This window comes from Ictidomys tridecemlineatus, chromosome 4 (genome assembly GCF_052094955.1).
Source record: "Ictidomys tridecemlineatus isolate mIctTri1 chromosome 4, mIctTri1.hap1, whole genome shotgun sequence".
Taxonomy (NCBI): domain Eukaryota; kingdom Metazoa; phylum Chordata; class Mammalia; order Rodentia; family Sciuridae; genus Ictidomys; species Ictidomys tridecemlineatus.
Genome location: NC_135480.1, coordinates 138812641 through 138873588, shown reverse-complemented (window position 1 = coordinate 138873588; position 60948 = coordinate 138812641). Strand labels below are relative to the sequence as shown.

General features: G+C 34.4%; 1 protein-coding gene across 1 annotated transcript; it reads left to right on the top strand.

Moving 5' to 3' along the window:
- Window positions 1–24363: 24363 nt before the first annotated feature.
- On the top strand, window positions 24364–42415 carry Anxa1 (annexin A1). The gene is made up of 13 exons (XM_005324107.5): window positions 24364–24573; window positions 30522–30601; window positions 30687–30795; window positions 31316–31410; window positions 32220–32333; window positions 32769–32859; window positions 34836–34915; window positions 35589–35645; window positions 37167–37260; window positions 38122–38217; window positions 39276–39334; window positions 40807–40929; window positions 42070–42415. Exons 2-13 carry the CDS (start codon window positions 30536–30538, stop codon window positions 42124–42126), a joined length of 1041 nt encoding a protein of 346 aa, XP_005324164.1. The 5' UTR covers window positions 24364–24573; window positions 30522–30535; the 3' UTR covers window positions 42127–42415.
- The last annotated feature ends 18533 nt before the right edge of the window (window positions 42416–60948 follow it).

Genomic DNA, 60948 nt, shown 5'->3' with positions numbered 1-60948 from the left:
TTTAGAGTCAGAAAACTGCTGTCTCTTATAGCAGCATGAGATAAGCTGCTACCACAACAACTGTTTTCCCTCCTGTAAGAGGTTTCAGATTGATTAGAAAAGCAAATAAAGAAAAATCTCAGAGTCTTTTTCCCCCCATAGGCTGAGTGACTTAAAAGATGAAAAAGTTTTAAACTAACTTCATGTCATATCATAGTTATAATGCAAAACTTAAAAACAATGATTTCTAACTTTTAGAGTTGACAAAATGATAGCCTCTTTCATAAGGTAATTTGATATTCAAAGAATCTATCATCTTTCCATTAACTTTCAGGAAAAGATAAAGCAACTGCAACTTATGATAAAGAACAGGACATGTTCCATTTTTTTTTCTTTCTACTTGGTCATATTAACAAAGGCAATTTATAATTAAAAAAATCTGAGTATAGTACATGTTTAGTTCCATGAGTTTGATTTCTATCTATGTAATGAGCTACATAAGGCTCCTTGTCCAGTCTAATTCTGATTTATGCTTCCTTTTTGATGGAGACTAATTTTTATCTCAACAAAGAATGTACTGTAATACCAGCAGCTCTGGAGGCTGAGGCAGGAGGATCATAAGTTCAAAGCCAAACCTCAGCAATAGCGAGGAGATAAGCAACTCAGTGAGACCCTGTCTCTAAATGGAATACAAAAAGAGGCTGGGGATGTGGCTCAGAGTGCCCCTGAGTTTAATCTCAGGTACCAATAAATAGACAAACAAACAAAGAATGTATATATAGAAATGTGTGTGTGTATACACATATGTTTATGTATATATATGAATATATATGTATATATTGAATATATATACACCAATTTTTAAGCAATATTATGACCCAATTTTACAAGTTAAAAATATTCTGAAGCTAAGTAGGTTCATTTATTCAAGTTTGTACAATAAGTGGAAGATTCTGGATTTTAAGATAATTATTTATTTATCTTTTTATTTATGTCCATCACACCAATGAAATATCACCTTGATGAAGGTAGGAATAGTGTAGTAGATAAAACACTACCTGCTTCAATTGAAAATGGCTGTTTAGGTGAATGAAGCCAGAGAGTAAGAACACTGGGTGGCTGTTTTCAGCCAAAGGACCTCATTACTTCCATGGAGACACTCTTTTAACACTCGGAGACATGAAAAGATAAAGAACGAGGGTGAGATTCTGTGGGTAACAGAAAATTAGGAGATTACAATTTACACAATTCAGAATGTGCATAAATGAGACAATATTATAACATGGTGATTAGTGTGTTTATGGCATATTTGCCACATTGATCCTTAACTCTTCCAATTACGTAAGAGTAATGCATTTTTTGTTTCTTCTTTCAAAATGAGCTACTGATCTATAAGAATGGAGTTATTACATTTAGAATTGTTTTTCAAAGCCTGTTTCTGTGTGTCTTCTTGGAGACTGACTTGATTTGGAAAGTTCATCTTTGTGTCTATATTCAGCTTCTGGGTCTGAATACTAACTCAATCTTTGCTCCTCTGGAAGAAAATTATTTCTTTATTGTATTACAGCACAAGCTTTGGCTGTTCTGATTAACAGGCTTAAAAGCAAATTAACATTAAGTGTGAGGAGAACATTTGTGATGCTAACATCAGGATCACTTTCCATATGGTACACAATTTTCCATGTAAGATTTATTTAGATGTTTATTCTAGATCTGAAAAACTGTTGCATTGAGTTTGGAGTCTTTGCAAATATCCTACAGCCTTTTTTACATTAATTTTTTTGTTATCACTTTAAGCATTACATGTAAAAATTTCAACTTCCATTATTGAAAATAAAACTGATCTCATATTACTTGTCATGTTTGGAAGAACAACAACAAGGAAATAACCTGAATCTTGTATATGTTTATACATATGCATATACATATATCTTGTATATATGCATATATGTTAATAGCATTCCTAATTTTAAAATCTTACTATATCACTTTTATTATTTTTCTTCTTTTTCTAATAAGAGAATTGCATCTGTATATTTTATTCTTAAAAATTTAAAAGCTAAATTGCCATTTTGTGATTTTAAGTGTAAAATAAGATACTTGGTTTAATAATTAATATGTGACTTAAAAATTCACAGCAAATTTTTCCTATAAGAAATGAACATAGAAAGTCAACCTCAGGTAAAAATAAAATCATACAAACCATAAAGTTATGATAAGGAGTGACCAAAGTAAGATCAACTTTAACATCATATTACATAATAGAATGTCATTTCAATGTGACACCATAGTAATTAGATATGGAAATATGAAAGCATACATAGCCAAATTTAACCAAAGAGGCTATATTGTGGGTGTTATTATTAATTCTTTATGGGAGCAAAGAAGTTTTGTGTGACTGTTTCCCACATTTTTTTCCACCTACAGACAATAATTTTGCAAACTTGACTATGAATTTTATTTTTAGGACTGAGATGTAGATTCCTTGTATGAGCAGATAAAGAAACAGAATTTAATAATGCTGAACTAAGTAGTATTCTACATAATCAGTCGCTAAGAGCTCCCCGACCCTACTACCTACTCCAGGTTTTCCTCATTGTTGGTTAATTGTACCTGGTCTACACTGATCAATCTCTGGGGTAACCCATTTCCTCTACCTTGAAGTAACTGTACTTGGGTCCTTTCCTTCATCCTTAAGAAACTGCTGCCTTACCCATTTACTCTTATTGGCAGGTGTAAAAACATCAAGATGAATCAAAATAAATTTCCCATGGTCCAGCCATCCTTGATTTTGCCTCTATTATATAAAAGCAGTCCTAGGTAAAATTTTTAGTGCCTACATTGACAGGTGTGAGTCACAGCTTCAGATTGTATTGGAACCTTTATTATGCTCTTTCTGGAAAGAAGAATGTTTACTGAAACAAAAGCTAAACAGGTGGGGACAAGAATCACACATTCTGCAAATGGTTTCCAAGGAAGGAAGGGTGAGGGTCAAAGCAGACACTGGGTGCTCTTTCCACATCCCCTCAGATTCCCTGCTCCTCCATGTTCACATTCCTCTAGGGATTTCTCACTCTCATGAGCCAGAACCTGCATGGTTTTCTGGAGCGTCTCTACTTTATCTTGTTCGGCTGCTATTACAAGATAACACAGACTTGGTCGTTTAAACAACAGAAATTTATTTCCTCATGGTTTTGGAGGCCAGATGTCCCATATTGTGGTGTTAGTGGATTTAGTTTCTTGAGACCTCCATCCTTACCTGGTATGGGAAAAAGAAAGTCCTTTTCATTTAAAAACTTTATTTCTAAATATAGTCTCTTTCTGATGTATTGGAGGTAGATTTCAACATACATATTTGGGAGTGAGGGCATGTACAATTCAACCCATAAAAGCTACCTTCAGTATGCACAAATGGGAATCAAATATGTCTCGTGATTTATATCCCTTCAGTTGTAGCTCTGATCCATGGCTGTGAATGTTCAGGTAAGAATAACCTAGCTTCTTGGACTCTGACAATGAACTCAGAGTTATGATCTACACTATCCCCAGAACTCCTTGATGGGAATGAATAGAAATTACCCTCAGGTGGGTGTGGCTTGATAAGTACCCTTGATTTATCTTCTTCTGTTACCATTCCATTTCCTCACTTTCCCGTGTTTTCTTTACAAATAGGTGATCATCATAGGATTTGTCTGTCTTTATCTTTGGGACATTGTTATGGGTTCAATAGTTTCCCCCCCAAAAAAGATATGTTAAAGTCCTCTAACTTGTAAATGTAAACTTATTTCAAAATAAGGCCTCTATCTAGGTGAGATCAGACTATATTAAATGGGTCTGAATCCAATCTGACTGATGTCCTTACACAAAGAGGGGAGATTGGACTCTGAGACCTAGATACATAAGAAAAGTGTCATGTGCCCACTGGGATACAAAGGGAATAATATCATGTGGACACAGAGGCAGAGACTGGAATGACTTATGCATAAGCCAAGGAATACCAAAGATTCCCTGAAAACCACCAGGAATTAAAAAGAGGCATGGAATAGATTTTTATTTGTAACACTCAGAGGGAACCAACCCTACTAACCTTGATTTGGGACTTATGGTCTCCAGATGTATCCAGGACTATATTTCTGATGCCTTATGCCACCAAGTTTGTGATTTTTTTTTTACAGAAGTTCTGGGAAATTAATGAAGTTGCCCAAATGAAAAGAACGCATTTCAAAAATGGCCCTAAGGAGGGAATGCATTGAAAGGGATTCTAGAATCAGATCACTGGCCAACTGGTTAGTAATAGGATCCCATTATTAGAGAGTCTCCAAAATCTTATCATTACAATTGTTGTAACTTTCACTGGTGGTGAGATGGAATGGATACAAGTGAAAAGAGATGTACTGCTCTGCATGATATACCATGGGGGAAATCAGTTATTAGAAGGACTTTTGAGACATTAGTTGTGGCTAAGCCTTGATGTTCTATTGAAGAAGAGAATGTACAAGCTCATATTTGTCAGTTACTGATCAGAGACACTGTGAAAGTTAGAAGGTCTCCAGTGCAGCATTTAAAGAAATCCAAGGTTTTTTGTTTGTTTGTTTGTTTGCTGCTAAAAGGTAAATAGAACTGAAGATTGGATTACACAATTTATGGTAAAAGTAGTAGAACTGTAGGGAAGTCTAAATCACACCCATGGTGGTTTTTTTTTTCCCCCTAAATTGGAATCCTGGTGGGAAAGGATGGATCTCTAAGACACTGAGTGGGGAATTAGGGATTGATGAGTCCAAGAACATGGAACTCTAGTACTCTACCGATGGCCAAATCCTGGCAGGGACCAACCAGGAAAGGGAGAAAAGGAATTATTCAACAAAGAAACTTCAGGACATGAAATTGTGCAGCAAAAGGAATCAGGGAAATATGCCAAAAATTAGATTTTGATAGTGTTGGACTGTAGATGGGGCTAAGGATGGTGACAGATAAAATTAATAAAGAATTTGTGAATACGAGAGCATTCTCCCATGAATGAAAACTCCCTGGCACGAGTGCCCAGAAATCGTCCTAATACACTGGTTGGATGGTCACTGAAATCCTGGGGCAGGGAGGGAAAGTCTCAGGTTAAATTAAGTTGAAATGACAGAACTGCCTTGGCAGAGTTTTGAGGAAGGGATCAAAAGGCTCAGAGAAGAAAGCATGAGAGAATGAGTCTATTGTGTAGCACCAGAGAGCTTCCTGGCTGACTATGCTCATTGGGAGGGCCAGAGAATGCTCTCTTCTCTAAGCTGACAAGGCATGTGCTGCTGATGGAGGGGCAGGCAGTTTGAGAAGCTCAGTGGTGGACCAGGGAAGCTGGACCAGGGTGGTGGTAGACAGTATTGTTTGAGAACTGGGCTCCCTGTTGTCCCTGGGGATGACAGGATTTCAGAATAGCAGAGGTTACATGGTGACCCTCATCCATTAGGGATCTAAAGTGATGACTGTGTTTCTAAAGAAAAAATAGATGGGCAGCTGACAAGAGCATGGCTTGACACACAGAATGAGAATGATTAAGGTAAGTTGAGCAGAAACCTCATGTCATCAGTACCCATGGAATACGGTCTTGGTTTCAAAACCCTGAGCAGAAAGAACCTGGTATTCCACAAGTACATACCATGGAAGTTTCTGTACACATAACTTTACATGTAATTCACAAACAATTTGAAATGACAATCAGCAATCCACTGTATGCATTCTACTCTGTTAATTATGCCTTTTATCTCTGGAATAGCTTTTTGTGCACCTTCCTTCTAAATAAATGCTATTCTGTTTTAAAACTTCAAGGAAACCTCCTCTGATGATTGACCCCTTCCTCCAAACATACACTTAACCATTTATTTAACATTCACCACTTTCAGCCTTGAAAGGTTTGTTACGACTTTTATGTATAAACAAGCCATTTTTTTTTCCCAAAAAGATTCTCAAACCCTTGCAAACAGGATGTCTTATACCTTAGAATTTATTACAATGTGCTTTCTGTTTAACAAATTCTTGATTAAATTTTTCCACTTGGCACTTTTGTTTTTGTTGGTGTCATTAATGTTTTTAGATATTGAGGATTGAACCCAGGGGTGCTCCATCACAAAGCTACATCCCCAGCTCTTTATTTTGAGATAGGCTCTCATTAATTTCCTAGGCTAGCCTCGAATTTGTGATTCATCTGCCTCAGCCCACCTGAGTTACAGGGATCACAGGCATGTGCCACCATGTCCGGCTACTTAGCACTTTTAATTCCTTCCATTTTATGAAACTGAAATATACCTGGTTATCAAAATGCAAACATTATTACACCCATGCCTTTATCTCAGATTTTAATTGGTTGAATTGCTTGAACTCCATGAGATAAGATTAAGTAGCTAGGTGATTTAATATGGAATGATTAACTAGGGTGGAGAGATATATACTTGTCTGTCAGTGTTTTTTAAGCTGGAATTATAAGTTTTCAACATCAGATAAGTTAAGGGATAATCAATGGCCACTGAAAAACAGATACAAAGTCTTGAATTCTGCAACTTCCTTATTCATTGCTTCATAATGACTAAAAAGCCACAATTGCTACCATGGGGCCCTTCCAGAAATCACCATGCCAAAATGGGAACTGTGACTGGCTGTTTTCTATGAGAATTATATCAAAGGAAATCAGCAGAGAGAGAGACCTTAAATAAGAGGCTGTTAAGATTGCCCTATCAGATAACAAAATATATTACAAAAGTTTAGAAGTTGAAATACTGTCGTACTGAATAGAGATAATAAAAAGATATAAATGTATATATGTTTCATATATGTTATATATATGTATATATAGACATTTGTATTCACACACATATATTACGCCTCAAAAACATTTAAAATAAAGAACGAGTCAAAGTGAACATAGTGCTGGTAAAATGACGGCTTTACATTTTGGAGTTTTTTAAGTTGGTGACGGAACCTCCCCTCACCCCAGCACAACCGTTTATTTACAAGATGATATCACCCTCCAAGATATACTTATTCTCATTTCTTGATTAAAATCAGACCTTCTTCCCCTTGACAGCAGCTCTTGCTTCCTGTTTTCTTTTGAATTAGCTGACTGTTCTGAGGCTTGGAGCAAAGAGCCTTCACCCAAGGGCAATACTTGGGTTAATGATGAAATCCTTATTACTAAAATTTCAGTTTAAATAATGATGTCTTTTGTTTTTATCTTCTTTTAATTCTGAGGCCATTAGGAGCAAACACACAAAGATGACAGCATTTCTGCTTTAACATCCATCTGCTTCTGATTCCCCGAGTTGTATAGTATAATTATTTCTATAGCAACCAGTAGAGGAAGTGCCTTGACAGAAAAACACATGCTCCAACAGGCCTAAAACTCAGACCAGGGCCTTTTTAGCTCCTCCAGGTTCCAGTATTAGGCACTTCACTTGCAGAAACCCATACCTCTGCCTTTCTCCCCTCCTTGATTTCTAGTGTTAATATCCTGATCTTACAGCATCTTTGTCATCTTTTCTAAAAGTCTTCCTTTTTATACAGTGTCTATTTTTTATAAGTACCTCTTCTCATTTCTGTTTTATAACAGATATTATTGGCCCTCTGTATCTTCAGGCAATCACATTCATCTTTCAATCAAGTGTGGATTCAAAATACTTGGAAAAAATTGTGTCTGTACTGACCATATACAGATTTTTTTCCTTGTCATTATTTCATAAACAATACATTATGTAATAATGATTTACCTAGTACTTACATTTAATTAGATATTATAAGTAATATAGAGAAGATATAAAGTATACAGGAGAATATGGGTGAGCTCTATGCTAATATTTTCTCAATTTATATGCGGGACTTGAGCGTTTGCAGATTTTGGTACCCACAGCAGGTTCTGGAACCAATCCCCCATAAAAACAAGGGACAACTGTAGACTCTGACAGTAAAATGATGAACATTTTGCTTGTTCCAAATGGTAACTTATAAACACAATTAGATGAAATGGAAAAATAAATAATTCACTTGCTTTCAACTTCTTACAGTATCTTCTAATCCGTTTTTCTCCAGAACCAAACTCAGTAGGGAAAGTCGATCGTTTTTCTTTAAAAACACAGAATGCAGTTCAGAGAACATTAGTGAAGTACAAATGATCAATCTCTTTCCCCAAATAACTTCATTGGCATTGTGAAAATGCAAAATGATAAAATAACATTTTTCAAAAGAAAACTTTAAATTTGTCTAGTTTTAAAATATCTATATCTTTGAAAAATATTTTTTTTACTATGGCCTTATTAAAATGACTTTCATTCTTATTTTAAAGAACTCAGTCTACTTCATTTGTTTTGAGCAAACAAAAGGAAAACTTTACTGAGGAATGTCTACATACTATCATACTAAACTTTCTGCACAGACGTTCTCATATAATCCACCAAAAATAATGTGGAGTACTAATTTCCATGCATATTTTACAGAATTTATGGAATTTAGGCATAGAGAAATAAAGAAACTTGTTAAAACTTACACATGTTGTAAGTAGCAAAAGCAGATTTGTTCTCCAGTAGACCAAGAAACTACGCAATTTAGCTCTTATGTTACATCATCTCACATCATTTATTGTCTTTCAACTATATATCACCATTTTTTCACATCATTCCATAGGTGCAAGAAAGTTAAGTGATACCACCTGCATTATAGATGAGGATACTGACATAAAATTACTTTCACAAGGACTTCTACAATAAATGGTCAAAAATAATAATGAACAACTGAAAAGCTGTGTGTGGTGGGGGGAATTACTTTACTTTCTCATATTAATGAAGTTTGAGCTCAACTAATACTAAAATGTATTGAAATTGAAATAAAGTTCTATAAGAAAGAAGCCTGTAGTTGGATGGCTCATGGCACAGATTTTTTAGGCATAGTCTATGGAGAATAATTGCTCTAGAGTTAAGTCATAATTCTCTCACTTAAGGACAGTGAGAACTTCAGAAGTTTGTTCAAGCAAATAAGTGATTATGGGAGGTAGGGATAATAATGGTATCCTGTCCATATAACTATTATAAGGGTTATTTTTGAAAATGTATGCTGTGAACTTTTGACCAATGTCCTATGATGTGCACATAATAAATATTACCTTTTACTTTTATTACTTAAGATGAGCTGAAGTTAAACTGGAAGACAAAAAATTTTTAAAAAACACATGATTTTAGATAGAGAAAGAGTTTTCTTTGTGGATAATATTCAGGTTCTACATAAATCATATGGGGAATAGAGTAAGAAATAGATGAATATGATTAGAAGCCATTTTATAAATTCTAGCTTTAAATCTTCACCCAATGTCATTGTGTTGTTCTGCAATCATAGATTTTACTTTGTAATGACAGATTCCTTAAAATTAGATTATGTGACTACTATCTTTTATCTAATGTTTTCAATTATAATTTAACTTATTAAAAAAACTTCATGGCTCAAAGTTTCAATATACTGGAGTTCAGATAAAGTTAGTTTCTGGATGAGTGACTTCTTTTGTACCATCCTAAAAACCAAATAGTAAAGGGGTGGATTAGCCTTTATACTTAAACCTGTATTAGCAATATATAAAACTGATAGAGTGCCAATAAAAACAAACTACTCTGATGAGCATTTGTGATTCACATTCTAACATCACAGTGAGCCAAGATATTTTTTCTTTTAATAAAATGTTCAGGACTCTGGCCAACAACTGGTTCGATGTTTGCATTTTCTGTGTGATATATTTTTTCATGCTTTCATGGCTTTCCTCTATGAGTCAGTTGTAGCAAGCCCCAGCCTCATATCCAGAGTGCCTTTCATATCTTGCTCACCAAAGCAGTCTTTAGCGTTCATGACCCGAGGTGACTGTCCACATTCCAGCTACTTTGTGAGAGTCCTTTCAGAATGATAATTCCTATGTTTCCACATAATCCCCATCTACACCCAGTAGTCATATCACTCAAGCATCAGCCATGAGTCATATACAATGCAAAGGACATCTCCTGAAACATTTCTTAATTACATTTGTCCTCTACCTGAAACTCTGCTGAATTATAAACCAGTGACCAAACTTCCAAAGAGAAAATATATCTACCCATGGCCTATCAGAAAATTTCAAATCTTCCTTCATTTAAAAGTGTTGATTTATAGTAGATTTTTGTTTTTTCTTTCCCAATTTTATTTCATTAAAAAATAATGTTTATTAAAGCTTTTTGTTAATTTTTAAAAATCCTATGTTTTGAAAGCCAGAGATTTTAGAAATTATAAAGTTTTTTATACTTTAGACCTTTTATCTTGATGATTCTTCATTGAATATCTAAGGTCATTAGCTTGAGAAAAATGAAAATCAAGTTACTTTTGGTAAGTAAGGACTTTAAGATGAAATTCTTAATGACATTTCAAGATTATGTCATATTGCTATTGATATAAACAAAGTGTTTTATCTCACAAAATGTGCTAAATTTCTAGAAGATGAATAAACCATAAATTTCAATGACTAGTTAATTAAATACATTTCAGAAACAGAGGATCAGAGGTTTTAGACATTCACTGAATGAATTTGATTACTCTATAGACCATGTGAGATAAGCATAAACCACAGTGTTAGCTTTCTTAATCCATGCTTCAGTATTCTTCTGGTCGATTTGTTTTGAAGATGGAATAATAGCACTTTAAATGACATTTGCTGTAATCAATAGAACTTATATCATAATTTTCTAGGATTTATAACTTATTTGAAACCTAATATACAAAGAAAGTTGTCTGGGGAGTCAGCTTATTTTTTTTTTTATTTTCCTGAAGAATTCTAAGAAAATTGGAAACTAAGTATTTTTGTAGTCAATGACTTCAGTGAATTGAAGTAAAGAAATCATGAAGGAAGACTTCTGACAAAAGAATTAAAGGTTAAAAGCTAATACAAGGATTGAAACAATTTCAGAAACTAAATCAAAGAAAATTACAAAAAATAGTAGAGTTCAAGAACAATCAACCTAGAGAAAAGATCGGGAGTGGACAAAAACTATGCTTGCTTGGTGCCTTTGCATTGGATTCCTTTTATTATAAAGACAAAGAATAAATCAGACTGTCTCGTTATTTCATCACCTGGCTTTGTTTAAACTGTCAGGTATGAAAAATTACTGAGAAAGAACAAAAATTTTCAAAAGGGAGGAAACTTTTGAAAAGTATGAGCACATTAGGAGTGCTAACTCCAGAATAGCTGGTTTTTCAAGAATTGTCAAGGAAACTGACTAATGCTAGAGGAGTTAGAAGCAAAAGTGAACTTCTGAGGTTCTCTCACCCTCCCAAAAAGAGAATTAGAATAGATACCTGTGGTTCTATGTGCTACAAAAATGGGGCTGTTGGGCTAGGCGCTCAATGTGAAATTATTTTACTATTACAGGGTAATTGGATGTAAGTTCATAGTCACTAAAGCCCTCATATTCTAGCTTCATTGTGTGGCTTTATTGACATCCTCTAATTTTGTTTTCTAGGTAGAAGTTTTAGATAATTTTATGCCTTCAAATGACTAAGCTTAAGTAGGCGCTGTGGTTTGATGTAAAGAAATTTGCACTCAAAGCTAGAAGAATTAGATTCAAGTCATGACTCCCGGGTTTACTATTCATGGAATTTGGCTAAATCCTAACTTCACTGGGCTTCAGTTTTGAAATATGCACAGTGATTGTATCACCTGTCCTATCTTTTCCAATTGTGTTATTGTGAAGAAGGGATAAATATTGTAAAAGACCAACAAAAATTTTCACTTTTACTGCTGTAGCAGATAAGATTTCACTTCTTTATTTTTTACTTAAAGTTTCTGTAGTTACATGCTTGAGAAGAAAATGATAGACATTCAGCTGTGTCTTTTTCCTCAGTGAGATTCTATAGCACCTCAAGAACCTGGTAGTCAGAAGAATAAATTCCAAGTGATCAGTGATAGACCTCATTGGCACAGTGACAATTTTTGGCATGAAGATAACTTTGTCTATACTCAAAAATAAGAATATATTTATAAATACATAAATTTCATTCAATACAGTAGTTTTAAGCACTCTTTGAGAGGTCTTATAAATACAGTGAGTTATGATTTGATAACTGTTTTTAATTCTATTAATACAATTTTAGCATTTAATTTTTCAAACAAAATGACCATAGGTTGAATAGCTACTACAATTACACTTCATTTTCTGAATTAGTATTTGCTTTATAGTTTGTATTATCCTTGGAAATTTGTGCACAATGCTGTTCAGTGAAGTGCCAATGCAGCTGCTATGCAAGAATCAGAGTAGAATGAACACAACATGATCACCGAGGTCCTTGCCATTCAGTTCACCACTCCAATATGTTTCAACGTTTTTAAACATAAGTGCTGACAGTTATCAGTTAGACAACAATATTAAGAAATTTAAGTTACTGCTATCCAGGAACATTGACACTGAGTGAATGTTGAATGCCCATACACACCTTTACACATATACCCATGTGTCTGTCTAATCTATAGAAGAACAGAACCAATCCAGTTTAATAAATTACATGATGAAGCCTTTTCACAGGAAGTAAAACATATCCACAAAAGCAGAGTGGACCACTCTTCGAGGGAAACTTGAAGAATGAGAGTTGCTCCTACCCTAAAAGTTGCCAGGGAAAGACTTGGGGCTGCTGAGTCTCTACTGACTTGGTTTCCGTTTGCCCTTTTTAGAGAAGTTCAAGCTTTCCTGAGCCATCTCAGTGCATGAGTGTACACTAGAGGGTGGTATCTGTAGAGTTTCAGTCATAAACCACAAAGAAAGAGCTAGTCAACTTAAGTAAACACTGTTGTGTCATTCCTTTGTTACCTGCCCACCTGGGCACAGTGCCCTGCAAAGTTTTATGTTTCAGAGTTTTCATGGGTACAGAAAGACCATTGACTGGTTGGAGATGTGTTTTATCCAGTATCCAGAGCATTAAAGAAACAGAGCTCATTTGGTTATGCCAGGATGCTTGGCTCCCCTACCCCTTCACTTGATTTCAAGTAGCTCTGCATGTGTCCTGTGTATAGAATTTACCCAGGGACTCCTCCAAGGCAGGCAGAACTTCTTTTATATTTGATCCTCTTTTTAGTTTCACCCTCAACCTGTTCCTCACCCCATCCTGCCACCTTCTCATCAATTTTTAAAACTATATCCAAGTAATATTTATTTATCCTTATGAGATCATTCTAAATCTCCTTATTAGAAATGTTGCTTGTTAATAACATGTCTATGACAGGTTATTAAACAACAATGTCATGCTTCATTATTATCATCACTATCATTCACAACAAAGAATTTCACTTTAAGATGAAGAAATGGAAAACAAGAAGAATGTTAGAATGCAGAAACTGAAACTGGAATTGATTTCATAGATATGAAGTTTCCATATCTCCTTATCATTTATGAAACTTGTGTTGAAATATAGAACAGGTCAGAATCAGCTCCCCTTGATACTGTCCAAGCAGATTTTCTTTCAGGAAATATCAGCTTCCCAGTGGTGAAAGCTAAGCCAGATTGTTCTGTGTGATTATTTATTATTTAAGAAGTCCTAGTTCAAATAACCTCCTTTAAATATCATATCCTCATTCATAAATTATTTAACAAGTATTTATTATGTGCCTACTATGTTCCAGACACTGTGCTAGGAAATGGGGCAAATAAGAAATCAATAAATTTACAGTTTGTTTTTGGAGACAGAAATCAAACACATAATTACAGACAAAACTGCACAAGTAACTAGACATTTGCAGCAATTCAGTAAATAGAATTTCAGCACAATCTTTCTTAAGTCACAATTATATATTCATATATTTTTTCCTAATCACAACTGGATATATGTAACAATTAATTCAAATATCTAGTATGATGCGAAGTCAATGTAGAAGAAAATTATCTTGCCTGAATTCAAATATTGTCACTTAATTCACTTTTAGGGGAAAAAAAGCATGAAATTTGGTGAGTTTCATTTAATTTTTTCCCATTAGAAAAATGGCAATTATAATTTCTAACATGAAAGTCCTGAGGTTTAAATTAAAGAAGTATTAAAAACAGTGAGTGCTCTAGAGGAATTTCTAAGACTATGGAAGCATGAAACCTCATAAAAAATAGAATAAGAATTTTCAAAGAACTGGATCAGAAAGCTAGGGAGTAGATAGAGTGGGTTACTGTTGGGCTTGAAAAAAATGCAAAGATTTATGGAAAATAAAGGGAAGTGTCATTCCAAAGAACAACCAAATGAGCACAAGTTGGAATCTAAAGTGTTTGGGAAATTGTACAGAAAGGGTCTCACTAGGATGAGGACACATGGGGCTCAGAATACAGAGTGGGAGAGAAAGAACAAGATGTCACTATTAACTGAAGTTTGAGAAAGGGAGAAAAAGAAAGAAAGAGAGAGAGAGAGAGAAAGGACAGGAAAGGATGTCTATTTTCCCATTTTAGGTCTTTTTAGACATTAAGCCAACAGATGAAACTCATATTTTCATTTTACAAAATGTGTATTTGTGTTCTTCCTCAGAAATGAAATTGAGAGGAAAAGTGTTTCCTTGAGTCTTCAAAGTATGACTTCATTTGAACCTAGGTACAGAATCAGGACAATAGGCTTTTAATAAACAAGGTCAGTTAAAAATAGGTTGGCAAGTATTAGCCATGTTATTGTTTCTCTGTACACATTTTCAAATACATTGTCAGCATTGATATAATAGACGTAAACATAGAAATAGAAAAATATATCTATTTCATCACAGAGAGTTCTACCTGAAACCATAAATTTCCTTTATTCAAGTGCAATGAACATATGCAAAAGAGGATCACTACTTCAGGTAGCAAAAAATGTGATGAGAAAAGATGAACTCTTAGGGGAAAAAAAAAAGGTTTTACTGTGGGGATGTTGGCTGAGAGCCTCAGCAATACATGAAAATAAAGGAAAGCAAGTTACTAGATTTCATAGAAAGGATACATTGTTCTTTCATTGGAACAATGTATTCCTCATTTCTTAGCAGAAAATAAATGTTTTTGAACTGTATATTGTCTTCCTTTAAAACAATATTTACATGTAATGCTGCACATCAATATTCCAAGGCTTTGGGAAATTGCTTTCTATTTTTTAGGACCTGGATCAAATCTTCTTTTGGTGTCAATGACACCTATATTGTTTTAGAGTTACAGTCACAAAAATGACTTGGTAAATATGCCATTGAGTTAAGTGTGGATCCTAAGAACTCAACTAACCATAAATCTGAGATACCACATGAGAAGTGTTTTTTTTTCCTAAATGTAAAATAAAGGACATCCCTAATTATTCCTAAGTATATTTATATTATCGATATGAACCTACCATTAATATGAACTTTGAGTAGACTATAAACTATTGTTGGATAATTCTTATCCCCTGTGATTTTAAATAGACCTTTAAGCTAAGAAACAAGTATTACAGAGATTGGGAGAATGCTCAAAATTAGTTATGACCTGACAAAAACTATGTTTTCAATAGTACTCATTTTCTTAATCATGCTATGTTTGAGGGCCTGATGAAAGATCATGAAAATAAATTTTGATCTTTATTTTATTTGACTCTTAGTAGCTCTACGTAGGCAACTAAGTACACCTTATTCAATATTAATCAATCTAGCCTGATGGCTATTTTATATCATATTGTGATTGAATTGGGTTGACAAAGTATATGGTAGTCAACCATGATAAAATGAAATAATTATATAATAGAACCCTAATTAATGAATGGAAAGGATTATGATTAGAGGAAAATTAAAAAACAAAAACCCACAAAAGATTACATGGGTGATGATTGTACACTGGCATGGGGGTCGTCTTCATCTGCCTATCCTCTTGAGACTTTACTAAGAGAATAAGTGAATGAAATGAGATTCTACTAACAATTATACAGAGATACCACCAAACTCAAGTTATATAATTTTAAAATTTTTGTCATGTTGTAGCTGTTCATGATGTTACATGATTTGTTATTTTTGCAAAAAACATCGACTACGACTACATAAAGCATTAAACCAATTAACTTTAAAGTTGGAATAATCATGAGATGATATTTATTCTGAAAATGGGATTTTTAAAAATAAAGTCAAGATCATGGGAAAAATTTATTTTGTGTCTACTATTACTTATAGGAGCAACACACTATATTTCTTACCTGTTTTAAAAATTCTGTCTTTACCATAAGTCACTATGTTGGTTACACAAGAAGTTTTTTCAGCTATATCAAGAGGAAAATAAGATGATCAATTTTATATGGATGGCTATGGTTTTAAAACCTTTCCAGATATGAGTTATTGAGGAAGACAGTGGATTCCACTGCCATAAGGTGATATAGAATTCATTATTTTGTCTAAGAAACAGCCTTCACTAGTATTAAAATTCTAGTTCTTTCAGTGCCTTATGTATGAACAACTCTGTCTTGTTTTGGGTAAAACCAACCAACTGGTTCTGCAGAGTCTTCTAATCAAGGCTCTCTGTCCACAGTGGATTATTTTAAGTCAGATCTAAGTTAGGTCAATCGAAACATTTCCATGGGATTTTTATTTTCATCTCTTCAAATAGGGGAAGAAAGAAGATGTTACTGAAGCTCTGAGAAGCAAGAATAGAAATGCTGAATGTCATGTTTATTACTGTGAGAACAAAAACAAGTTTGATAAATGCAGAGACAGGAGAAAGAAAAAGAAACTTCTAACATTATTCAAATTCCTGATCCCAAAAGATTCTGAGGGTCTGGTTTAACCCCTCAGTTATCATAGATACTCCAGTCATTGCCTAAACTCCTTGTTGTACAATTGCTACATTTGCAATCCTGAGTAATCCAGATGACTTATATTTTAAAATAAAAATTAATAATATAAAACACACTCTTTATATTACAGACTGATTAATTAATTAATTAATTAACTTTACAATTCTGAAAAACTCCTTGTAATGTTTTCCTTGCTTAAGGCACTTTCCTCCTGGGCAATTGCCAAGGCCCCTTCCAGTGTCCTCTTGAACCTATTTCTCTATCCTCCTCCCTAGTCAAGTTTAATTGTTATTTCCCAGTCTATTTTAAGAGCTCAACATCATATTCAACCATCATACTCACATATTATACTCATTCATCATATTCACACAAAATATGATAAGTCGGGCGTCTGGCCCTCTGCTGCATTTAGTTGACCTTCTACTGATCCCCTTCCTCTAAGCCCCTGCTCCTGTTGGCCCTGAAGGGTGAGTTAGTCCTTCTCTCTCTTGGACACAACACTGATACTGGCTTTTCAAAGTCCTGTTAAGGCCCACACTGGGGACGGATAGATGGATGTGCTGTCTTTGCATCATGGCCACAAAGGGCAGATAATTGAATTTGGATGCCCTCAAAGATCTAATTATTACCACCTTTGTGTTGGGATCTTATAGTATTTTTTTTTTGTAACTTTGAATATTGGCTACACTTGTAAATATAGGAGCTAAGCCTTGAGACAATCTTCCATTACCTCCTAAGGCAAAAGTCCGATTTCAGTCTGAGCTGCACTATGTGTGAACAGACTATGGGAAAACATTTGGGTGAAAGTTTAAGCTTAACTTTCTGACATAATGTAGTGACTGTGTCCTTAGAATGTATTTGTGAGGGTGGTAGATCTTTTGTTTTGTCTATCACCAAATCCCCAGTGCCTGGCAAAGCACCTAGTTCTATGTTATTGGTAACAATTTTTGAAGAATTAACACAGTTACTGGGTAGATTTGAATCTCTCTGTTAAACAATTAAATAATTGTTGAGTATTTCATGTGTATACCTACAACAGACAAAGCCCTGCAAATAATTTGTATATGAATAAGAATGGATTTTAAAGAAACAATCTAGTAGAGAGATAGCATAAAACAGATACACTACAAATTATAATAAAATGATTCTTTATTCAAGATCCCACCAATATGCTGTTTGCTTTCAACAGAAGCAACATTTATTTCTACAGAGACTTGAAGTTTTGCTCTAGAGAACTGGGTTTGAGCTGAGTCTTAAAATACGGGGGAATAAAATTATCAGAGAGGGCTCCAAGTCAGAGAATGCCTTGCTCTAGAAATGAAAGTCTTTTCTGAGCCTCTGTAAAACTAGTAAAAATAAAGAATGCTATGTCTCAATAGCTGAAATAACTTCACTGTAATTTATTAAGCACTGCAACTTCTTTAAGTCAGAAGTACTTTAAGCAATTCTGGGCAACTTCCCTTGGGGGAAAATGTGGCTTTTCTACCACTTCTTAAAGTGAAATGAGTCACTTGAAAAAAGATTTTATTTTTAAGAGCTTTTAATTTATTTTATATATCTGTCATTTTAATGAAAAAAATAAAGTAATAAAAAAGTAAATAAAGAAATATGTTTCAAAAAAAACACAAATAGTATTATTTTTTCATTATTTAGATACAAACAAAACTATGCAATCTCCCACAATCTCCCTCCACAACTTCTGTACCTCAGGGCAAATGTTTAAGTCATGATTCATCAAACCACAGTTAAACATTGAGAAGTTTTGTAACTCCTTTTGCAAAAGCGAGTTTGTTAACAAAATGAATTCTCTATTAATTTTTTCAGAAAGTCTTTTTTAATGTTACTGACATTCACTATATAATTCTCTTCAACAAAGTGCTTTTTTACAACAACAAAACCCCATCTATAGAGTTTTAAAAAATATCTCATAGTTATATTAACTTTAGTACACTCAAACTGCATAGAAATGTAACTTAGATGTTTCAGTTTAAAGGAAGTTTAGGAGACACTGCGATTTAAGAAGCTCATGAGGTTGTTTTTCTGATCTGCATTTCATTTCCATAAGGCAAATATCACATGCTGTAAAGAATATTTGCCTAACCCATCATTTCTAATCCCAGTGAGTTTTCGTGCTCCCTCTTTACCCAACTAAGCCTTTATTCTCTTTACACTTAGAGTACTTTGAGCAAATTTACCTGTGTCCACAGCAAATAAGCCTCAGCCTCAGGCAGCTGACTTCTTTTTCACCCAGATGGAAATTAAACCTCAGTGTGCATATTGCAAGCACCTGCCACAGCCTCTTAAAAATGCAAAACCTTAACCCTGGCAACGGGATACAGTTTCAAATAGGCAGAGGAGCTTCTGATGAAGCCTAAGGATCTTTAATTCTCTGGATTGACTACCATAAACCCATTAGCCGAATTCGAATTTCTTACAGTTCATTTCCACCTGACTATCACATGTGGAATTTAGAATTGTTTCTTTTTCACATTGTGCTTATTTTTAGTCTCTCAGAAAGACTCCGGGTTATGTATCAGATTTAGGGAAAATGTTAGAATTTGCATGTTTGGCTTTGAGCTTAAAGATGATCATAGTTATAAAAAGTGTGCAGGTCCCCAACCTGTGTATGTTATATTCTGATGCTCATTTTATGGTACTTGCATGAGTTTCCTTATTTTCTGGGTATATAAAATATAAATACCTGAAAAGTGAAGTCAATGATTTTTATATGCTAGCTAGTTATACAACAGTTACTTCCAATATTTTTGTACAGTTATTTTGACAATGCAAAACATTTTGAATTATTTGGTTATTAAACTTGGCATTATATCCCCTGCCCTGATTATAACTGTTGGGAAAAAAATGCGATATGTTGTTGCAAAACTAAAGCATTATCTGATTCCTTTAAACTAGTTACATCTGTCTTGCAACATAAAATGTGGCTCTAAGACATTGTCAAAATCAGAGATAACATATACACAAAACAAAGTCTTTTAAAACCTCTTTATAGTAATCAACTTTTCCAAATATGAAGAGCAAATATTCATCAAAGAGCTATTCTTATATTTTAGTCATTATTTGAAACAGTGAAAAAATGTATGTTTTCTATGAATGAGAGACATTTCTTCTTCAATTGCCATTCTGCACCTGCACCTTCCTGGGGGTGCACCCCAAGGAACACGTTCACCACTATTAGCTTCAGTTCTTCAGGCATGGAAAAGCAACTGCTTGATGAGGCAGACATTCTGACCCATCCATCGCCTCCCCTAAGACTATGGGAGCATCAGTTGCAGCTGTACTGTATTTGGCAGCTTAATAGAAATGTATTGCCCACAGTTCTGGAGGCTCCAAGTCCATCAGAGTGGTTCATTCTGAGGACTGTGAGGGAAGGATCTGACCCTGTTATCTCTCCTTAGCCTGTGGATGGCTGTCTTCTCCCTGTTGCTTCCCATAACCTTCCCTTTGAACATTCTTGCCAGTGCTACGTCTTTGCCCCTCAGCATGACTACATTTGTCCCCTTACACTACTGGGTTTTCGCCTTCCTCCCATCAGGTCTTCAACAAGAAAGGAGAATACGAGGAGATTCCTGGTGGAAGGGGTATTGCTCATCTCTAAGGGTAGTAATGCTTTCTCTGTTCTGATTTTTCTATCTTCTTAAATCTTCTAGAAGCATGGTCCCTCAACTGCATCATTCATTCCTTATCTTTACTCTCTTAACCTTAATAGCCCCTAACTTTCCACCTAGAAATATATGCAGGTTTTCCACTCTCACTTCATAGTAAATGCCTTGTTGCCTTCACTTTATCACCATTTGCTGCAAGTCTATGCCTGAGAGTGAGGACACTTACTCGATCCCTCAGCCCTTAATGCCCTTCTCAAACCACCTTCTCTCCACTGTACTTCTGAAACTTATGCTTAAGGCCATCATCTTCCTCTGGATTTCCAAATACAGGCCTCTCTAAAGCCTCTTTCTAAACACCAGCCTTTCACAATGGGTTTCGCATCTTCCTTCCTGACACTCTCTCCTCAGTGCTTCCCCAGGGTTACGTGCTCTCAGCTTGCTCTCTGTTCTTCAGAATTATCCTCTGGAGTGTATATTTTATTTTAATTGCTGCTGCTAGCTTGCTTTTAAACAAATAGCAATGTGCAGAGCATCCTTTCTAACAGTCTTGCTAGTGAAGATGTCATACCCACCCAGTTTTTTTTTTAAACTCTTCTAGGTTAAATAATTATTCTACTAAACTAGGTTATGTGTTTATATTAATATGGAATGATGAATCCTGTGTTATATGTAATTATAGTGCACCAATAAAAATAAATGCAAAACAGAATTATTTTAGCCAGATATGTGGCTCATGCCTGTAATCCCAGTGGCTCAGGAGACTGAGGCAGGAGGATTGTGAGTTCAAAACCAGCATCAGCAAAAGTAAAGCACTAAACAACTCAGTGAGACCCTGCTTATAAATAAAATACTAAATAGGACTGGGGATGTGGCTCAGTGGTCAAATGCCTCTGAGTTCAAACTCCATTACCCCGCCTCCAAAAAATTATTTTAAATTACTTTTTAACCTATTTGATTAAAATATAAATCAAAACAGGCATCATTTATAAATTTAAGGATGTGAAACCCTTGCTCATGTCGTGAGCAGGCTTAATGACAATTATCTGAAGACTTGCTGTATTGTAAAATGTATATATGAATTTTTTCCTTTAGATTTAAAATGATTCTGAGTAATTATATTAGGAATTATATAGTCCAAATATATCTTTGGAATTATCTTGTTAACTGAACTTTATTTTTTAGTTAACTGACTAATTTTTGGAGAAATATCAGATCCAGGCTTTATTGTTGGGTTCAGGTTGATACCTTCATTCTTTTCTGCTGAATCTGTATCAGGAAAAGCAACATAATTTATCAAAGGGTTGATCTGTTACTCTTTTAACCAGTCATCTTCCTATACCAGATATGATTAATAAAATGAAGTTGCTTCTTTTGTCTTGTTTGCACACAGATAACTTTGTTTTTTGTTTTCTTAAATGAGATCCAACAAATGAGGTAGCATATCTAAACATACCTACCTAGACTTATCTACAGGTAACGGGAAATCTATTTAGAGCATTAGTTCTCAAAGTAATTTTATCTGAGAACACATTAGAAATTAAAACAATGACTTTCATTGGTTATAAAATAGTGAGTGTAAGAAGCTGTGGGGACATTTGGGGATTTAAGTGAACCACTCTTCATGATATATGTGTGTGTGTATGTGTGTGTGTGTGTGTGTGTGTGTGTGTGTATCAGGAATTGAACCCAGGGGAACCTCACCACCGAGTCATATTCCCAGCTCTTATTATTTTTTATTTTGAGACAGGGTCTCCCCATACATTATGCTTTGAACTTTCAATCCTCCTGCCTCTGCTTCCTGAGCCGCTGGGATTACAGGTGTGTGCCACTGCACCCAGCTCTTCTCCATGATTCTGAGTACACTTCTTCTTCCATATGAGCAATAGGGCTTAGAGAAAGCTTAATAAAAAGGTTGGGGAGAAACCTCACCAATGTCAGACATTCTGCCACTCTTTCTCTGTTACGGTATGAGGGGTACATGGGAGGCTCCCTATTTTTTCTCATTGTTTTGTTTCCTCTCCACTATCAGATTTTACAAAAAGAAGAAGAAATAAGTATGCTGTGAAATATGTAATATGTACTGGGTGCTTTAAACTGACTGCTTTTCTTTCCTCCTCTTCCTTTACTTTATGTTCTCTTGCTATTTGTAAAGTAAATGGAGCTGATGAATCATCTTCTAGAAACAGAAGAGTGGTGAGTCATTTCTCTGGGGTTGTAGTTATCTGCATTTCTCTCCCATGCAGCATTGAAAAACTGATTCTCCTTCAGTGGTAACATATTTTATGTCTTCTTTTATTTCCAAAAATCCACTTGGCTTTATGACTGTATGGGGAAAAAAGATTCCAACAGATTATTCACAGCAATATTACTCCAGGATTAGTGAATTTCTTCTCCTTTACTGTTTGGGAGTTTCCCTTGCCTTTAGAGCCACAGCTGGAAGTTAATTTTGGAAAAATGTTCCTTAAACTTTCTTTTTCCAAATTCTACCACAAGTACTATGTTTATTGTTGCTATTTTGGGTTTGGCAACACATTGCAAATCTGAACATGTAAAGCAATTTCGTTGGTTCATGCTGCTGGTATCAACAAAATCAAAATAAGATGGCATGTCCTTTAGATTGCTATATTTTACTTAAAAATACATGGACTTTTTTCTACATTTCACAAGAGTGTCATTATGCAAGTATGAGCCAATATTTCCAAGACCAAAGTTAGAAATGCAAACACAAATAGAAAAAAGAAAAGAAACCATATTTTACATAATTATCTTTTCCCTTCTCAGCTGACAATGTAAATATACTATTAGGAAGCTAGTTTACCTCTGTCAAGATCAATTTGCAAAGCTATCAATCAAATTAATTAGCATCTAATTAATTAATTTTTATATTTAGCACATAACAATGTGATAGGTACCAAAATACAGATAGATATTTTTTTCAATATTTAAATTAGATGACCATCTGACTGTAGGCTATATTGACTTCATTGAAATTGGCATTGTGTTCTAAATATTGCCAAATCTTACAAAGGTATTCTCATTGTTTTTTCTTGCCTGACTTATATAATCACCTGAGCTATCTATGAGGAAAGAGGAAAAAGAATAAAGCACTAAAATGCAAAATAAACAGAACCATGTGTGAGGCAGCTCACATTTGTGCATAGTTTTATGGAAACATCATACATTATTTTGTAAGATTTAATAAAGAATTAAAAATGAATCACCCTTGAGGTTATGGGAACAAATTCCCCTTCCTTATGTCAGGTGGGAAACTTCTTATGATACCTGCTCTGTGATAGTTGCTACTCCATTCATCCTTTGAATGTGTAGTTTTAGTTCAACTATTTTCCAGTGTCAAGGATCTATTTGTATCAAAGTTTATAGATAATTGATTTTCTTCAAAAGAATTAATATAGATAGGCCTTTCTCTAATGCTAGTGTTTTTATTGAATGTTATAATATTCAAATTTTTGATATTAACTCTGTTCAAAATTTGGAACCTCTCTGGAATTTTTTTTTAATATTTTTTACAGGTACAAAAAGAATTTTATTTTGAAGGCAGAAAAAATGATGGTGAGATATGAAAACAGAAAATTACTCATCCCTGAATAATGTTAAAATTTACAATTTTTTTTTTTTTTTGCAATTGTCACAAGAATTCTTGTGGGTAGGCAGCATTGGTATTATTACTCCTATATACAAAAGAAGTAACAAGTTCAAGGAAATTAAATACACCCTAAGGGTCACATAGTAATAGGTAATGGAGCTGGAATTCAAACCCTTTTCTTTCTTTGATTTTTTTGGTTTTCAAGTTAATGTACAATCTATTTAATTTAAAAGTGTACCAATATTTAGCATTAGGATCTGAGCAGACAGCACTGCATACTTGAAACTGTATCACATTCTTTCCCACTGGGGGAAAAATGTGCAAAAGGAAGAGGGGAGGGAAAAAAAAATCTGTCCTTCCGTTTCTTCTTACTGTCAGCTGAGTTGGTTTAGTGAGTAGTTTTGCAAGAGTCGTTTCACTTTGGTTTTGGACAAAGCTGAGCCTGTACTTCAAACAAAAGGAAGCCAATTACTAACTTCTGGTTGCTAGGTGTGGCCTCCGTTCAAATCCTATAAAATCAGAAGTACAAGGCTCCACTTCTAGACTGCAACCTTCAGAGAAGAACCTTTCTTTCGTTCTTTAGAAGAAGGTAGAAAAAAGGTAAGCCTTGATTTTGCCTTTAGATACTTGGGTTGTTTTGAAAACTTTTCCAACACCAGTAAAAACTCTTTAGATTTTTCTTTGTGTTTTTCTAAGGAGTTTGATGAACTTGAATGTTATTGCTTCTATAGAATTTGTGGCGAGTTGCATTAATATGCTTTAATAAATCTGTAAAATCACATTGGATATTTATGTACATTTTAAGAATCGCAAATTGTAATGTTTATTTCATTTAAGGAAAATTTTCAAAAATATGTTAAGTTTTCTTCCTGTACTGTTGTTGAGTTACCATGGAAAAGAAGGAAAGAATGTGCCTGGCCTGTGGCAGCCTGGAAAGATTGTGTTTTTCCTTCCTTCCTCCTTGGATCCCCTGTCTCCAGGAGCTGTGTGTGTGTTACATGTAAATCATGCTGGAGGGGGTGCTTGGTGGGTGGTGGTCAGAGAAACAGGGGTGTCACTGATAGGTTACAAGGAACTATTAACTTTCATAATTTATTTTTCTCTTTTGTAAGGCAAACTAAAGAGACCTCAGAGCGGTAATTGTGCTCTTTGCAATTAACGTTTTAAAATTAATGTTATGTTTACTCATATAGTTTGAGAAGGCCCACTTATTACTCATTTCATTTAAACAGGGTGTGGTCACATTCTTTCCCCTGGAGTCTCTGTGTCATCGACAGGCTTTTCCAGTGCTGGTTTGAAAACCTAAGGGAAAGGAAATATTTCCTGGGTGGTGTCAGATAAGTCATCCCATGGGAATGCCAGAGGGGCCTTCAAAAAGCTCTTCTAGCTTAGCAGTATCTTGACTGTTGAATGAGCTAATGGTCACAGAACTCCTTAGGAAAACACAAAGCAAGTCTTGAGAGCTTTGCTACGTGAGAGATTATGAATCATAACCTTACAAATGTTCCTTTAAGGATTTTTCTTTTAAACATTTTAAATGTTAATTAAATGCCTTGATTTTTAATTTTTAATGTTAGCTAATTAAGAAAGATGTGCTTTTTCTTGCTTTGGTTGTGCCTAAAATTATGTAGACATTTTGAAAAAGCAATGTTCTCCTATGTCTGCAGAAAAGTATTGTGGTAGCTGTAAGAGAAGGCATGTTACAAATGACTCAAATGTGGAAAAATACTGGTTTCATAACTCTGAAATGATCTCTTACCCAGAAGTTATGTTACCGCCCTAGCCCCAGGCATCCACATCTGGCAGACACCCAACATATGATTGATGTCGGCAAAATAATATCAACACTATTAGGGAACCAGCTAGAGTTTCAAGCTTATTAAGTACTTTTTCAATCAAAACATTTGCAAAGTTGATTTCAGTACATGATACTAGCTATCTAAACTGATTGTTCTTAATTCTCTCTAGAACCATTAATTTATGACTTATTTAACATCAAAGCAAAGTGAATGTGCCTATTACATTTAGTGATAAGCTATACATTGTTTTGAAGTAAACTACTTCCTTTTCCTTTGAGTTCTGACAGATATTTATCATGAAGATCATGATAGATCCAATAGTAGCCTTCCTTCATCAGGCTAACTTTCTTCACCTCCAACCACTCAAGGTGAAATTTAAGATTGGTACTTCGGAGCAGTAATGGTTTTTAGATACTATTCATTCCAAGATTTATATTTTATCAATTAAAACCATCTGGAGAAGTTTGATATTTTCTTGGGGTCAAATTGCTAATAGAATAGAGGAAAGGAATCTAAAGTGAGGGAGGAGGGGAGCAGGAGGAACTACTAGGAAAAGAAATCTACCAAGATATACTACATCCATGTATGAATATACCAGAGTGAATCCTGCTTATATATATGTATATAATACTGTACTAATTAAAATAATGATGAACATATTATTATTAATAATAATAGAAGGAAAATCAATATAGTAAAACAAGTGGATGAAGGGAGAGGGAAAACTCAGCAAATTATCTTATATACAAATTTGGACTTGAGATAATGAATTCCACTTTTTTGTATAATTAAAATGCACCAGTAATAAATAAGTAAAAATGAAGAAAATCCAATTAAGGCCAGGAGTACTTTAGTTTTTAAGCTGCTGTTCTATAGATGTGGATAGATGTTGATTAAACCGGTATAGATCTTCTCTAAAATCCTAGCAATGATGCATTATTTATTAATTCAATAATAGTTACAAACATACTAAATACCAGGTATTTTGCCAGGGTTAGGAGGTACATAATGAATGGTATATTTGCTCTGCTCTCATGGAATCCTTCTGGGGGCTATAAAGGAGTCGTCAGAAAGGGGTAAGAGCACAATAGTTGAGCTACTGCAGAGATGAAGACAGTATGCTTTGGGAGAGCACAGAAAGTCAATCCAGTGCTGAGGACTCAATGAAGGCTTTGTGTAGGATGTGATGGGTCCTCTATGCTAAGTCCTCACTTAGAAGTAAGCAGTTAGTTAGGTGAAAGGAAGAGGGTGTGCAGGAGAAAGCACATTTCAGGCAATGGAAACTCCCTATTCAAAAAGCTAGAAGTAAAACATCTATAAACTTACATTTCATAAATTGGTTCCTCAGAATCAGGCCATTGTATAGTTTAATTGTCTTCTTCTCAAGAAGAGCAATGGTAAGGATTTATAAAATACATAGTCAAGGAAAAAGAATGTACTAAGCCAAAGCATTTAAAAATAAACTCCCTAGTGCTGCTATGAAACCTGCTATAGTCTCCATGGTTTGGTTGTTAATGAATGTGATTTTCCAGTGTGAGTTATTAAAAATAATATTGTCCTTGATATTATTGTCTTTTGGTCACTAATTTTTAAAGCATGTAACATGTAGGAGTCAGAAGGCATGGATTTGTGTCACAATTCTGGCCACTACTAGCTACAACACTGACTGAAAATCATGCTCTATTTTCCTAGACAGAAAATGAGATTATGATGATAAAGTGGTTCCAAACAAGAGGCGATGCTACTGGCATTGCAGAATTCTGATAGTTCTTGCATGTAACCAAGACAAATCACGAAGGTATCTCCTCCAGGGACACTCTCTTGTGTCAAATAAATTGCTCAAGCCTGTTAGCTTTTGTATGTTGTGTTATGCAGTTAATATAGTAATATCAGTGTTGTAACCAGGAAGTTATGGTAAACCACAGAACAAAGCTTCCTCTGTCACAAATTCTGGAAGTTGCCTTTCATAAGGCTGATAAGGATAGAAAAATGATGGGGACTCTCTTAGGACACACAAATATACAAAAATGTTCTAACCTTTAAAAAGCTACATATTTAGTCCACAGATAAACTGAGATTGGTATATAGTACTTGTTCATCAGTCAGAAGAAATGTGGAACATTATTAATTTTCTTGTAGGTCAGCCCTATGTACAAATAGCTAATTTCGCCCCAAAATAGCTGATGCTCATCATGGAGATAAACTTGGTTTGAAACTCACTGGTAGCTAATTGAAACACATATTAACCTAAAATGGTTAGTAGAATAGGATCTTAAAAACCTAGTCAAGTTTTAAACATATTATTAAAAGAGAAAACCTATTTTGAACTCTTAAGTTTAAGGTGGTTTTCATACACAGTGTAAAGTACTGAATAGGCAGGGGGATTTAGTAATAAAATTGGGCCAAAATTTTGTTTTGCTGTAAGGTGTGCTATGGTTATGCAAAAAATTCTGTTAATACATGAAATTTGATGAGGGCACTAAACTAGCAGACTATGGTAAAATATGTTTCCTTTAGAGTGGTTTCTTACATCCTACCATGATCTTGCTTAGACTCAACTTTCATTTTCCTCCCTGGTCTGTCTTGAGGGTGATTTCATTCTCATGCTTTTCTCTCCTAGACTATGTTTCTAGGCCAAGAGTCCAGACTAAAATGTAGGCACTCAGAAGTTACAAGTCACAAAGCTCTCTTGTCTAAGGACACTCATGTCAAATAAATTATTCAACTCCCTTATTGTTATTTTGTGTTATGTAATTAATACAGCAATATCATTATTTTCCTAGATTTTCTCAGTGTTTTAAATTGATGTACTTTTAGTAGCACATTTGCAAATATTCTTAGTTTCTGCTTTGCTCTCTTTAGGAGTTTTTCTTCTCTAGTTGAAAAGAATAGAATTATTGAACATGTTTTTATAAGTAATAGAAAAAAAATCTTTGCCAAGTGACCAATTATATTACTTCTTTTGAGGAGTCTACTTTATTAAAGGTTTGAGTGAGATGATGAAAAAGAAATTCTGAATATTTGAAATTTTACTAGAATTGCTATGAAATGTAGGATGTGCCAATTAAACAGTTTGCATTTGAAATTTCATGTGGCAACAGCAATTGCACCAGATTAGACTATAATGGGAAGTAAAATCTTGTGCAAAACTGCACATCATGACTTTACCATAGGAAAACAGCTAAATTTATGGGTTGCTGGAGAGAAGAAAATGCATTAACTGAATGCACAATATACTGGTTTTTCACACAGATGACAAAATAGTAATTTGAACAATCCCCACGATAATTAAGTGGCAGTTGTTTCTGCTTTGGATATTATTTCCCTCAGGTATTTAATCTCATTACTTGGAAGTGCAGTCATTTTTCAGCAGGGGTGGATTGAAATACTTTGTCTGAACATGCTGTTAAGGAATCAGGTTATGAGTTTTACTCCTCATGAGTCACTTTACTTCATATCATGAATTTAAAACTGCAGAGATTATTTTTTCAACCTCCTTCACAAGAATCCATGAGAGTAGTCTCCAAAGTGATATAACAAAAGGGTGTGGAAAGAGATATCAGGGTAGATTTTCAGTATGAGTTTCTAAAATACAGCTCCAGAGAAAAAGGATCATTGATGGCATTTGTGTGTATGTGTGTGTGTGTGTGTATACATGAAGAAAACAGAAGACACATTAATTTTTTAACATGCATAAAGTTTTAAAAATACATATGATCCATTAAGTAAAAGTATTATCACAACAGAACAATTTAAGAAATTTTATTCAAGATAAAGTTTGACATCAGGGCATGCATGTTGCAATTTCACTCCAGTGCTTCTTGTTAGGAAAAAAATATTGGTACAAAATAATCCTTGTCCAGCTGTGTGTGTGTGTGTGTGTGTGTGTGTGTGTGTGTGTGTACACGAATGCATGCATATGTGTTGAGGAAAAAACACATATGTCTAATACTTAGTTCAGATAGAAGGAAATGTGAAGATAGCAATTACTATAAGTAGTGAAACCATTTTTCAACCAGAAATGGAAGAAGGAAGTGGCTGATTTGGGAAGAAATACATGGATTTTTGAGTAAATTGAGTTTTAAGTAAACCACACCTGCAGATTGTTATAGAATATTGACCTCACAAATGTAAAACTTATGCTTTTTCTCTAAGCATCCCGTGGTACAGGCCCTAATTCATCTCACACAGGTTCTCTAATCACCTACTAAGTGATCTCCAGTCTTCCAACTTGTCTGTCTCTTAGTCATTCTCCATGACCTGCAATGAAGTTCCTTTCTGAAATATAAAGGAAATTATGCCACTTTGTTTTTACAAGTGTATCATTTCCTTAATGCTCTGGACATACATTTGAACTTCTTTGTTTCAGCTTCTGTCAACATTTTTTGCCCCAGCAAACTTTTTTCAGCTTTCCAAATAAGATCAACTTCTCTGTTTTATTCTCATCTACTTTCTGACAGATTAATCTTGACTCATTTCATAAAAGGCTTTGCTCAGCCAGCACTTGCTCTAAGAAGGTTAGGATTAAATATACCAAGAAAGAGTTCAGTTTCTGAGTGGAGGCTATGAGTTTCTTTTTTAGAGTTAGACCATTTAAAATACCAACACTTCATATTTATTATGCCCCTAAATACAATCCCAGCAAGTAAGCACCAGGTAACTTTATAATGCTATGTCTTGGGGATGTAAGGGGAGTGTTTGTGTGTGGTGGGTTTGTTTCATAAAGACATCTACTCATTTTCTTTTCAGACACTTCTTTGAAAATGGCAATGGTATCAGAATTCCTCAAGCAGGCCTGGTTTATTGACAACCAAGAACAGGAATATGTTGTAAGTACAATGACTTAGTTACCATATTACAATGAAATTAACACAAGTAAATGGACATTAATGTATGCCTGTCTCTCCACCATAGCAAACTGTAAAATCATCCAAAGGTGGTCCTGGGTCAGCCGTGAGCCCCTATCCTAGCTTCAATCCCTCCTCCGATGTCGAAGCTTTGCACAAAGCCATCATGGCTAAAGGTGAGTGTATCTCCTGAGGACAGCTGCTCCCCAGAACTCCAGAGTGGCTTTCCATTGGCTGTTGAATAATAGACCTGAGAGACTGGAAAGAGAATTTCATTTGAAGATAAAAGTTCTCTTTGTTGAATGAAGTATATTTCCTTTCTTGTTACTTTGAAAAATGTGGTATAATCAATGGGATAATTGCTATAACAGGTATCCACTGAGCCCATTTCTAGCAGATACTGAATCCTCAAATCACCATTCTGATCACTTTTAGGGTTTAAACTGGGACCAAACCCTGTGACACTGAGGTCCAGGGACAATTAATTGGAGTTTCATTTTTCATTCAAATGAATGAAATGCCATCCTAAGGGCTTTAGCTTGATAGTAGTGTGGCATTTATTTCTTGGGATGATATAATTTATATTTTTGGTTTGTTAAGGACCTCACTTGGAGCACCTTGAAAATGAATCATTTTATGTTAGTTGTTGATTATGAGGAAAATTGATTTTAAAGTCTGGAGTCTCTTTATTTCCAGGTGTGGATGAAGCAACCATTATTGACATTCTGACTAAGAGAAACAATGCTCAGCGTCAACAAATCAAAGCTGCATACCTCCAGGAAAAGGGAAAGGTAGGTTTGAAGTTTGATTTGGGTTTCATTTATGCATCATCATAGATTCTGAAACACACTTACCTAGTTCTTCAAGTTTCTAGCTATCATTCTCCCATTATATCTGAGACTGGCACTGCAGTATTTAGTCATCCATTTCGTTAGAATTGATTCAAGTTTAACAAATTAGTTGGTTTCATATGCTGGTCATCTTTGTGTAAGTTCTTTGCAGGAGTGATGTTCTATATTAGAGATAAGTCTTCAATCTGAACATAACAAATATTAAAATTAATATAGGTGACAAAGAATATATTTTGATTGAAATGCATCTTCTGCTAAATTTAAAATGAACTGAAATTTAAAGTTTGTATATATTTATTTTAGAAGTAAGCTTTGTATCTTCTACAGAAAATATGGATATAATTTTTTTTTAAATTGGTGCCATTAGAAAGCTGTAAATCATTGATGTTCAATGATAGTACTTATCTGAGCAAGCAAAGCTCAATGCTTGGAAAACTTCATATTGTGTTTTTAAAGTATTCTTACTAATATTTTCTGTTGATAGACAGACTTCTGTTCTTTGAATTATGCGATTTCTTTTCTCCCTATTCTCTAAGAAATTAAAAATAAATTCAGTAAATTTCATCTAATCTCTCTAGATCTAAAAAATGAAGATGACATTCCTAAATATCTGTCATGCTTGTCAAGGTGAAGGGAAGGAACTCTAAAAGATGGCTGTGTTTAGGATATTCTAGCAAGATGACCTAAGATCAAGTATCACCACATTGCTATAGAAGCTAGCACCTAACTTCTTCTAAACTTTCTTATAGCCCCTGGATGAAGTGCTGAAGAAAGCCCTTACAGGTCACCTGGAAGAAGTTGTTTTAGCTCTGCTGAAAACTCCAGCCCAATTTGATGCAGATGAGCTCCGTGCTGCCATGAAGGTAACCCTCCTGATCAGGCAAAACTCCTTTCTTAAGACAGTAAATGGAGCAAGTCTGCTTATTCCTAGCATCACCTCTTCAATATCTAGTACAGTGTATGTCAATCAGTGGGAGCTCAGTGAATTAGTAAATCAATGATCCAATAAATATAAATTAGTAGAGAAAAAATATATGTTGGCACTAATATCCTTCTTGAACATCATCTAAATCAAATATCTGCATTTTTATGTCTTTACCTGAAATATTGGTCTTTAAACCCAATTTGTTTTAGAGGCATACAGTAAATAGAATTTATCATAATTATTAAAAATTACAGGTGAAATTGACATGATTAAATTCAAACAACTTAAATTCAAATTAAATTAAAAAAAATCTGGTTGATCCTCTTGAATCCAGATTTGTATATGTTTTTCCTTTTCTCTTCTTTCAATTCAGGGACTTGGAACTGATGAAGACACTCTGATTGAAATTTTGGCATCAAGAAATAATAGAGAAATAAAAGAAATTAACAGAGTCTACAGAGATGGTAAGTTGTAGTGTCCAACAGTCCAACTGTGCTCCTGGGAAAGGAATTCTGATACACTATCTTAAAATTAAATGCTGATGTTGGTTGTGCAGGCTTTGGAAAGCCACCTATTAAAATGTGTCTTTACTGTTTTACACATGTCTACTGAAAGCATACATTGTTATCAGGCAGCATTCAATGTGCTAGAGTGCTGATATCCCACGTCCCAGGTCACATGGGGCTGGCATTTAATAGAAAATGTCCATCCAGAACTAATGGGCTCAAGTTATTAGGATGGAGACCTTAATTCAGAGCACTGTGTTCTGAGAGTTATTTCATAAAAATGGTCCAGTATTATATTTTTTTATTTTTGAGAAGAGTATGTAATAAAACATCTTCAAAAATATTATTCACCTGTCTTTGACAAGGTAAAGAATTAGGTACTTTTAATTCTATGTTGGAAACCTTAACTTTACCATTATGAACATAAATGATTCCCATACTCTTTATCTCAATTAGATTCATGGTATAGAGAGACCAACCATGACTCATTTTACCTATTCAGTGAAATATCTCATTTAAATGACATGCTCCCCACCAATAAGAGGATACCCACATATCAGTTACTATTTTCCTTTTCTTTCCCCAAACTAATACATGACTTCTTCCATTAGATATCTTCCTCCCTTGTTCTTATATCAAGCCCTGAAAGCCCAAAAGTTCTTATACATTGTTTTTAGAACAATATAATAAAAGTATGAAAGCAAGAAGATTTTAACTTAATTTTTGAAATGTTTATGTCATTACAGATGTTTTTACCTTATATCTATTTATCAGTGATAATAATCAAAAGGAACATTGTTATTAATTTTTGTTTGATAAAGCATATTTTATAAAGATAAACATCCATATTTCTCCATTATGATGAAGATTAGTCCATTGATAGCTTATTAAATTGCTCTGTTTCTAGTCAATTACAAATTCAGCTATTTTTTTTTCTATTACAGCATGATTTTGTACAGTTAATGTGTGTATATAGACAGGTTAAAATATCTCTATACACATACATACATCATTAAGCTATATTGCATACAAGATAGTTACACTTTTTAAAGTAAATAATTTATGCTGAAGTGAGTATTTTTGCTTTATTCTTTTAAATACCTGCTCTATTCACTATATTGCTTAATTCTGGCATACTTTTATTTCAGAATTATTTGATAAATGTGTAAATTATTCTTGTTAGATAAAACTTTTTGACTCTGGGTTTTCATTCACAGTGTTATTCAGATTGCTTCCAAAGCCCTACAGGAAATAATTTATTTATTTGTTGTCATTAGCTATACATGACAGTAGAATGCATTTTGACTCATTGTACACAAATGGAGCATAACTTTTCATTTATCTGGTTGTACACAATGCACTCTTGCTAAGTGACTACGCCTTTTGTGCAATCCTACATGTACATAGAGTAATAATGTCCATCTCTTTCACCAGCTTTCTCACTGTCACCTCCCCTCCCTTCCCCTCACTCCTCTCTGCCCAATGCAAAGTTCCTCCATTCGTCCCCTGTTCACTTTCCCACATCATTATGTATCAGCATTCACTTATCAGAGAAAACATCTGGCCTTTGGTTTTGTGGGAATGGCTTACTTTGCTTAGCACGATATTTTCCAGCTCCATCCATTTACCTGCAAATGCCATAATTTCATTCTTTTTTAAGACTGAGTGATATTTCACTGGGTCCATAAACCACGGTTTCTTTATCCATGCATCTATTGAAGGGCATCTAGGTTGGTTAGGAAATCAATTTCATTATCTAAAATTTCACCTGTTCTAATTTCTCAATGATAATAATTTGAAATATGTTTCATAAGTCAATGGACATTGTGGCAATTATAAGTTGTAAGCCAATACATATCAGATATGGTTATTCTATTATTAGAACCATTGTTTTTCATCAGCTTACTAAAAAATCTATTTTTCTTATTTCTTAGAACTGAAAAGAGATCTAGCCAAAGACATCACCTCGGACACATCTGGAGACTTTCGGAATGCTTTGCTTTCTCTTGCTAAGGTATAACAAATACTTTGGAAAATTCCTATGCTCTTTCATAAACAGTAAAATCTGATATTTGAACCCTCTCTAGAAATAACCAATTAACTGTTTTTCTTTATTTTCTTTTTTTAATTAATACTATTTTACTTGGTAAATCATAATTGCATTTATGGGTACATTGTGATGTTTTCTATATGTACACATGTGGGATTATTAAATCAAGCTAAATAGTATACTCATTACCTTGATTACCTATCTTTTTTTATGGTGTAACATTTGAAATTTACTCTCTTAGTTACTTAGAAATATACACTACATTTTCATTGACTATGGTCACCTTACTGTGCAATAGATCCCCAAACTTTACGCTTCCAGTCTGAAACTTAGTACTCCTGGGTCAATATCCTCCCTTCCCCCTGACTCTGGTAACCATCTACTCTCCACTTCTGTGAGTTCAGCTTTTTAAAATTCCACGTCTAACTGAGGTCATGCGGTATTTGTCTTTCTGTGCCTGGCTTATTTCACTTAGTATGGTGCCCCTCACTTTCATTCATGTTTTCACAAAAGACAAGATTCTCTTTTGACTCTTTTCTCAAAAATTATTATGTGTCCAGAATGTTCAAGGGAATTAAGTAAATCATGTGATTACTTAAAGCTTATGATAGAATGAGACTTATTTTTTTCTTTTTAGGGTGACAGATGTGAAGATTTGGGCGTGAACGAAGACTTGGCTGATACAGATGCCAGGGTAAGCAAGGGCTCAGCAAATATTGCTGCAGTAGGTCTTCTTACACTGCACAGGTCACCCTGTGTGACATCAGGGTTCAGATCTGCTGAGAAGCCAGTGGTTCCTTAACATTCCTTCCCTGAATGAGATACAGCTTCCTGGTTCAAGACTGAAAATATGGTCTTTAAGTTTTCAATGGATCTCATACATCCAGAGAGGATTAAAAGAGAACAATGAGGATTTTTGTTTGTTTGTTTTCCAAGAATTGCTTTATTGAGAACAATTCTAAATTTTCATTTTATCAAGTATAAGAAAGGGAAGAAAAAATTTTAAGTTCAAAATATAAAACAGTAAGCACATCTAACATTCTTTTAACAGTGATTATGAAATGGTTTACAGATGCAAATTTATATTCTAAAATTTTTGCAGTGATATTATAAATACAATTTAAATTATAATATCAAAGTTATATCATTGAAAACATACTATTGCATACCATTCAATGAAGTTACCTTTATTTATGCAGTAAACCATTGTTGATGTTAGAAAAAAGCAGAACATTTCAGATCTGGAATTTCCATTTAAAAAGAACAATTATTTGCATTATGTTTTCCCAACACAATGAGTCATTAAGGAAAAAAAAAAACTTATTTGTCCACCCACATCAACATATTGTACCAGTACATCATCTTGCAATAGGCACTAATTAACTTTTTGTTTAATTAAATGCATACATAGCAGATCATTTTGCTTGAAAAGTTCAAAATAACTTTTTATTGAAAGTTTGATTGTTTAAACAGAAATTTTACAAGCATATAAAAGAACTAGAGTGAGCACTTGAATAATTGCCCATGATAAAAATTATTCTTGTTTGCTTGTGACATTTCTGAACATGTTTTCCATTTTAAGACTCTCAGGGCACTTAGATGTATATTTATAGAGGCTACATGGATTAGTGTGACCCAGGAGGATGATAGTAATTAACATTTCAAAGTTAACAGAGCATACTTATGACAATAGGGCAGGGGATTATCTATTTCATTTACAAAAGATGAAAATTTGTGGTTCAGTAAAGTTAAATTATTTGCCTAAGCTTAAATAGCCTTTAAATTTTCAGAGTCAGCATTTGAATCTTAGAAATTGTAATATCAAAACACCTGATCTAGCTTATGGTTAATTTATTGATTTACAAGTACCATTTAATGATAATTACTTTGAATAGTAGAATGAGAATCTTTTAAAGAGAGTTACTTGAAGAGGTCTTGATGTGCAGCATAACCTTAAGGCAATGTAACTCTGCAAACATGTGTTCTGCACATATATTCTTGTCTCTAGGGTTTACACGAGACCTTGAGAGAGTTAGTGGCAGACATGACAAACAAAATAGGTCCCTGTCATTGAGGAATGTTCCGTCTTTTTCTGGCATCCTCTGATTGTATTGAGCACAGAGCAACTGTCTAGAAAAGCTTTGGGGAAAATCTACCATCCTGATGGACACAACATTTTGGCAGTCAAGCATTTATCTATTGTGTTTCTTGACAGGCCTTATATGAAGCAGGAGAAAGAAGAAAGGGGACAGATGTGAATGTGTTCAATACCATTCTTACCTCAAGAAGCTATCCCCATCTTCGTAGAGGTAACAAGAAAAATATTGTTATGGTATCAGTTCATGGAAAATGGAATTTTTTTTCACTGAGGACATATAGAGCAAGGAAAGAGAAAAGTCTTATTCAGGTCCCTCCTATATCATATGATACAGTGCTCCTGACCCAATACGGCTATTTGCCCATTTTTACAATGTATTGGAAATACATTTTGCATCTTTGGCACGTGGAACATTGTTTATTTTCACAATTTCTATTCTCCCCAACGATTTGGCTTAGGTATGATAAAAAAATACCCATATAATGGAACAAAACAAAAGTTACAACAAAGCAAAGCAAAACAAACCAAAACACTTGGGGGTAAAAGAAGAAAAGATTACACAGGTATTACAGAAAACAAAAGTTAAAACAAAACCAAAGCTCAAAAAGACTTCTGACCTTTGAGCACAAGACTTGCTCTGAGCCCAACAGTAGTCAAGGCAAGAGTAGTGCCATAATGTCTATCTAGAGCTCATTATCTTATTATAACACATTGATTTCTAATGCTAAACAAGAGAAAATCACCATACAGATCTTTATACGGGGGAACATCCATTTGCTTTGGCACGTAATTCTGCTGTAGTAAGTGTTATGGTTGCCATCATGTATCATTTCTAATAACTGTTAACACTTGCAAACTTTTCCCCAAATATACAGGAGCACCAAAATGGCCACTTGGGTTACATTCCTAGGAGGAGATGAAGTATTCATATTATGCTGATTTGTATGAATAGTTTTTAAAGTGTGGCTGGAGTTTATTCAACCCTAGAATTTCCTTGAATCAGTTACCCTGATTTTGCTAGACTTTTTTAAAGGATGATTCGTACGTACCTCAATTTAAATTTAATGTTCAGTTTTTCAGAAATACACCAAATACAGCAAACATGACATGAACAAAGTCCTGGACCTGGAGCTGAAGGGTGACATTGAGAAGTGCCTTACAGCCATTGGTATGTAGTCCTGGGCTTCAAAGAAATTTCTAACTAGGAACTGTGTTTTTAATGTTGCCTAATATGTCAAACAAACAAACAAAGCACCAACCTTCAGAGGTGATACATCCATGTTTCAGATAGAGGCTACTTGTAAGATTGACAAAGAAGCAACAGATACTATTTCCCTTTTCAAAAACATGGAGAAGTAGAATGTACTTATGGAATAACTACTTATGCCAAGCAGTACATTAAGATGGACACACGGCTGGGCAGTCAAGAATGGTCACCAAAGGCATGGGATTTGGAATTAGATAAATATATATTCAAATTTTATTCTACCATTTGTTAGTTGTATGGTCTTGGGCAAGCCTAGGAGAATCTGATTTAGCAGTTTGAAGTTGGCTTCTGAAAATTTGAGTGTTAAAAATTCTTCTAGATTATTGAGATGACCATTAGAGTAAAAGAATCTGTGTTCTCAAAAAGTGTTGCTCAAATTTTACCTTGCTTATGGTTGAATACTCTGGGAATTGTGTTAACATGTGGATCCTGATTCAGTAGGTTCTGCATTTCTAACAAGCCTCTGGTAGATAGCAATGCTGTAGGTCCATGGATCTCCCTTGGAATAGCAAATAAAGAAAACTCCCCCCCCCCAAAAAAAAAGACCTGTGCTAGTATTTTGTTTGAGCATCTTCTTTATATTTAAAGCTTGTTGTATTTCAGGACTTTAAAAAAAGTTCTTATTACAAATGATTCAAATACTTACTTGTAGGCTTTAAATACTTGCTTGTTTCCCTGTGTGCACTGAGAGTTTATTTGGGATAGCTCTAACTCTTGAAGTTGCAGTTGGGATGAATTAAATATAATTAGGAAATAGTTGATATTTTCAGGGGAAAGAATACTCAGAACCACCATCTAGAGAGTTACAATATCTTTCTTTAAGGTGAATGTCTCATATTGGGATGGGAAAGAACTAGAGGTAGATGGAAACCTTTTGGAAAAACTCTCTATTCCTGTTTCTTTCATATGCATCTTTCTTCCGTGATGAATATATCAACTAAAACTCATCTCTCTTGCAGTGAAGTGTGCCACAAGCAAACCAGCTTTCTTTGCTGAGAAGCTTCATCTGGCCATGAAGGTACCATCCACTCATATGCTTTGCTTAGAGAATAAATGTATTAGCAGGTAGAATAGAAAACCTAATATTGTTTGAAAATCAGAGTTAATATCTTCTCACTGAAGAGAATCTTTTTTCTATTCAGTGCAAGAGAAAATCTACCACTTTATTTGTGTTAGATTTGGTGCATTTTTAAAAATACATGGATGTGGTTGTAATGGCGGCTTGTAAGTGATTTATGGCTAATTTGTGACTTGCAAAACTTGAGACACCAAGGGAAGGGTGATATACCTTCCCTTTTAATGTGTGATTTTAGTAGCCTACTTCCACTAAAGTTGTGTATTTTATAATCTTCCATTTTCTTTTCATTTATCTTTTTTATTATGCTGTCTTTCATGCCATGAATTAATAGTGAATCTTTTAAAATGCCATCCCATGGTTACAGAAGTAGAAGGTGTTACTAAGATGAATTTGAGATACTTAAAACTGTATCACTTTAACTTTACTGTCTAACATGCACAGTATTATACAGGATACCACCTCTATATTTTCATTTTGAGTTCTTAAATGGATAGTTATGAAGTTATCTTTGTTTACTCTTTGTATTCCAAAATGAGGAGGTCTTCAGAGAAATATAGGGGCAGAGGATTTCTAACCATTCCAATACTACTAAGGAATCCTGGGAGATGGTAGACACGTTAGGCATGCCTAACATAGAATGACAGGTAATAGTATAGGGTACTTAGCACATTTGCTGCCACCATGCCTGCCACTGTCCGTGTGGTATTTAGATGGGTAATGATGACTACTTGGCATTAAAGGAGAGCAAAAAGGGACATGTGCCCCAGACTTCAGAAACCATGTAGGTTCGCTGTCAGCTAACCTGAGTATACATGAGCCGGGTAAGGACAAGGGTAGATGATAAGGGGGACAAAGCAAGGATGGTCCAAGAAAGGAAACGGCACAACCTTAAGCTTGGAAGCAGATAGTAGCACAACTCTTTTCAAGTGGTAAATATCATCAGAGTGATGGTGCACAGTGGAAGAGGTTGTGCAGTCAAGCAGGATATTGTAAGGCTGATAAAATGATTGGATGAAAACTGAGAGCAACAGGAGACTGATGAAGTATTTTAACTTGATGAGTTAGATGATCTTAGTCACAATTTTGTAAAAATGCTCTTTATTTGCAATTGTTGGATGGTTCAGACATAGTAAAGACTGACTGGTAGAAGGGCAGTTAGGAGGTTGAAAAGCTCGAATTAGGCAGCTGGTTTCTTTTAATTTCATTACCACTTGTCTGGGTACTGCCGTGTGTGTGTGTGTGTGTGTGTGTGTGTGTGTGTGTGTGTGTGTGTTGTGTGTGTGTGTGTGTGTGTGTGTGTGTGTTGTAAGAATAGAGATAGTTTCTCCATAGGGATTCACTTTAAAATCCCTCTTTAATGAGAGTTCCTTCTGAATACAATACAGGAAATGGCACTTTTTTTTTTTGTATAGGGTGCTGGAACCCGTCATAAGACATTGATCAGAGTTATGGTCTCCCGTTCTGAAATCGACATGAATGAAATCAAAGCATACTATCAGAAGATGTATGGTATCTCTCTGTGCCAAGCCATTCTGGTATGTAGTGCTTTTTATAGTCTCACCTCCACAAATGAAATTTCTTTTAGGATCATCTTCAAAAGAAGAACTGTCTAAATACATAATTAAATCTGTATAAAACTTAAAATTTTATTTTCTGAGATAAGGAAAATTATTTGGCTGTTATTTAAGTAACTGATTTTTTCACATTTCTTTCTTATATTAGCTCTAGATTTACATTAACATTTTGTCTAGCATTTATAGGTTCATAGTGTGGCTGGAAGAGGTTTTTATGTTTCTTCAAATAGAAGTATTCAAATATCATTGTAATAACTTATTTTATTTTTTAAATGACAAAAACAAAAAAGAGATAACTCATTGTATCCATAAATTTCATATATTAGATTAATTCAGTATATCTAGGTGAATACTTTGTCAATAAACTTTCACTGGCAAAATCTACTCACTAGTAATGGAGAACTAGTACATTTTTCAATTTAAATCATGAAAATGTTTTCTTGCTCTTGCATAAATATTCAAAATATTTCAGAATTTTTACCAGCATAGACATCATGATTTATTTTACAATTAAAATCTGTCAGAAGATAAAAGGCTTATTATTAAAAATATTTTAATTAATTTTATCATGGTAAAATGTATAAAATATATGTTAAAGTTACCTCATTTGGATGTTGAAATATAAGACAGAAAGAAAAGTCAAGGATTTTGAACATATTGAAAGATTGATAACTATTTAAAATAACACTGTTATTTGTATCCAATAACTGAAAACTACAAATAAAAATTGAGTTATTCTGGTGAGTGAATCAAAATATTTTTCTCATATATATGAGGTTATATTTGTAATACTTTATTCAATCCCATATAATGTATTTTACCCTTAGATAAAAATGGCTCTAACACATAACATAATTAACTCAGGGAAGTTTATAATTTGAATCTTGAAAGCCTTTGCTTTTTGTACAACAATCCACATTTACCAGATTTTGGCTGTACATATTTTTTAATTATACAAACAGTATTTTGATTATAGATTCCAGATCACGGATGTACGGCACTGTATGATATAGTCTGTAAATATGCAGTTTTTCTACAATTAAAAATATATTGTTTAAGATTTTGCATAGCACTAAGGGTACACTATTTTTGAATCAACAGGATGAAACCAAGGGAGATTATGAAAAAATCCTGGTGGCCCTTTGTGGAGGAAACTAAACAATCCACGATGTTCTCAAGCCTTCTCATCAAAAGATTGCTGAATTGTAGCTTTTAATTCTGTAACAGGGTTAACTAGGAAGGTTTGCTCAGTGGGATTACAGTCTTGCTACCTATTTTCTGAAATATATAGCCTATAAGTCATTTTTATATCACAACTCTGTATAGTAGAGAGAAACTTTTTTTAAAAAAAAATGTTTACCTTAAACCCTAAAACCCCATAAACAAGTTGTTCTGGTAACTACCTGATAAAGGTACAAGTAATTGAAAATAAAGTGTTACAAGACAATTGGTGTCATTGGCTCTTTATTCTGATTTTCTTTTATGTGTAATGCAGAGAATTAATTTGGTATCAAGGGACTGGAGCCTGAATGCTAATTGACAATTATTTAATGAAATCATTTTCACATGCTAAATTGAAGAAAATATTAATGGAGTTGGAAAATGAACTCCTTAACATTTTGTCATCTGAGTACAGATTACCAAGAGGCTGTCTGGATTTCTATTGCACCAACATTATAATTGACATCTGCAATATTTCATGGAGTAGTATAAAAATGAAATGGCTACACCAACAAAAAATTTCTCATGTTTGTTTCTTGGCAATTGTATGTTGATTTTTTTTCTAAAACAACCTGTCAAACATATCAGGTTTTTATGGTAATACCATTTTACTTTGCCATCATAAATGGAACAGTGGTTGAGTTTCTCCACGCCCTTGCTAGAATTTGGTGTTGTCACTAGTTTATTTTTTATTGATGATTTTGAGAATACTTTGCATATTCTAGATAATAGTTTTTTGCCAGATTTTTCTCTGTTTGTAATATTTTCTTTCAGTGAGTAGCTTTTTTTTCATTCTCTTTATATTTAGGATTATTAAAAAAAATGTTCTTTTTAGTTGTACATTAGAGTGGAGTCAATTTTGACATATTTATACAAACATAACTTTTTGGAACAAAAGCTTAACATTTTAATAAAATCCAATTTATTTATTTTTCTTTTGATAGATTTTACTTTAAATAGCATATTTACAAACTCTTCACCTAATTTGAAGTCCTGAAATTTCTTCTCCTTCCCAAAGTTGTGGGAAGAAAGGACATGTATGAGGAAGGAATGAGACTCAATAAAAATTTACTTCAGATGCCAGGCCTTTGACAGGAGATGATTTTAATCACAAGTATCCAAAAATATCAAAAGTAAATACATCTTCTTTTTCTTACAAATACTGTGATTCTTTTTTTCCCCCTGCCTGCCCCTTTCCTACCTTTCTTCCTCCTTCCGGCTTGCTTCTTACTTTTTGTGGTAAATCTAGTGAACAAAACAATAAAAGGCAATTTTGCATCATTTGCCAATATTTTTTTTCTGATAGCATGTGCCCTTTTAATAACCAGATTTAAAGAAAACATGGTTGAGACATGCAAATAGCAGCTATAAGAAATAAACATTTTTGTCAAGATTTAGGAGAAGGGGATGAATAAAAAGGTGATAGTCTTAAGTTCCACAACAAGATATTAAAATTAAAGATCATGCTAAGAAATAAGGTCCCCCTGGTCAGGATATTTCTCTTGGTAAACTGTGGTGTAGGTAAAATTCTGACAATACTCTGTATGTAGTGATTAAACTCAGGGAACACTTGCCATCCCCTCTATTTGTCTTTCTAATTAAATGAATGGCTCAGATCTATCTGTGTTAAGCTCTTAATTCTTCCAAATAGTCTTTGGTTAAGTCTTCCTCCTGTTTTCCATAATCTTGTGCTGTAATTTCCTAATCAGCTGTCCTTGTTTTTCTCCAGATTTCACAAGGGTAGGAACTACGCTTGTTCGATTCGCTTCTGTGTTTGTAGTACCTAACTCAGTCCTGGCTGATAATATATACTTGAAAAATTAAATATATGAATGTACAAACACATTAAGCATGCAGTCAGTATTTTGCATTGGCACAAACTCTATTATTATTTTTTTTTGCCTGGTACATTAGTTTTTTAAATGAATACATACACACACACAATACTTGTTGGTTTTGACATGAAGAAGTAGAAACTAAATACTATCAATGATTAATCTCTCAAATAAAATAGTAATCATATCTAGAAGTAATACAAGAGAGAAAATATGTCATGCTATAATACCTTCCCCGTGTACTAATTATTGGTCCTTCCATCTCTTTTTATTCTCAAGATGTACTTGCTTTATGTCTTTCATCTATGTCTAAAATGTTCCACAAGCTCCTCGCTCCTTGCTTATATATTAACTTTATCTATCCTCATTTGCATGCTTTTCTTATTATTAAATAATAAAGCAAATACCTATATATTGTATCCTGTGATACTTCTGATAATACCTCTGCCCCTGGAGGTCCCAGGTCAATTCGTTCAAGCCCCCTTTATTTGACTCCCTTCTTCCTTTATCTCCTTGTTCCTTAATACCTTGTATGAAATGAACAGTGATAGTTTTTAGGAACATATCAAATAAGATTGTGGTCCTTCATAGGTAACAGAAAAGATGTCTAATAACGGTGAAATAAATGGAATTTTTATTTTCGCCATCCTCCTCTCCCCAATACAGGAAAGACTGTTTGCATTGTTGCATTGGGTTAGGATTGAATGACAGCAGGAAATGCTCTGTTCTTTTGGCATTTCCAGTTAGTGGTTATCTCATTGTTTCAAAATGGCAGCCAGAGCTCCATTTTGAAACAATGAGAGCAAGGAAAAAAAAAATGAAAAGAAAAAAGGGAAGTAAGAGAAGGTAGAGCCAGTTGCATATTTTCTCTCTCATTCTTTTTCCCTCCTAGAAAACTTTCTCCCATCCCCACATCAGCAGACTGTGTTTTAAGAATCACTGATCAGATTGGAAATAGGGTGGCATAATTGGTCTCAGCCAGTGGTCTTCAATCAGGGCCAGGTTTGGCCCCCAGAAGACAGGACAATGTCAGAAGACATTGTGAAGCTACTACAAATGGGGGATGGTGTTATTGGCATTCAGTGGGTAGAAGCAGATGACACCTGTGAATATCTGACTACAACCTGCAGGACAGCAGCTCCCCCCCCCCACAAGAATTACTGTGTCTAAGTTTCATGGAATTCTTATTAAAAATTAAGGCATATAACACTCTTGTCCATTTTATTATGGGTTATTCATCAAGGGACAATCAAGCAAAGTATTATTACTATCTTAAGGAGAGGTCTAAAACTTACAAAATATTCCCAATTATTCTTCACGTTAATTACAAGATATTATTTACTTATTTTTACTGACTTACCCCATACCTTGCTCTCTTTTATCTCTACTCTCATAGGCAACCTACCATTAGCATGCATTTGATATTTATCTCTAAATAAATATTTTTGTACACATCCTTTAATTTTGTTTTTCATCAGAATTGAATTCACAGTAAATTGCCTTTAGATCTGCAAAATGATGTTGAACTCCAAGATGCTACTATGGTCTAGAATTTCATATTTTGGGGGGTTGGGGGCGGGGACTGGGGATTGAACCCAGAGGTACTTTACCACTGAGTTACAACCTCAGCTCTTTTTATGTTTTATTTTAGAACAGGGTCTCACTAACTAAGTTACTTAGGACCTCCCTAAGTTGCTGAGGCTGGCTTCAAACTTACAATCCTCCTGCCTCAGCCTCCAAGCCACCGGGATTACAGGTGTGCACCACAGAGCCTGCAAGGATTTCTATTTTTAATGAATAAATTTAGGATATCTGTACCCTTACCGTTAGAATCTACATTTCAATTTTTTCACATTTCTTTCCATTAAATACCAACAATAACAATTGCAAAATTGTAAGTATAAAATGATTACCTTATCAAAAAGCAAATATGATCATCATTAGTACTTCTACCACCCAACAGTCCTGCCACACACACACACACACACACACACACACACACACACACACACACAGAGTTAACACTGCTTTGTTGACTTCCAATTGCTTTTAGGAAAAAGACAACTTTCTTATGGAGACAAATAATATGTGACATGACCTGGGTCTCACCCAGCGTCCCATCTTGGGTCAGCATGTTCTCTGGCACTTTCTGTACTTCACCTTTGTGGGTATTCTACAATCTTTACTTCTTCAAATGCTCACATTTTATACTTTCTCACTCTAAACATTATCTGTTCTCCTCTCATTCTTGTTAACTTCAGTAATCCTAGAGCTATCAACTGAAGGGCCCTAACAGACATTTTTTAGTACTTAAGCCTCTATATTATAGTGCATTCCAGAGTTGTAATTATATGCTAACAGTTTTTCAGCATAATTACTTTTTGGCTCAGAGGATTGTATTCTATGAACAAGACTTAAGAATAATCATGTTGTTTTTTTTCTTCATTTTGTTTTGTTTTTTGCAAGTGTTATGCAATATTGCTAGCCAAAGAAGAGGGAGAAGAAAAGACATTTGTAAATATTTGCTTAGGGCTTTTTATGACACAGGAGCAGAGTGGTACAGAGGATAGTGACCTGGAAACCAAAAAGATCTGTCTAATCAAACTTCTACCGTGGCCCCAAAGGTAACAATTACCTTTTCTAATTTATAGATTTTCATTAGTAAAATTCTGCTATTTCTACCTGCTCTTCAGAGATGCTACAAGGATTATATATGATAGAGTTAAAGCAATTGTCACTTAATAGGAAATAATCAGAGGAATAGCTAATATCAAGCCAATTAAGAGAAAGTGAAAAAGTTCAATGCTTTCAAATGCTAACATAATTGTTAATGATAGGCCAAACAGAATAATTGCATCAGATTTTAGTTTCATCCACCTTTGCTGATATAGATGGTAGAGATCTTGTGGTGATTAAATTTGGATTAAGATAATTCTCAACTCCAAACTGAAATGACTTTGAATAATTGTATGGTCATATATCGAGGAGGGACTCTAACCTAGGAAACAGATTCAGGTTCCCAGCAGGTGGAAGAAGATGCAGGACACAGTTAGAATAGTAGACACGCTTTATTCAGATGTGACAACAGCCTCTAGCATCCAGCTTCAGCCTTAGCCCCCAGCCAGTTACATTTTGCCCTAGTCATTGCCATTTAGCCTCCGAGTCTTTTTTTATAGGCCCTTTTTATATGTAGGCCAAACAGAGAATGCACACTGCCAACATGTTTCATAAGTAGGTGCAGGCTCACAAGCAGACTTTTATGACCTTGAGTATGTAGGCTGAATCAGAGTGTTTCTGGTCTTGACTACACACTAACCATATAGAGCCAATTCATGGCCTTGGCTACATACTAAAAACATAACACAACATCTCATAGTCCACCACAAGCCTCAGCAAGGGAGCCTAACTCTAGCCATTTGGGGCCTGCCCCAATATCATATCAGAAATTCTTAAGATGAATTGAAGTGCCTGCTGTAGCTGAACCAGAAATACTGGAATAGAAACAGCTGTTAGTATCCAGAAAACCAAAAAGCAGTCATGTGGAAATGATCCTTTTTCCTTAGCTTTGATTCTAATGCTTGGAGATGCTGACTGAATAGCCAAAGTGACCCACCTTTTAAATACTTTCTGTGCGTTTGACATGTAAAAAAATGCTCCTGGCAATTATTATTACTGTTTAATTTCTGACTCTGAAAATGGGCTCAGAGGAGGTCAGTGTCTTCACAGCCGTAACTCGGAATTAAGCAGTTTGAGTCTAATCCCAGCCCCAATACGCACTGGTAGTGGGGCTCAGCCTAGTTTCTTACCCTCTTTAAGCTGGGTTTGCTCATCAGTGAAATGAGAATATTAATGATCATGATACAAACTGAACATGATCATCAGCATGCAGCATACAGAAAACACTCAGTAAATTTTAATATATAGTAGCTACTGCTACTACGAGGATCTCCTAATTCATTGCTAAAAAGAGATCTTCCTTTAATATGATAATTCATTATGAAATATCCTGTAATGTTAGAAACATTAGACCATTTCCAGTTGCTGCAAAGATAAATGTAATGAATTTATCACATGTAGTCAACTAGGCTATGGGTTATATTCTTAATATTCTTATCTCACTGAAGATTATTAAATACTGTCAGCCTTTTAAATAGTGGATAGCTTGTTTATAGACCGTCCTTTGTATATTAATATAAAACTATAAATGGATCCAATGTAGGTGCAGGGAAAATGAAAAGAAGCAGGGTTCAAACTCAGCCTATTAGACATGGGAGAAAAGAATAGAAATGAAAATGCCTTGAATACATCTGGGTATCAAAGATTACAGAGGTGTTACTCTTTCTGCTCCTGTTGAATCCAGAACCATGGCCATAGGTGAGACAGGTGGATCAGGGAAAGATGCTGACTAGGCCTGGAGACCCCAGGGAGGCAGGAGAGGAGAACTGGCAGATCCCCTCACAACAGTGACAGCAGGATGGGCAGCTGGAGAAATGCGTATAGGCCTGGGAGTGGCCAGAGCTCTGTGAGGAACTTGTAGCCGCCCCATTAGGCAGGAGGAGCTTTTTGACTCCCTGCATGCAAGGCACCAGTGTGTTCACAACTTTTTTTAAACCATGTTCATAAGGGCTCAGACTCATCCTCCTCAGTCTTTATGACCTGGACACCAACACATTTTCTTCTGATTTTGAATAACCATTTGTTTCCAATTTGTGTAACTATAAGCTCACATGAACCTCATGATTTTAGCTTAGAGAAAGTAGATTTTATTTATTTATTATCAGTGATTCCAGCTTAATAAAGTCCTGTGATTTGAAAAAAAATCACATTTTTTTTTTCCTTTAGCTACAAGTAGAGGGGTACACAGAAACTCAGGCTTAGTACCAAGTTGAGTCATCAACCAATCAAACCACTCATCTGGAAAGAATACTGATTTTGGCTAGTCTACTGGAAATATGGAAATAAACTTTTAGGCTCTTCTTCTAACTGGAAACAATTATTGTGGTTCCATTTTCATGGGGACTGTGACCACTGGAAAGTTTGTGTGGGTGGAATGCAAACCAGCTATTAATTTCAGATGCTTTAACTTTTATATTTTATTTATTTTTTTTTCCTAGACTTAAAAATTGCTTTAATAACACACAAGCACAATCTTTTTCTTCAAAATACTGATTTCATTTTCAGTTTTTATATTTTAAATATCTTTATCCTAGTTTATCTAGTGTCTGTATGTCTTCCTTCTAGTCTCTGCATTTAGGGTCCTACTTATGACTTTCTAAGTCTGATACCATGGGAGAAAAATATCAAAGGACCCAAAAAAACATACCTTCATAGTCATAGAAAAACCATATTTTATGTGTATTTTTAAAAGAAAAGACAGAGGGTAAGAAAAAGAGATACGGAGGGAGGAAGAAATTATTGGCTTTTCTGTAGTGGCCTCACATCATATTTTGAAAGGACAAGAGAATAAAGTTATGCAAGCACATCTGCATAACTTGCAGAGCCAGTGTGAAATAAAAAAGATGAGGCTCCTTGTTCAGAAATTCTTAAGAATTTCAAGAAGGTGAGAGCCCATCAATAACCAAAATTGGACTTTTTGGTCATGGAACCCTGTGCATCTGCACAGGCCATACATCTTTGAAGCCATCCCTGAATTTAGCTTATATGTTTTGTCTGAAAATTATTTACTTTTCAAGAACGCATACATTCTGCTTTAGGAGGGGAGAATTTAACTTTTCTGCATCTGCTGTGACTTCATTGGATCTGACAATTTACTTTTAGATACTCCTTTTATTTGTCTAGGAAAAACAGTGTGGTTTCTTAATTTCTCTTCCACCCTTTCCGTTGCTGGCTTTAGTCTAAGAATTTTAGGCATGTACTGGGAAAGGGAGTCATTGGAGAATATGATGGAGGCCCAGTGTCTTCTGACCCTTCTGTTTTTGTCCTTTATCCATCTTTTATCCTTCTGGGGATTACTTGATATTGGAAACTAAAGTCTATAGCTAGTAAACTTGGGTGGTGAGACATTGCCAGTTCTTAAAAGGACTATTATTAGTGGATTTTAAACAAGACAGGTCACCAGGTTAATTTTCCTACTAATATGTGCAAACTTGGAATAAAGACAAGATTAACCACAGTCAAAAGAAAAAAAAAAGGTGGGGGGAGTATAATGTTCTCTAAAAATAAGCTGTTATTTGTGGAACCTTTATGACCTAGTCATATATGGTAGTTTTCCCAAATTTTTTTATACTTAAAAATAAGTCTTAATTTATGTTTTGGTGAGTTTTGTGGAAAAAAAAACCCTTGAGATAAATAATAAGTCAAACAAAATGACTTATGCTTAAAACCACAGTAAAGTAAGTACTCATTACTTATATACTTGTATAGTAAGCTCATTTATTAAATGACGTTGTTGTTTAAAGTGGGTAAACAAGTACCCATTGTTTACTCTTATTTTTCTTAGTTTTGTTTTGATGTATTCAATGGAAAATGACACTAATAGGATCCATCATTGTTTAGTTGAATTTAAAAGTTTTACTTTTATTAGTTCTTTCTTTTCTTCTTTAAAAGATTCAAGGATTTTCTATCATAAAAAATAAAAACAAAACTCAAGTGTCTAGCTTAGCATATGCCAAGGTTTCTGTGGCCACCTAAGCTGAGCATAGCATTACTTACTTCCATTAGGTAATGGGGCTGGTTAGTGAAAACAGAAACCAAGACAGAGCTGTGAGTAGGAAACCCTGATCCACTGAGGAATTCACAAAGTGTTTCTACTTCTGCGAATCCTTCTGGGTGGTGAATATGTCCACATGAGTTCTGATCAGAGTGCACATGTGGTGCTCTTTAGAGTGCAAAGACAATAATGCCAATGTATTGCCACAACACTCGCACTTAGTGGCAAAGGGAACCATAATTCTTCCACAATAAAATGCTGATAAAAATGAGGAACTGTGTTTTAAAAACTCTGCTCTTAAATACATTTAATATATAATTGTTATGTGAGCATTACTGTGTAGCATCCTAATATTGTTTTATGTTAGTCAATTGTTCCACAAAAATGAGGAAAGTGCTAAAAAAAAAAAAAAGAATGATAAAATCGTAAATGAAGAAATTCCCCTACTTTTATTTGTTGGGGGAAACGTAATATTTTCTGACAGAAAGTACAGAATTGAACTATGAAATTTTAGGCATGCTTCTTATGTTGTGCTGGGTGATGGAGGGAACACTTGTCAAGGAAATAGTAAGACCATTATTAGATTCCAGTCATTAAAATTTTGACTTCAATATTTCCAAGGCTTTCCCCAGGAGAATCTTCCTTTTAAACAGTAATAATGAGTTGGCATATTTTTTTCAGATATATATTAGCTAGAGAACTTGGAAATGTAGCTTTTATATTGATTTGAAAAGTACAATTTCATAATTTATTTCAAAATGATCGATCATGGTGGAAGATTTTTGCCCCTGATTTCATCCAACTTTTGATCTTTTGCACCATCTAGTGGCAACATTTTGAACTTCCTTTTCAATGCATACAGAATAAAGAACCATGTGGTAAAATGTTTAAAAAAAAAAAAATCTAGAAAGCGTGCTCTGTATCTGTATAGGATTTATAATCTAGCCCAGGACAAATTATCTGTGTCCACTGAAAAGTATGAAAAATATTTTAAGAGGATATAAAAGAATAAAAACTTAACTATAATGGGAAAACTATATATGTACTAGGGAAACATAATAGTGATATTATACATTCATTATTTTATTTATAATAAAGCATTAGAATGCAAACATCCATTGTCTATAATTCAGAGTAACATTGTTTAAGATTAATAGAGCATGGAGCTTTAGAAGTCACACACAACATTTTTTTTTTTGTCCCCCTTCTCATCCGTAGCTCCTAAAAAGTAACACCTTGGTGATCCTTTCCCCTACTTTACTCTTCACTACTCTGCCAAAATGACCTTGGAAACCACTTGCGACCTTATCAGTCAAAATGACCACTTTTAGCCCCTATTTCTCTTTGCTATATTCAACAACTCTGTTATATCATCTTCTCCCATGAATTTGGTCCTCTGATTCTCTCCTTTTTTTCCCTTCCTCCCTACCCTCCATGGGTTCTGTGTCCCCTGACTACTCTCTTAAGTGTTTCATCTATGACCTAAGGTGGTTACTTGGCTAACTTATGGTCACATGACATCATCTGCATGCTTGGTTTTATTTTCCATTGCATTTCCATGTCCTTCAAGCCTAAGGTGTGAACACTGATTTTTCACAGCCCACTCCCCCTTGTATAACTAGTGACTTCTCCAACACTTGGATGATTCTTGCAAACTGAAGCTCTCTGTGTCCACTTTTCCTATCTGAAAATGAATTTAAGACTTGCTGAGTAACAGAATAACACTGTGAGAGATGGATAACGTCCTGCCACCATTAACAGGATCTTTGTACTGGTAGCAAACAGAAATTCAGGGATCCCAATGACTGCCAAAGATTACTAAGATTATTAAGGATGGAAACAAACAAAAGTTAAGGGTGTTTTATTAGGAATGTTTACTAGTAGAAGGACTCCTCTGGATTTTAAGAGCCAAAAGTATCAATAAGAACTAATAACTCCATTTAGAATTCAGCACTGTGAAAACAGAAGTTTAGTAGAAAACATCTAGTGTTTTAAAGTCTTGCTTCTTGTCTCCTGGTGCTATGCCAGTAGACACTTGAATTTATGGCAGATTGTCTAAAGCCAGTTCACACATAAACAAGAGATTTTCAATTACTTAAGACTATTAGCATTGATTGAGGGTGTATATCTGACATGGCAAGAAAAATAAAAAGAGATCCTTGAAAATAAAAAAAAAATGTAAGGGGAAAAAAGCATCCACTGAAGGCACATGAAATCCAATAATACTCAATTCCCTCTTTCCAGGGATTCTTAAAATTAAAATATACCTTAAATTCTAAGAATTTTTTTTTTACATTGTTAACCTTTTATTCTTTCTCAGCTGTGTAAAAGAAAAATAAAACATATTTAGGACAAAAAATTGCAAGAAATACACTGAATAACCATATCAACTTATTTATCCATGTTTTATTTGTACAGGTAAATAGGGGTATAATATTAAGAAAGTGATGTGATATCACTTTGTATGCTATCTTCCCTCATTTCATATTTTCAATATATATGATTTTGAATTACTCCTTTTAAAAATTCATTTAAAATCCTTAAGTCACTTTTCCTAATTTTGTCTTTCTTTCATATATTGATATATTGTCTGGGAAATTACAATACTCCACAGGATAAGACATTTAGAAAATTTATATTCTCCTTCTTTAGATGATTAATTCAATATTTCTTACTAGAAACATAAACTTCTATTTTTTGGTTTGCTAACTTTAGAGAGTATATGTTAATATCCCTATTGTAAAAGATGAAGTTAATAATTTTCTTACTCAATCTCCTTGGTCTTACCTACATTTATAACTGTTTGTTAATTATATCATTATTTTGATTTTTTCAGATTACTGTGTTTACGTATTTAAATGTTGGCTCAGTTTGGGAATTTTTTTTGGCTTCTGATGAAAGAAAACTTGATTATTACTATCATGGCTTAAATGAGTAAGAATTTATTTCCTGCTCATAACAAGAAAGTCTGGAGGGTATGGTTGTAGGGTTGGCCAAGACTTAATAACAGCAAGGCCTCTGGACAACTCTGTAATATCTTGGTCTTCTTCTTTATGGCCAAATAAACACCATGGATTATCATTCCTCTGATGCCATTACTTGGTGGCATATATTGCAGCCAGATGCAAATATGGAAACTCTACCACTCTCTATTTAGCCTTTCACTAATTACTCTGTAGGTAACCTTGCCCTTCCTGAACTTTGTCTGTCTACTCTGAGGTTGGCCACTTTGGGGAGCATGGCCACTTTCTTTTTATCTTTTTTTTTTTAGAGATAGAGAGAGAAAAAATTTTTATAATATTTATTTTTCAGTTTTCGGTGGACACAATATCTTTATTTTTATTTTATGTGGTGCTGAGGATCAAACTCAGCACCCCACACATGCCAGGCAAGTGTGTTACTGTTTGAGCCACATCCCCAGCCCAGCCATTTTCTATGGAAAGAAATTGTGGTTATTTTTTCTCAGCCTTCTTCTGCACATGTTTTGATTTGCCTTTATATGCCCATTTATACCTCAATAGGAATCTATTGATTTTCTATACTATGGAAATTCAACATTTATGTAATTGATGGATGCTATATTTTTAATTTTTTTCCCATCATAAGTAATTTTCTCTTGGGAATGTCTATTGTAATTTCAGGAAGACTGTAGTAAGGAGAGGATAAAAATTCCTGCGTTTAATTCAGTCTTTTTGAACTAAAACTTTCTAAGCAGCTTTTAAAACTGTCTCTGTGATCCTATGCCTAACACACAGATATTGTACTTTTCACTTTGTGAATTAAAAGTTCATGTAGGAAGGCTGGGGATGTGGCTCAAGCAGTAGCGCACTCGCTCAGCACCACATACAAACAAAGATGTTGTGTATGCCGAAAACAAGTACTTTTTTAATTTAATTTGTCATATCAAGTGATTGACTCAAGTTGTTTGTTGAAAATCATCAATTTAAGGCTCGACATGAAGACATGCCAGGAATTGTGTCTAGTATTATTTTCCATACACTCTAATTGTAATTTTAAAAAAAATCTAAATAATTTCAGACATTCAAAAAAGTTTTAGGACTAGAACAAAGATTTATACCTTTATTTCAGATCCCCTAATTTGAACTTTTGCTCATTTATTTTTGGTATTGGGATCAAACTCAGGGGTGAATTACCAGTGAGCTACATCCCCAGCTTTTTTTACTTTTTGTTTTGAGACAGGATCTAGATAAGTTGCTTAGGGCCTCACTATGTTGCTGAAGCTGGCCTTGAACTTGTGATCCTACTGCCTCAGCCTCCTCAGTTGCTGAGATTATATTATGTACACTATTATGCCGAGTTTAATTTTAGCATTTTCCCATTTTTCCATCTTTTCTGTCCCCCTTGCGCTCTCTCTCTTTTTCTTCTCATACACCCAAATTTGTTTTGAACCATTGGAAAACATGTTTAAACATGATTCCCTTTATCACTCAGTGCCTTAGCATGTGTTTCCTAAAGAACAAGGACATTTTCTGACAGAACCATAGTAAAATGATCAAAATCAGGAAATTAACATTGACACAATATTTCTATCTAATCTACAGGCCTATTTCATAGTAGAACCTTAAATGTTTCTGATACTATCTAGGCAATGGGGAAGTGCAGTGTCTTTTAATTTGCTACAGCATGATTAAGATTAGTTTTTCGGTTTAAGCTCTGCTTTTATAAAAATATCAGGCATTAATAAACATACTCTAAAAATTTGAGCTTTGCTTGAGCTTAAGTGGATTCTTAGAGCTTTGTTAAAAGCATTTTAGACCTTTGATAACTCATTAGCTTTTTATTATTACACCAGTGGCCCCCCACAGAGGCTCACTCCTTTATTATATTCTTTTTTTCTTTATTTTTTAAATTTATATATGACAGCAGAATGCATTACAATTCTTATTGCACATATACAGCACAATTTTTCATATCTTAGGTTGTATACAAAGTATATTCTAGTATCTTGAAATTCTTCTTAAAGCTTATGATGATTGAAGTTCAATTTTTAATTGGCAATAATTTATTAATATGTCTTCTCTATTAAAATGCAGGCACTGTTTCTAAAAATGAAATTCTAAAAATATAATATAGTTGCTAGAGGACAGAAAAGTCTCCATAAACATTGTTGAATGAATAAACATACAACATTCCTTGTCCTGAGGCCATATAGCTTTGTCAATCTAAGAAATATTGATTTTCATTCATTTATTAACACATTCAAAAATATTTATTCGACGAATGTTATGTTTTGGGTGTCAGAAAATCCATATATTTCTTAAGTAGTACTATCTTCATTGTTTTTCTATAATGTATGACAAATATGGATGGTCTACATTAGACAACATGACTGTACTCAATAAAACCTAAGTAAGTGTAATGAGAAATACTGTTTATATTTGCTGAGGAATCTTAGTGTGGCATGAAATTAAAATATGCATTTTAATATTTTATTTAATTTGTGAGCATTAGGGATGCAGAAAATAAATTAAAACAAGGACTATATTAAAACTATGATCTCCTTTTTAAAGAATATCTTTAAAACTGTAACAATACTTCAAGGAAAAAATTAAATTTCATCAGTCAGTTTAAGTGTTGTTGTTTTCAGTCTGTATTCAATCTCCTTTATTTACCACTGTTTAAAATGTTTCCACATTTACAAAGTTTACTGTTTGTTTCTTGTATATCATATTAAAAGGGGATAGTGAATTTTTAGTGCCAAAGAATTAAAATTTTGCAAAGGAATAATATTTTCAATATTTTAGATTACTTAAAATTAGAAAAAAATGATTACTTTTGACATTACAAATTTTCTAAAGTGACTAAAAATATATTGTTAAAAACCTACAAACTTTTTTACCCTTAAAATGTCTGCATACACACATAATTATTAGGTACAGAGATAAAAAGTCCCCATAGCTTAAAATTTGGCCAAGGATGCATGACAGGATGAATGAGATTGACCATCTATGCAAGTTAACTAAGATATTTGCTCTGGAACACATTTCTGAGGAGCCTAGCCCCAGTAGGGGTACAATTCACAAAGTATGATTGCAATATTTCACCTAAGGAAGTGAAAGCTTAATCTTTTCAGAATGTAAAAAAATAATATAAACAGAGACACTATAAAGCGTAAGACTAATAGGAAGAAAACTAAAATAGCAGGAGTCAAAACCAACTCAGAGAAGCAGGACCCCAGATTTGGAGGACATAGTTCCTTCATCATCTGGGTGTGTTCGTATGTGCTCAAGTGTGGCACAACAACATTTTGATCAGCAGGTAATCAATTAACTATGCAACAACAAAATCACCCAATAGCACATATCTCAGAATATATCATTGTCATCATTAAGGACCATACTTCTCTATATATGAACAGTTCAGTTCATATTTGCTACCTTATTTAAGACTCTATTTTCTGTCTAGAGTATACATTTTATTTTATAATTCATAGTTATTTTGTTAAACCGCTCATGCTGTCTTTCTTTCTAGAATGCAAATTCTATAAGAATGTTCATCTGATTTGATGCCTGTTATATCCTAATTTCATAACGTGTCCAAATATATGTTCTGAATTAATATGTTGAAAAGTTTACTTTATCATAATGTCCCTGTTTGCTCATAATGAGGTTACAGTGATTAAATGAGATGATCTCAGTAAGGTACAGGTATATAAATATTATTAGTTTTCTATTTGTTGTTACTGCTCTGTTTTTTCCAGTGATATTATCAGTGTTATTATTATTGTCAAAGAGAAGAAAGCCAAGGATGGGTACTGGAAGGGAGGATGGAAGAAAAAAAGAAAAAACAGGAGAAGAAGGAGAGAAAAAAAGAAAAAAGAAGAAAGGAAAGAAAAGAGATAAAGAAAGATCAAAATGAGAAGGGAAGAGGAAGAGGAGAAAGAAGTAGAGAGAAGCAGGAAGGGAAAAAGTGACAGAAACCTCATTGGATTTTGACATACACTGGATCAAAGGTTTCTCAAGGCTCCAAATGCATTCAGCATTTGAATTGAAAGAATTTGATGGCAAGTTCCTTGGGCAGCACATTCCAGAGTTACACTCTCAGAAAAGACTTCATACATGCTTTCAATTTTGCATTGATCAATAAGCATTCGGATTTCTATGGTACACCAACAAAGCTGGGCTTCAGATAGATGCTCAAAACATAAGAACGAAGCTCTGCAATAGGCTGACCCCACACACTGCTGGAGGCTCTGCTGGTGGTAGTGGCCAGCTTCACCTGGCCAGGTGATGACTATATATCTGCCCTACATAAACAGATTTGCTACTACAAGCTGAATAATGGGATATGAGTTGGAACATTAGATAATGATCTCTCATTTGTGTTAACAATAACAAAAATAAAATCAAGATCATTTGAAACAGACATTCTTCAATTCCTGGTTACCTAATGAGAAAGCTTTCTGATTGAGGTTCCAATTAAGTTATGAAGAGGAAAAAAAAATAAGTATTCTGTTTTTGCCTTCACTTTTTCAGGAAAAAATATCATTTATTTTCTTATCTGTGTATAATATATGCTAGTTTAGTTTGCTTGGATGTCTCAGCTATAAAATTGATAAAAGATTGTCTTATGGGAGATGAGAAATGTAGTGAGTAATTTACTTCTTAGATCAGGTAAGAGATTCTATATGTAAATAATACAGTTTTAATTTTATTGCAGTTTCTAACCGCCTCCTTTTCAATGTCTTGCCAAGAAACAAAACAAAACAAAACAAAAACAGAGCAAACACTAAAAATAAAAGGCAAGCTTTGCAGATAGGCATCAGATCACAGTAGAGGATCAACTTCCTCTGAGCTAAGTGGCGATTTTTTTCCTTTGCAAAGACTGCGGGATAGGGTCCAATGTGGTTAAGGGAACATCTATTCTTCTTAGCACAACATTTACATTTTAAAGGTAAACTCAAAGTGCATTCTGAGACAAATTTGTAAATACTACTGTTCCTCTGGTGGTAAAAGTAAAACATAATAGAACATGCGAGGTCAGATTCGCCACTAGATGGAGATGTTGTCATTTATAGAAGAGAGAAACGTCTGAGTTACATTTTTATTTTTTGCCTTCGGAATCAAGAGAAATTATGTATGTCCTCTGTGACCCGCAGCACGCATTTACTATCACCCACCCTCCCCCCAACACACACATACACACAATAGTGCGCTAGTTTGATAGCCACAAAGCAAAACTAAAAGACAACACACCATCTCATGAGTTAATAATGGATTGGCCACAGTGGAGCTGCAAAATAAATTCAGAGAGAAATATCCAGCTATGAGTCTGACATTGTAATTACAGGAGTGGAGCGCAGGTTTCTCTTGAAGCATCAGTGCGTTTTACATGGGTAGGATAGAGCCATAATCCGATCAGCGGCAACTGCCACAGCAACAGAAGGACCCTAAAAATAGGCCCCCTCTGGTAATCTGTCTGGATTACTAAATTCAGTGACTGCTTGGCAACAAATCAGGGAAATGTTTGCGGAAAAGGATTTAAATATATCATGAAGTTCTATCTGCATCATAGAGAAACTCATAAGGCCCCTAATTCAGAGCTACTGCTGCAGGGCTGCTTCCAAACAACCAAGCTCATTTTGTCACAACATCACCTTTCTGTCCCGCCTCTGCCTCTTCCAATGTAGTCATCTTAAATCCATTAGTGGGGGTGGGGGAAAAGACTTCAAAGGAAGCCCTCAGAGGCTGCACTCTGATGCCCACATTTTACACCGTGGTGTCCTTATTGGTCCCATTTTATTTGATTAATGGTTGTACAGAAATTTACCAGGAAATAATTTGGATTCTTGTAAAAACATTGTTTGAAATAGATGAAGGTAGGATTTTTTTTTTTTAACTATGCAAAGATGCATGAGGCACATTCTTAGTTCTATTAACAGAAAGTAGCTTAATATTTTGGGTGTGTGCTGTCACTGATCAGAGAGATAGGTACTCGTGTTGACCATCAATCACCTCCGAACTCAGATTCAGATTTTAAAATCAAGCAAGACTAAGACTCCTGTTGTAAAAGACAACACACCATATTTCTGGGCATTTAGGATTCATTATTTTGTGGGCTGGCACTGCAGTTGTTTAACATGTCAGGATATTGCACACAGGTCTTTTGACTTTGAAGCTTCACATTCCCTTTTTGGATTCAGAAAAGCTCCCCACAGTTCCCTGACTGGGTCCTGGGATATTTGGAATGCTGCTGTTTCCTTCCATGCCTGGCACTAGTCACTGTCTCCCCACTTCCTCAGGACCTTTCTTACACTCCTCCAAGATGCTTCATTTCCCGCCTCCTCACTCTGGTCCCCCTAACAATCCCCGCAGTCTTCCCTTTAAAGCTGTTCATTGGAAAGCTCTTGGAGGAATCAGGGAGTGAACAGATCACATTTATGGGAACAATCAAGCACTGCAGGCCAGGTCTCCCTTGTAAATCTTCTGCCTCCCCGTGAGGTTATTGAATGCAAATTCAAGAATATTTAAACACTTAATTTAAAAGGAGAAGAAGAGAATAACTGGTTAAAAAAAATCAGTGATTATTCTAGAATGTGTTTGTTACATGCTTAATACTTAAGTCACAGATACTGAAAATATTGCCTATTGTTTCAAGTTAACAGTGATAGCTTTGATGAAAGCCAAAATTACAACTCAAATGGTTTAAAGTTAATTGATTCAGGCATAATTACTTCTATTATTGTCTCACCTAAAATTAAAAATATGAACAATTTGAACAAGTAGACCAAGATTTTACCATCATCTGTTGGATACATAGACATTTTACCTTAAAAATTCTGATATGAGCATATTTTGATCTTTTAATTGCCATATTGACTCCTGAGCTGTGCAGGTAACATATGTGAATATTAATTTTACATAGAATAATATTCCTCAAAAGTTATAAAATGCAAGGAACTCCGAACAGTGTCTCAAGTTAGCATTGTATAAGATAAATGCATCTATTTTCAAGGCACATTTTTTGTGGGGAATGATAGGTTCCTTTTATTAATGAAGAATCAGATATTCTAAGATTATCATTGCTTTTCTTTTAGCAAATGTAGTTTCAGAATCTTATCAATTTTGGACATTTTGATACTAGCCAATAAGAGTCATAGACTCATCATCAATATGAATCTGTACTTATGTCACAATAATAAGGGACTGTCAAACAGGACAAATTATAGCCAACCTGTAGCAAACTTTCTTGGGCCCTATAACTTTTACCAGCAAGATACCAATAGCCTTTGAC

What these genes read in the sequence shown, in the direction of transcription:
- Anxa1 (XM_005324107.5), top strand. Translation starts at nt 30,536, where the DNA reads ATGGCAATGGTATCAGAATTCCTCAAGCAGGCCTGGTTTATTGACAAC. An exon ending in TAACAGAGTCTACAGAGATG is followed by an intron (nt 32,860 to 34,835) that starts GTAAGTTGTAGT and finishes CTTATTTCTTAG; the next exon opens with AACTGAAAAGAGATCTAGCC. An exon ending in CTCTGTGCCAAGCCATTCTG is followed by an intron (nt 40,930 to 42,069) that starts GTATGTAGTGCT and finishes TTGAATCAACAG; the next exon opens with GATGAAACCAAGGGAGATTA.